Consider the following 72089-nt stretch of genomic DNA (forward strand, 5'->3'; position numbering starts at 1 on the left):
GGGGCCCTGCTGGACTCTCATCAGCAACGGATTTTCCTGACTCCAGAGAAGGTCTCCTCCTTACAGCTGCGGATTCGCAGTTGTCTGAGCAGTGGCAGAGTGTCGGTGCACTCAGCGATGAGAGTTTTGGGGTCCATGGTGTCGGCATTCGACATGGTGGAGTTTGCCCAGTTCCACTCCAGGCCCCTGCAGAGGCTGATTCTTTCGGAATGGAACGGATTGCCACACAGGATCTGCTCTCAGATGCTGGTGTTGTCCTCGGAGGTGCGTCTGTCCCTGGCCTGGTGGCTACAGACGGCTCATCTCCTCGAGGGGCGCCCCTTTTGGATCCCGGAATGGGTTCTGCTCAAGACAGATGCCAATCTCCGGGGTTGCGGGGAGGTGACAGGCTCCTTGTCACTTCAGGGTCGTTGGTCGGCGGAGGAAGCGATTCTTCCCATCAACATCCTGGAACAGCGGGCAGTGTACAGAGCCCTGCAGTCGTCCAGCACCGCTCTTCATGGAAGGGCCGTTCAGGTGCATTCAGACAACGCCACCACGGTGGCATACATCAATCACCAGGGAGGGACTCGCAGTCCAGCTGCGATGTCGGAGGTGTCCCGTGTCCTGGCTTGGGCAGAGCGCTATCTTCCAGCTCTCTCGGCAGTCTTCATCTCGGGGGTCCTCAATTGGGAGGCAGACTTCCTCAGCCATTACGACGTGCATCCTGGGGAATGGTCGCTTCATCCAGAGGTATTCCAACTACTCGTGGACAAGTGGGGGCTGCCAGAGCTGGACCTGATGGCGTCCCGTCACAATCACAAGCTGCCCGTGTACGGGTCAAGGGATGCAGGCGCAAGTCTGATGTTGTCTCAGGGGCCCTGTCTTCACCCGGATCTGGGTCGACTATCTTTGACGGCGTGGCTCTTGAGACAGCCGTCCTGAGGTCTCGGGGCTTTTCTAGCTCCGTTATTACCACCATGCTGAGGGCGCGCAAGCCTGCTTCCGCGAGTATCTACCACAGAGTGTGGCACACTTACTTTCAGTGGTGCGAGGCCAGAAAATATGATCCCCAGGTGTTCTGGGTTTCGCGTATTCTGGCTTTCCTTCAGTCGGGTTTGGACTTAGGATTACGTCTTTCCTCACTGAAGGTGCACGTGTCTGCTCTGTCAGTGTGGTTCCAGCGCAGGATTGCTGCTATGCCGGACGTACACACCTTTTTCCAGGGTGTTTTAAGAATCCAGCCTCCCTTTGTGCCACCTGTGGCCCTGTGGGATTTGGCGGTGGTTCTTCGGGCCTTACAGGGTCCTCCTTTTGAGCCCTTGGAGTCAGTGGAGCTCAAGTGGCTAACTTTTAAGACAGTTTTCCTCTTGGCAATTGCTTCTGCCAGGAGGGTTTCGGATTTGGGGGCGCTTTCCTGTCGCCCCCCTTTTCTGGTTTTTCCTCAGGACAGAGCGGTGCTTCGCACTCGTCCTGATTTCCTGCCTAAGGTGGTTTCCAGGTTCCACATTAATCAGGAAATTGTTGTACCAGCCTTTCAGTCGCCTGATCTTTCGGCTGGGGAGGCTTCTTTGGACGTTGTCTGTGCTCTCCAGGTTTATGTGGACCGGACTAGTTCTGTGAGGAAGTCGGACTCTAGCCCGTTGGCTTCGTTCTGTTATTATTGAGGCTTATATGCAGGAGGGTTTACCTGTTCCAGCCTCTGTTAAGGCTCATTCCACTCGGTCTGTGGGCCCTTCTTGGGCTGCTAGCCGTGGCGCCTCTGTTGTTCAGCTGTGTAAGGCGGCCACCTGGTCTTCCATTCAGACCTTTTTGAGGTTCTATGCGTTTGACACCTTTGCCTCTCAGGATGCATCCTTTGGGCGATGGGTTCTCCTATAAGCAGAGGAGCGTCCCCGCCCTTAGTTGGACTGCTTTGGGACATCCCCAAGGTCACCCTGTGGACCCTGAAGTAGAAAACAAGAGATATGGTAAGAACTTACCTTTGTTATCTCTGTTTCTACGAAGTCCATAGGGTCCACAGGGCACCCACCCTGACGCACCTGGCTTCATATGGGCTCTGTGACTGGTCACCGGTTTTCCGTCTCCCATTTCTGTGAGTATGGTTCTTGTGTGTTCCAGTCTTCCTTCTCTCTGTTTCGTCTCCTCCTCCGGCCTTGGCTGCTTACCAACTGAGGTGCCTGTGGCTCGGGGGCGGGGTATAGAGGATGGACCCAAGTGCATCCTGGGAGCAGCTAAAAGCTTTAACTCCATGGTGCCCGAGGATCCAGGATCCAGCTATACCCCAAGGTCACCCTGTGGACCCTATGGACTTCGTAGAAACAGAGATAACAAAGGTAAGTTCTTACCATATCTCTTGTTATCTTTGTTCCTTTGGACACAAAAAGATTGGCATATATGCTAGACTTGCAGAGAATTGGCTTAAATGTTTTGATCAAAATATGAACAAAATCCCCATGCTTTTATTTGCTAGATACACACAGATTTGCAGTATATTTTTGCCAGCGCTAATCAATGATCGCACTGAGCAAAAAAAATGTGGGTCCTACGCCACAGTTTCTGGGTTCCAACACAATTTATGCTATTGAGCTCACCCTGTGCCATCAGACCATTCCACATGCCCCACTTTGGAAAGTGATACAGGTTGAGTCTGCCATATCCGTTATTCTAAAAACCAAAATATTCCAAAAACCAGAATATTTCTGGGCATCTGTGATGTCACGACATGACTTCACTAGTATCAGTGGCCAATGACTAGCGGCGTGGGCCACATGCCAGACCACTCCCCGCAGCACCCGCCGGACCCCTCCGCCTCACCCGCCGGACCCATTGCGATACCTGTAGCACCCGCCGGACCACTGCAACACCCACAGCACCCGCACAACACCGTCTGGACCCACCCGGAGCACATGCCGGGCCTCCCGTGACACCCGCCGGACCTCCCCCCCTCCCCCCAGGTATTCTGAAATAATCCGAAATGCTCCTGGTCCCGAGCATTTTGAATATGGGAGACTCAACCTGTACTCATATTTTCAGTTTAGTACATAAATACATTTCCTTGATCTCAAATAGCTGACAGGTGTAGTGCTGTAGGCAGAGAGGGGACTAAGGGCAGGCTGTGGTGGGACCAGTTAAAAAGTTTGGACAGTGCTGGAGGACAGGGAGCAGTTGTGGTAGAACTGTGGGTTGCGGCAGTCAGCAGCAGGGGTAGAGCTGGGGATTCAGGCAGGGAGAGGGTAGAGGGGGTAAGGGCAGGCAGTGCTGGGTTTAGGGAGGGAGGTGTCAAGCAACAATTTAAAACAACAAAGAATTATATGGAGCATTGTTCACTTGCAGCGTTATATCTTAATTTAATATATATAATAATCCAATAAATTAGACATACATATAAATATAAAATATATCAGACTACAATAATCACATAATTGTCTAAATTAGATAAATCCACAAATATCAACCAGCAATATAAAATCATGTAGGTGAATAATATGGTGTAGAAATGATTTCAATAAATGTAAAACACAATAATAGCAGCTATGTGATGCTGTGCTGTTGGCTATGTGGGTTAGTAAGCTCAAGCAAGCTGTAACTGATAAATAATCACTCAGCACTTATGGTGCATACACACGATCAGATTTTTCCTTCAGATATGAACGATAACGATTTAAAAATCGTTCAGTCGTTCATATCTGAAGGAAAATCGTTCATATCTGATATGCCTGAACGATGGACGATCAACGATGCGCGTTCCCGTTTGTCAGATAACGATATCTGACATCTGATGGGTTTGCAGTCAGACTTGGACGATTCCATTCATTTTAATGCAGTCAAAAATCGTTCAATCGTTCAAATTGTTCAAAACTTTGGTCAAATCGTTCAAATCGTTCAATCGTTCATCTGACAAATCTGACCGTGTGTACGCTCCATTAAGCGCCTGATTCAGAGATGTTTGCAATGCCGATCAAGCAATTTTTTGCTATTACACATGCTTATAATCTGCCCTGGGCATGTGCAGCGATTGTCTTGCTATTCCTCACGCACAGAGAACCCATTCGCAAAGATAGTGACAGGTAGTCAGCTTTTGGGGGAGATAACAGGTGCTGGTTAGAAAATTACAGGCGTGTCTGACAATTTAAACACCTTTACATGCGAGCCCTCTGCGTGTCTGGAGAGACGCTGTATTAGAGACAGGTCAGACCTTCCACCAGGGCTGATGGTTACACGCTGTGATCTACAGACAATTAGCGCAAATAAATCATACAGACCCAAGGTACAGTTGATATATACACACGTGCTCTGGCCCAGATACCGACATCAGCAAGAAACCTCAGTCAACAGGAAGACTCCCGACTGGGGTCAGAGAGCGCACATATATACCCTTGCAGGGATTTGGAAATACAATAGATAAGTTTGGCATAATTCCATTGGTTTTTCTTAAAGGTGTCTTGGTTACAGGATCGTTTATTGGACAATTTCAAATGGACACAACGGCCTCCAACTGCCCTTTGTATCCTCTTTCCCCCTGCATGCAAATCTAAGCTGCTAACATTACAGAGTACATTTTTAATGTTTTAACTCTCTATAGTCCATAGTTTGCAGACGCAGATTCCGATCTTCTCACCGATGGTACCGGAAATCTGTGGAGACACAGTGGATCAGTACAACACCAGACACAGTCTGCTTACCATGTACTAAACCTTAGATATCAAATAACCTTTATTACACAACATTAATAATCACTGAATAAACTTTGAATATTACACTTTAATACTAGGGAACCTTTCATGTAATTTGTGTATGTGTAAGTGAATATTGCATAAAGTTGCTAATATGCGTGGTGCGTTTATTTGTAGAGTGAAACAGTGCAACTGTGTGTAATGTGCGGTGTTTATGCATGTCAGTCTATGTGTGTGTGTGTGTGTTTTATGCATGTAAGTCTATTTATGATGGATTTAATATATATATATTTATCCCTTACTAACATTTTTAAAACTATAATGCAAGGTGTTACAAACAGCTAGGTTCACTTTCAAGCATGTTGGGGACCCCCAGCTGATTGTTGTTGCCACTGCGTCTGGTAAGCAAAACCTCTGACCATTGTTAACTCAGACAAATTCAATTGTGCATATCAATGTCTGGGTTATATTTCAATTGCCACAGCCGTACTTGTCTATGTACAGGGCTTCCCAATTTATATGTAAAACACTCACAGTATCCTGGTATATTGTTTTTTTAATTACTTTTCTCAGACATGTATACAGAAGCTGTTTCTTGTTACTAACTAAACCCTGCATGAATATTGTGTTTGTCAGTGTGAGAGTGTTGTATATTATTCACCATTTAGTATTGTGCGAATGTGTGGATACGTGCACACACTAGGTACGTGCGCACGCAATGTTACATCGTGGATTGTACCAACATAAATCGGGCAGCGGACGACCAAATCGTCCGATAACAGTTGAATTGCGGTCGCATGCAATCATTCGACTTCGACAGTCCACCCTTTGATAGCCAATCAACATGCTATCATACTCTGATTTTAAAATTAATTTAGGCTTGCATTATGACATATCATTTTAATGTTATATTATGGGATGGCACAAGGTGGTTCTTAATCCATCAATAATGTGTCTCTAGGAGGGGACATAAAACTACCATTATACGCACACTGCGGATCTTGGGAGATCATGGGAAAGATATGGGGATACACCAATCCTATAAAGGAAGTCTTAAGGGGGAATAGGGACTTACATTATTTGGGATGTTTTAAAATAACATTTTAACAATACATTTTATGCATGTCTAAATAGAATACATTATATGATGGTATTTCCTAGTTCAGGGTTGTAATGCAGTTCTACATTTACCTCAGTATTCATATTGTCACTACTGACCACCATCATAATTTCGTTCTTCCGGTTTACCTTATCTTTAAATTTTCCACACAGTAGGAACACACCTGACACATATGCCAATTACTATGATGACAGCCAGTATGAGGATCAGGAGTTTACCTATGCTTGCGATCATTTCCTGGACCCACTCTCCTAGACCTGAGAACCATTTCACTGAGTTCAACCATGAAACCCATTCCTCTACCTTCTCCTCTACTTCAGCCACTGAAGCATTGGTTCTTTCGAAACTCCCATTTTAGTTGCAGAATTTCATCCATCTTGTGGTCTATTACCTCCTTAGGGTTGCTGGTATCATTTGTAATATAAGTGCAGCACTTAAATCCAAATTGGGTGGCCAAAGTTACGCAATACCCTCCAGTGACAGCTGTTAAATAATTTAACATTAGTCTGTGTTGCACTAGTTCTTTCTTGTACGCTTGCAACTCCCTACCTGTATACCTGAATGTGTCATCATACATCTCGGTGATATTATCTATTAATTTAGCAAGATCTTGGATATATCTAAAATTTAGTGTACCCCGAGCGATCCTGGTGGGATCCAATGCTACTAAAACTTGAAAGCCAGTTGTCTCACTAATTAACTGAGTGGCTTTATGCACATCACCAGGTATCATATTTCTTTTGTCTCTGTATTCATACTGTGTGTGAAGATATGGTGATGGTGTGTTTTTATGAATACCAAGCATTTCAACATGTGTGAGGGTCATAACTTCTGGGACTATTCTTCCCAGATAACACAAACCTTCGGAACTCGGAGAGAGCCACTTATGCGCTTTCCTTCCACATATAAAATATACATCATCGGGGAGAACATAAGGAATAGTTTGCATCATGATCATCAAACACATTTCCCTCACAAATGATCCTATCTCAGGTTCTCCCATCTGGCAGATACATGTTTCTGGTTGTATAACCTTAGCACAGTACCCTTCTGGTATTCTACCAACCATTTCTTTGGTGGAACTCAGTGTATATTTATACCGGAAGTGTCTCCCACCTCACCTAATTTTGCGTAACTGTTCATAATTCATAGGCTCACGGTCAGCTCTTAGTGAGGTCATCGTCTGATTATTCCCAGTCACCTCCCAACTTCCTGGTTCATTGGAGTTGGTGATGTTTAAACATAAAAGTGATTTATCTACTTGGTACTGGTGTTTAAAATGGGGTGGTTTGGTATTAAGAAATTTTCCGTCCAGTGTCTTCCCTTTTTGCAATTCTAGAATTTCAGAGATATTTAACGGGAAGGGCACTAATCCTACATTATGCTGTCCTTGTGGCACGTGAGAGCACACGCAACAGTCGGTTTGGTTCAAAATTTTGCATCTCAATTTCAGCATATCAATTGTTTGGAAAGTCATGATTTGTTCAGTTGGTACATTCATTTTTAACCCTGCTGCCCATTTTGCAGCTTTGTCTGCCCTGTTGTTGCCCAGTGACACCGGATCATCTTCACATGTATGGGCTTTACACTTAAGTACTGCCACTGCCTTTGGCAATTGGAGTGCTGTTAATAGTCCTTTTATATGTTTGGAATGTGCTATTGGTGTGCCTGCTGCTGTCATAAATTTTCTCAGACGACATAAGGCACCGAAATCATGTACTACTCTGAAGGCGTACCTAGAGTCAGTATAGATATTAGCAGATTTACCTTTCGCTAATTCACACGCTCTCTTTAGTGCCACCAGTTCCGCCACTTGTGCCGAGTGTGGTGGTCCTAAAGGTTCGGCTTCTATGATGTCTTCGTCATTTACAACAACATAACCTGTACATAATTCTCCAGTGTCAGTCTATGACAACTCCCATCCCTGTAAATGTCACATCTACATTTTCTGAAGGTGTATCCCGTATGTCAGGTCTTGCAGTAAAGGTTTGATTCAGATATTCCATAAAATCATGTGCATCAATATACCTGCAGAACTCACCTGCTGCCAGCGGCTCACCTCTCACCACCCTTTGTTCATCATGTTGCACATATGGTAAATACGTAGCTGGGTTTAACGTACTGCACCTTTTGATGGTGATGTTTGCAGGTGCTATTAAGGCTAGTTCCCATTTTGTGAACCTAACTGAGGAGACATGTCTGGTTTGGGCAGAGTTTAACAAAGCAGATACAGCATGGGGAGTATAGACAATCATATCATGGCCTAGTACTACATCCTCACTCTTACTGACCAATAGAGCAGTTGCTGCTACACTTCTTAAACACGTTGGGAGTGATCTTGCCACAGTGTCCAACTGTGCACTGTAGTATGCTACGGGCCTACTGGCATCACCATGTTTTTGTGTGAGGACGCCTGCTGCACACCCCTCAGCTTCCGTACAATACAAATCAAAAGGTTTTTCATAATCAGGTGTTCCCAATGCAGGTGCTTTTGTTAGACTCTCCTTAATATTAAGGAAACCCTGCTCTGATTCCTCTGTGTGTATGATACGATCGGGCTTTGAGGAAGAGACTAAGGCCCTGATTCAGAGCCGGACACTCTGACAGATCACTCGCTCTGAATCACAGCCGTCCCTGTTTTTTTTGAGCGGCCTCCCAGCCGCTCGCATAGCTGTGGGTACCCACCCACAGCTATAGCGAGCAGGAAGATGGCCGCGATGGTCAAGACCATCGGGCTTACGACGAGACCCTTGTGATAGGGTCTCGTTGCCGCAAGCCCTGGAGTGCTTTCGGCTCAAACAGCCGAAAGCACTCCCACTGACATCACTTGTGATGTCAGTGGGGCCGGCCCCAGACAGCAGGCATTCCCATGGGAACGCCTACATCTGGGCAGCCACGCCCCCGGCTCACCCACCAAAGGGGGCTTGCTGTCACTCACCATCAACAGCACACCCCCTTTGGTACGAGACCTGGAGCGACGGCTTGCCCGTCACTATCCGGGTCTCGCGCATGCGCACGAATTTGCTGTTGGTTCTGTGGCAGTGTCATGTTCTGTATGGCCTGGATTCTGTCGTTTGTGAGATGTTGTAACCCCTGAGTTAGGCAGTGTCCCAAATAACAATAAATCGTCCACATATTGTATTAGAACAGATCCATTGGCAGGTTGAAAAGATTGTAAACAGTCATGTAAGGCCTGGGAAAAGGATTGTTGTGTGGGTTGAGCAGGAGGGAAAGGTGATGGGTATGGGTAAGGATATTGAGGGAGATATGGGGGTTGTGGTTGTGTGTGATGTGGGGTAGGATTAGTGAGGACGTGTAGCTGTTCAGGTACAGGCTGTGATGTTACAGTCATTCCTTCTAGAGCTTGAATACTAACAGCCATTAGTTTCTCGCTCTGGATCTCTCTCTTTTTAGAGATGTTCTTGTCCTGTTGAATTGCGGATTCTAGGAGGGTGTCTACAGTGACTTCCCTCCAGCCAGGCTGTGAGATCTGACCATCCATAAGTACAGTGACAATCATTCCCCTGTGGTGAGTGCTATCTTTAATATCTTCTAACCCAGTGTACTGGGTGATAGCCTGCAGAGCCCGGTTACAATAATCTTCTGCAGATTTCACTCTCTTTCTGTTTTATGGTGAAAATTTTGCTCCAGTTAACTACTACTGGAAAATATACACCCAATTGAGTTACAATGCGGGAAATGTTACCTTGGTTAATTTCGTCTGTTAAGGGAACATCTCCATCCAATACTCAATCAGTGATAAATTTTGTCACGCCGGTATTGCGTGGAAGACAAGCTTAACACCACTCACCAATCTTTGTTGGTTGGCTCGTGAGAACTACCCAAATTTTTCAAAAATCTTTGACATTTGGCTAATTCCTTTTTTGGGATCAGGGAAATCATGCATTATGGAATTTAGCTACGCTCTTGTCCAAGGACAATGCATTGCTACTTCCCTTGTGGGCACTACACCGTTTGCATCCGCATTCCCATTTGGAACAGTTATTGTCCGGATGGGATGCGGACCGGCCGCACTGCTACTTTTGACCTTATTACCTGGCTGGGGGTTTAGTCTGTTACTGCTACGTATAGGGTTAACAACTTCCTCTACGGGTGCAGTGGATGTTAACACTTCCTGTACTATCACTGATGGAGATGGCGGCACCACTTGTGCTTGCCGTGGTGGAGCATCTAACATGTACAGCATGGGAAATGGCAGACATAACAATAGGCTCATCATCCACATCATAAAAATTTTCCTTATGGTTACTTGAGAGGGTACAAATTACTTGTTAAATTTTTATGGGTTTTTTCAACAACTGTACCTGTACCCCCGTCAGCATAGGGCGGCGGTGGTGCCGTGAACCACTGACAATACCTTCCACAATGCTACCTTGCTGCACGTGAGCGCCATCTCGCGGCTTGCACACACTGCAATTTAGAGCTGAGGGTGTATTTTCCGGTAACGTGCTTGCGACGCTAGTTTGCATCGCTTGCACACCTTTAAGTCACACATCTCCCTCATGCTGCCATAATTTTAAACATTCGTTATATTTTACCTTTTTCACTCCAGAACGCACCAGACTGATGTGATCTCGGACATTGTTCAATACATCCTTATCAAAGCTACCAATTCTGGGAAACGGTCTAACACTCTTCATCGTCATCTTAAACCATACATCACAGTACCTAATTGCCTAAGCACTGTACTTCGTATGCATAATACGGCGTGCCGATTCCAAGCGGCGTTTCCATTAGCAGCACATCATTGTCTATCTCTACTGTTTGCGTGGCTCCCATCCTGGGAGAACCCCTACGTTTTTCAATAAAGATTAAAACCGGTGAAAGATGCTCAAGACACTTTCACTTATGTGTGGACGTCTTTGAAAAAGGGCGTATCCACAAACCCTATGGAAGACCTCTAGACGCTTCCACTCACCTATGGAAGAAAAGCTGCTTCCACGCAAAAATCCCTTTTTGACTACCTTTCAACTGGTAGGGGGTAATACTTACCCTGTTTTCCAGTTGATTACGTCCACCCTCTCATCAGTTCACAATCACAATTTAGCCAAAAGTATGCGGTTCAATTACAGTGTTCACATAAGCCTAACCGATTACTGAATACTGTAATCACACTGAGAACCGAACCCTAACAAAAATAACTACCCATACACCTGCCTTGTGTATAGTAAACGGTAAGCTGCTACTGAGTCACTAGGCCACTCCTTACACCTAGCACTGAAGGGTCCTATGATACCCTTAACATTTAGGAACCATGTTACACCCTCAAATACTCACTGTTACACACTTTCCTGCACAGAAAATACGTTAACCCAGCTATTGGCAACACTTGAAAATGCAATTCAGTGGCTTTGTTTAAAACACGTGGCAGCAAGACCGGAAATGCGTATACGCTATTATGCGACTAGTCGCATACACAATAATGTGACTACTACACAACATATATTATGTCTCTTACACTATAATGCGACTTAGCCGCATACACAATAATGCGACTTCCCTTTTTAACACACAAAACAAAATGAAAAACCTATCGATGAAGGAAAACAAACTTTTTCCTCCCACTTCCCTGGATTTTAATCAGCACTCCTTTTACACAATAACCGGCAGTGCGCTCTCAGCAACAAAGTGGTAACAGGTGACGGCTAAAAGCGTCTCCTGTTATGGTGCCTCCACCCTTTTGCTGAGAGACAACTGACCGAGTGTTACCATGTATCAGATAGTGTGATTCACTCAGCAGAGCCCCCAACTGTTATTTCCTGATTAAACCTTGGTACAATCCTGCCTATACCTTCTAGAATTGTCACAATTTAGCGTAATGAGTCGCACAGTAAATAAATGCCTTCAGACTTTGAATGTTTCCAAAGCACAAAAAGTTATTATTCAACATAAAAACAGATGGTGACACGCTGTGATCTAAAGACAATTACCGCAAATAAATCATACAGACCCAAGGTACAGTTGATATATACGCACGTGCTCTGGCCCAGATACCGGCATCAGCAAGAAACCTCCGTCAACAGCATCAGCAAGAAGACTCCCGACTGGGGTCAGAGAGCGCACATATATACCCTTGCAGGGATTTGGAAATACAATAGATAAGTTTGGCATAATTCCATTTGGTTTTCTTAAAGGTGCCTTGGTTACAGGATCATTTATTGGACAATTTCTAATCACTGAATAAACTTTGAATATTACACTTTAATACTAGGGAACCTTTCATGTAATTTGTGTATGTGTAAAGGTGCGTACACACTGGGCGATATTACTGAGCGACAGCACGATTACGACATCGTAATCATGCAATCGCTCAATAATCGTGCACTTTTATTTCAGAAATGACCAGCGATGCGCAATCCCGCTAGTCATTTCCGACATTGTCCATCGTCTGAACAATGACAGATTGGCATGTTCAGGAATGATGGACAGTGCTTGCACTGAACGACTAATCGTTCAGTGCAGACACTACAGGGGATCATGAACGACGGTACAATTACAATGTTGTAATCGTACTGTCTTTCCTGATCGCCTAGTGTGTACGCACCTTATGTGTAAAGGTGCCCACACACATACCGATGTCCTCACGATACGATTTTATGGCCAATTTCCTCATGAACTTTCACGGGAGCTCCCTTGCCGTCGTGATCACGATTTGGAGTTAAAAATGTCCAATCTGACTAAAGATCTATCTTGCAGCCAATGCATTGTATCCCAGATTGGCTAATCTGCCCTGCAGCACGGCAGATCAGAAGATGCGATGTACGACGAGCGGGGACGCGCATCGCCATCGTGAGTATAAACTCATGATTTGTACTTTTTTTTACCCGATTCGTCGAAATCGGCCAGATCCTGTAAAATGTCGCTATATGTGTGGGCACCTTAAGAGAATATTGCATAAAGTTGCTAATATGCGTGGTGCGTTTATTTGTAGAGTGAAACAGCGCAACTGTGCGTAATGTGCGGTGTTTATGCATGTCCGTCTGTGTGTGTGTTTTATGCAAGTCTATTTATGATGGATTTTAGATATATATATTTTATCCCTTACTACCATATTTTTAAAACTATAATGGTGGGGACCCCCAGCTGATTGTTGTTGCCACTGCATCTGGTAAGCAAAACCTCTGACCATTGTTAGCTCAGACAAATTCAGTTGTGCATACCTATGTCTGGGTTATATTTCAATTGCCACAGCCATACTTGTCTATGTACAAGGCTTCCCAATTTATGTAAAACACTCACAGTATCCTGGTGTATTGTTTTTTAATTACTTTTCTCAGACATGTATACAGAAGCTGTTTCTTGTTACTAACTAAACCCTGCATGAATATTGTGTTTGTCAGTGTGAGAGTGTTGTATATTATTCACTATTTAGTGTTGTGCGAATGTGTGGATATGTGCACACACTGGGTGCGTGCGCACGCAATGTTACATCGTGGGTTGTACCAACATAAATTGGGCAGCGGACAACCAAATCGTCCGATAACAGTTGAATTGCGGTCGCATGCAATCATTCGACTTCGACAGCTGTAATTAGAATAGGTCCAGAGGCGGGCTGTGCTGGGGGGCAGAGTGACAGATGACCCCCGGGTCGGACCCATTTTCAGCACTTTGGGCTGGCCACTGGTCTCTGCAAAATGGACTGCGCTCAGGGGCGGATTGCCGGGCCACCCCCGTTTCAGGGCCAGCTGCCACAATCGGAGCTCAGCTCCAATCGGGCAGTGTTCACTGTGGAGCAGTGCTTCGAATTACTGCACTGTGACTGGCCACTGCAATAAAGTTTTCCCTATTGGAGCAGCGTGCGTGACGTCATGACTGAGCTGAGGAGCCACGTCTGGCAAAAGAGAGTACTGAAGAAGCCCAGTATGGAGAGTTCCCATATGTATAACATTTACTACCCTCCCTCCCCCCCAACACATAGTACAGGCTTCTTATAGTGTATCTCACTTGCAACTCTCTGAGCTGGGCTCCAGAGCGTTCTTCACAGTGTGCTGCTGGGTGGCCACGGTGTTTGTGTGTGCCTGCTGAGGGGAATCTACTACTCAGAGATGGTGACTCTCAGCATTATCACCAAAGCACAGGCACGCTCTCTAAGGAAAGGGAATATATATGAGAGTACAGTTTTAATAAAGAAGGGGTGTGAGCTTGGTAGTGGATATATCCCCTTCAGTTTTTGTACCCTGATGACATTACTGTCCAATGTCATTCCCTACTATCCATGTGGACATAGAGGGGGAATATAAACATGTGAAAACATGGAAAAAGAAAACATGTCTTACCTTTATGACCACCCTCCTCTGCCGGCTGCTCAGCGAAGCATCAGCAGTTTCCAGGTAACCGCCTGAAGTAATTTTACCAGACAAGACTCTGTGATGCAGCTATATGTGACGCTCTCCAGCCTGACTCAAGGTACCCACACACATACCTATGTGCTCACGATCCGATTTCTTGTCCAATCTCCTCATGAACTTTCACAGGAGCTCCCTTGCCATCGTGATCACGATTTTGCCAAAAAAAATCACCCAATCTGTTTTACGATCTCACGATCTATCAGATCGTATGCATCATGAGATTGGTCGCGAGTTTAAAAAAAAAAAAAAAACAGGCTCTTGACTATTGGTGGGAAATTTAAATAGCCATAATCCGTGAGGTTAGGAAGATCGCCCAACGAAGGACGAAAGCATGCTGGACAAAGGAGTGGCTGCTACAAAGGGATACCTGCTCTCACATATCCCTGCTGATGGAGATCAAGGAGAACAACCCAGATGACTATCAGAACTACCTGCGCATGGATGATGCCACTTTCCAAGAATTGCTGAGTATGGTGACCCCCCACATCCAGAGACAGGACACACGGCGGCGGAGGGCGATCCCTGCTGAAGAGAGACTGGTGGCTACCCTGAGGTATCTGGCTACAGGAAGATCACTGGAAAACCTGAAGTTTGGGACACTCATCTCACCTCAGTCCTTGGGCGTCATCATTCCGGAGACCTGCAAGGCCATCGTTAAAGTGCTACAGTACCAGTATTGCAAGGTAAGTAAAAAAAAAAAACACCACACATTGGTTTCTTGTTTAAAGAAAAAAAAATTTTGATATTTTTTTTCACAACAAATAGCTAAACATAGCCTGCATTAAGTACAATGTGCAGTGACCTGTAGGCAACTGAAAGTGTGCACTAAACTATGTGCAATATACATTTTTAATAACAATTTTACAAAACAACATTATCACCAAATTTTATGAATCCCAATAGGTAGACGGCTGTATGTGATAGGGTGGGTCAGACGCCAGTTTGAACAGGCCAATACACACATGGCACAAGCATACATTGTGGCCCCGGCTTCCAGTAATGTGTACTTGTGCCATGTGTGTATTGACCTTGTCCAAATGGCGTCATCACCACCCTATCCCATGCAGCAAGCACCTATTGGAATTCATAAAATTTGGTGATATTAAAAGCAAGAAAAAAAGTACATCTCTGTATAACGGGGCGATTCATCCGCTGCATCCAGCGGAGCATTAAACAAGGTCGTGCTGGTGCTTGGTGGGGGAGTAATATCTAACTGGGCGGTGGGTGGGGGTGGACATACCTATTTGGGGCAGGGGAAAATAGCATTGGGTCTGCTATGTACGTAGAATTGTGGATATTATTGCTCATACAGCGACTCAATAGGTTGTAGTTTAATCTGCGAAAATTTCTTTGGGTATCTGTATCCATATTTCTCAAAGTGCTGTTCACATGAGCTGTGAAATCATCTATTGCATCAGGGGGGTTTTGCAGCAGCCGTTCTGCATTTTGGAAAAAATTGTCCTCACGTTCAGTCAGGTTCTCCTTTCTCCCATTTTTTTTTCTTTTTTTGGGGTTGTTGGGAAGAAGATAAGGGTCCAGGTGGAAGTGGAGTTTCCACTTGTGTGGTATTCTCCACCTCACTGTCACCACCGAGCAGACTGAGGTCCAGTGTGGATCCTAAATCAGGGTCTTGGATGGGAGTCTATATAGGAAAAAATATATATTATAGTCATGTTTTAACCCCTTTTTAACTATTTTTACAGTTTCCTAACACCGTGGAGGAGTGGACCAGCATCGCAGAAGATTTTGAACAACGTTGGAATTTTCCTAACTGCGGAGGAGCCATCGATGGGAAACACATCCGCATCAACCCACCTGCCAACACCGGATCATATTACTACAACTACAAAGGCTTCTTCAGCATCGTTCTCATGGCAGTGGTGAATGCCAACTACAAATTTCTGTTTGTGGATGTCGGCAAGAATGGCCGTGCCTCGGATGGTGGGTCCTTCAAAAAGACGGCTTTCTACCAAAGACTCGCCAACAAAACCCTCAACTTGCCCTCACTGGACCAGACAAAGCACGGCCCAAATTACATTTTCGTCGCATACGAGGCTTTTGCATTACATGAACATGTGATAAAGCCATTTGCACAGAGGGGCCTGACCAGAGAGAAGAGGATCTACAACTACCGCTATCCCGTGCACGGCGAATTGTGGAAAATGCGTTTGGAATAATGAGCAACCGCTTCCACATTTTCCATACCACCATCAATCTACGTGTGGAGAAGATAGACTGGGTCGTGATGGCGTGCTATGTGCTGCACAACTTTCTGCGATGATCTACCCAACGAGGACCAGTCCCAGCTAGACCAGAAGATGTAGGACCCCTGGAGGACATTGGACATCTGTGCCTGCACCAAAAATTATAACAACATCCACCGCACGTACCAAAAGAAGTGAGGGAGGAGTACATGGCCTATTTTAACAGACCAGGTGCTGTGCCATGGCAGGAGGACTGTCTGTGAACTACTGACTAAATTGGACATTTGGGATTTAACAAAAACATTTGTGTATATAGTTTTGTTAAATTTAATATTGTTATGGTTAACATTTTTAATGTTTTAATATTTTCTTTTTTACAGGTTTTTAAAGGTTATGGTATTGTAATCGTGTTTTCTTTTACAGGAATGTCATGCGTTCATTTCTTGGTAATGTTTTTCTTTGTTTGACAGCATGGGTCTTCCACCTTTGGGCCCTGTCTCTGTTGTGGAACTACAGAACCCAGGATGCCCTGCCAGTTTTAACATGCTGATATTTCCCAAGGGTGGGTGGCAGGGCATCCTGGGATCTGTAGTTCCACAACAGATGGAGACCGAAAGGAAGAAGACCCCAGCTTTAAATTAAGTGTTTTTAAATGTAATGTATGGTGAGTATTTTGTTAAATACGTGTTTCTTTTTTTTTGTTATATTACTTAAAATGTATTGTTATTTTATCTGTATTGATTTTTAAACATGTTTATTATTAATATTTTAAGTTATTTCAATATGAATAATCTTCCTGGAATGTATTTGTTTATCTTGATTAAATATTTTTGTCTATTAATTTTACCCAAATTTTTTTTTCTAACTATTAGGTGGCCACATGACATTGGTAGCCAGTTAGTGGTTAGGTAGGGGGCACATATTGGTGGGCAGTGGGAGCTTAATGCATGACCCAGCCACCGCCCTCCTCATTACAGCGGGCGGTGGTTGGGTCATGCATTTATTACCTGGGGGCACACATTGGTGGGCAGTGGGGGAGCACATATTGGTGGTCAGTGTAGTTGCATAAACTGTACAAATACTCACCAAACTTCAGACAAAACAACACTTCAGTGTGCAGGCTCCTGAATGTGCGTCTATCTTCCTCCATACACAATGCTGCATAAGATGGCGGAGGGGTGTGCACAGGAAGCTGTCAGTCAAATTCCGAGCTGTGCGATGAATCGTACGATTCGTCGTGATGTAAAAAAAACCCCTCACGATCGGCTTCCATCGTATTCCAGGTTGGCTAATCTGCCCTACAGCACGGCAGATCAGAGGATGCGAGGTACGACAAGCAGGGACGCGCATCGGCATCGTGCTTGAGTATAAACTCATGATTTCTACATTTTTTTTACCCGATTCATCGAAATCGGCCAAATTGGATGAATATTCGCTATGTGTGTGGGCACCTTCAGCATGGCCATGTTCCTTACACAATAGGGGGTCTATTGATCAAGCAGTAAAAAGCATGGAGAAGTGGAAAAGTTGCCCATAGCAACCAATCAGCTTTGAAGTAGCATTTATCAAGTACAGTCTATAAAATAATAGGTAGGAGCTGATTGGTTGCTATGGGCAACTTCTCCACACTTTTCACTGCTTGATAAATAGACCCCTAGAATTGCACTCATAAAGGTAAGACATTTTCTTTTTCTTTGCTACACATGTCCTGATGAAAAGGTTCAAGTTACCTTGAAGCGTCAACTTGCGCATAAAGCTATTGAATTAAATTCATCATTATTTTCACCTAAAGGGGCCTATCCATTAGCAGATGTTTTTCTGAAAGCTGAAAGACATCTATTGAAAATTCCGGTGGCAGTGCTGAAAGAGGTATGCAGTCGGGAAGCCGGCGGACCTAATGCCGACAGCCGGCTTCCCGACTATCATATCCCGCCAAGTGTCTAGCCTTGCATCCCGATCGGGATGCCGGGCGCTGAGGGTTAGGTTTAGGGTTCCCGGGGGGGACTTAGGGTTAGGCACCCCCCAGGAGGTTAGGTTTAGTGTTAGGCACCCCCGGGGGGGGGGGACTTGGGGTTAGGCACCTCCCCGAGGAACTTAGATTTAGGCGGCGGGGAAGGGTTAGGCACTTAGAGGGGGGATTAGGGTTAGGCACCCCTAAGGGAGGGTTAGGGAGTATAAATAGATTAGTAGATACTTACCTTGGATGAACGGGATTTCCTCCCCTGCCGGGATGCCGCTGTCGGGATTACAACCGCCGGTAAATCGTACCGATTCCCTGAAAGATATCTGTCATGAACATGACAGATTTTGGCAAAAGACGAACGATATCGCATGACATCATTCAGTGAGTGTATTTTTTGCTCTGTAGCTGCTGCAGATATCTTTCGTCGTTTAACGCATATAAACTGCCAGATATTTCTAATATCTGGCAGCGATATGTGATAATTGACCAACATGTTGGAGAGATGAAAGATTCAATTTATTGGCCGCAGGAGTGCGCATCTGTCATCGTTCAGGGCCTAACCATAGCAGATAAATTGAACGACGAATGATATATCGTTCAATTTATCTGCTAATGGATAGGCCCCTTTAGGAGTGCAGTGTGTCTTTCCTTAAACCTGGGGCTGCATAGCTCCTAATAAGAAAGATACTTGATATATATATATAAAAAAATAGGGCCGCCACTCATGGGCCAGTGCATGCCCCGCAGGCTAAACTTTGCCAGCCAGCCCCTAAATAGGTCCAGTTTTTATGTGATTTTTCCTGCTATGTACTAACAATTTCTACAGGGACAGCGCTTTCCATAAAGAGCCGTCACTGTGAATTACTTCCAGCCTCCTCCAGTTTCTGGCATTGCCTATGTGCACACTGTCAGTTTCTGAGCGATTTCATCAAAGCAGGAGGCTGTGGGTCAGGGATTGCAAGATACCTCTCCTTCACAAATGCCTCAATAGGCATAAAACAGTTACCACCATCTTATTCATAACCCGTATACATGATATCAAGCATAAACTAGTTTACTCATGGTGTAAGCAAAAAAAAAAAAAAAGGGCTGATAGATGTGCTGCTCCTCCTCCTCCTCCTTTACGATAAAAAAAAATAATCTGCTACATACATGTTCCTGTGCCCATCTAGCGTAACCACCTGTACAAAGCCCAAAACCTAGGAGAACAGTGAGCTAGTAAAATACCAGTAACTTCTACGTAAAGGGAGTGCAGCCCTATTTCCATCTTTTCCACACATATTGCAATCAGTTATATAAATCTCTACTGCTACTATGTTTCCTCTCCCGCATTCAGGGCGCGATACCAATCCCACCCTCCCTTTCCCAGGGGGTCAGTCAGTCAGTGACAAAGAGGATCCGGCCCTGGATCTGCGGCGCGGGAATGAGGTGACCACGTGACATCGCTATTTCATCGCGGCCAATAGCTTGAAGGGCGGAGGCGCCGTGACGTCACCCCAGCAGCTGAGGAGGAAGGAAGCTGCTCGTACTCCTCCATTTGCATCGTTCCAGGCAGCAGCAGAGATAGGACGTGTCCGGTCTACGCCGATCCTTTTAGGAAACCCAATCACCCCGCTCTGCGTTTGATTCAGGTGAGAGTCGGTCCATTATTGTCCCGTGTGCCCCGGGCCCCGGTTGTTCGTGTGGTTGCAGGCGAGGCAGCTTATCTAACATGGCGGCTCGGTTTTTTTATTTGTCCTTGGGCAGCGGTCGGTGACTTCTCAGTCCTCTGCCGATTATTTTTAAATATATTCAGTTTTTTTGCCTCCTTGATAGGTAGTTCCCGGCTACTAAGTCTTTATCCCCAACTTTTTACCCCTTATACACCCCGTCTGGCGTCTGCTTCCTCGCTGTAATGTGAGACCTTACAACAGGGGGTTTTCAGCCTTTTAAGGTTGAGTGGGCCACACTCAACGAAGCCGATGGCCACTAAGCGGTATTTAAACTGTGTTCCCCTCCTCACAGACTTATGACTTGTGAGTGCCCCCTATGCAGTGGCCACAGTACTGGTCCCCATTATGCAATGCCCCACCCCATGTAGTGCCCCTTATATAATGCCCCCATTAGTGGTCCTTATATAATGTCCCCGTTATGCAGACCCCCAGTAGTGATCACCCCTATGCAGTGCTTATGCAGTTCACCCTGTAGTGGTGCCCCCTGTAGTGGTCCTCCCTATTCACTGCCTGCCCCCAGTAGTGGTCCCCCTGTGCAGTGCAATTTATATAGTGCCCACAGTAGTGGTCCCTACCAAGTAGTAGTCCCCAAGATCCCTGCCCCCGATGCAGTTCCCACAATAGTGGTTCCCCCCCAGTAGTGCCCCAAGTAGTACAGGCAAACACACACGTAAAGAAAAAAATGCAAACTCTTGCCTGAATCCCTGCTCCTGCCGCCGTCCGCTCCTCTGTCCTCCCTGACCGTCCCGCTCTGAATTATGGGAGAGACGTCATAATGTCTCTCCTATAGCCACCGCGGGAGCCGGAAGATGGCGCTCATGAGTGAGCTCTAGCCCAGCTCCTGCAGTGGGTGCAGCAGCCATTGAGTCTGATTCTCATTGGCTGGCTGTCAAAACAAACACACTGCTATCGATGGCGCTGTAGTGCAGGTTGCACTTACTGCGGTCTGCACTACAATAACCATCGGTGGGCCACGGGGAATGGCTCCATGAAGACCCCTGCCCTACAACATGACCCCTTCCACCAGGTACAACCAAATTGCTGTGCTTTTGGTGTCACTTGTGTTGAACTAGTTAATTGATGTGTGTTATCACCGGTGACTACAATCCTAAATTTAAGTAGGAATTATGGAGGCCAGTAGTGTGTACAATCCTCGTTAGTGGTGGCCCCTGCTAACGATATCATCTGTCAGACCAGCATGCAGGTCCGATGGAGGATGTCCTGCATCATTAGCGACATAGCGGGTACACACTGGTCGATGTGAACGATACGTCTGCATGATCCGCTGTATTTGGCGACATATTTTCTAGTTTGAACCCAGCTTAGGAGCAGAGCTTTTTGTACTTGGTGGTAGGGGTCATGTTGGAGAGTATGTGTAATGTGCGCATTCTGTACTATCCGCCTAGCTCTCCACCGCTGTTATTGTGCGGCTTCATTGTGATCGGTTCTCCTGCACCCATGTAACCTTTTGCGTACACAGAGTTGCTACTGTGTACTGCTTTTCCCCTGGTAAAATGGTTTCTGGGCCTATATTACACCCTTGCTCAAGTGGCAACGGGTTTGTGTCGTTGGCCGCATTGACTACGCCTTTGTTTCTCTATCATTGTAATGTGCTCCCTGCCATCTCCTCGGTGCTTGCAGGCCGCCTGTATGCTGGCCACTAGGAGACTTCGGCATTCTCCGACCACACATGGGGCGGAATTCAATTGATTCCAGCCCCTATCGCGCCCGACGGTGCTTTTCAATTCTTGCTCCTGTCGGGCGCGATCAGCTGCCAGCGCTACATTTCAGCTCGCAGCCCCTGGGGGATGAGAGCTGAAATGTGCGAAAAGTGACATGTTTGGGTGCCCAAACATCACTTTTCGCGATCGTGCTCAGCACTTTGGTCGGGTTTAGCTGCTTTACGCGGCTAAGCCCGACCACTTTGGGCGCGATTAGCACGAAAATCTAGAACAATTGCATAGCGGCCCGCGATCTCCTGTCACTTTAGACGGGGGATGCGGGCCGTGAAAACAATTTAATTCCGCCCATGGTGTGCATGTAATGACTATTGCCATTGTCTGTCTTCCCTTCTCCCAAAAGTAACGCTGCCATATCAGAGCACTTAATGTGTGTCTAGTCTAATACATTCATTATTTTATTATTTATTTATTTTTCATTCTGTTAACTAATTTGTTATCGATTTATCTCTCTTCTATCTTGTTTCCTCTTCAAATTGTATCAGCCATAAAGCCTAACAAAAGTCCCCTTAAGGATGGATGGTGGTCAAAGTAGAAAAGCTTGGTCCTTAAATGCAGGTAATGGGAGGGGGAGAGGTGTGTGTTTTGATTTTGTTTTTTTTTTCCTTTTCAATTTATAATATCCTGTTTTTTGTAGACTCTCTGCTCACAAAACCAATTCCCTTTCATGCCCACTATCTTTGGGGGGGAATTCAATTCAACGCGATGTTGAGTAGCCGCGGGAAGGAGCTCCCGCAGCTATTCAATTCACTGCGCTGTTTGGACGCGGTAAGGATTTCTTCTTGCACCCCGCCTGGGGATGCGAGGAGAAATCCGACCAAAGTGCCAGGCGCGCAGCTGTTTTTCTGTTTAGTGCGGTGCTAACAGCCGCGCGCCCGGCACTTTGGTCAGAGAATGCTGGTTGACGTGTCTTAACACCCTTGTTAAGGCGTGATAACCGGCATTCTTCGACCACACAGTGCGGTGTATTGAATAGCTGTGGGAGCTCCTTCCAGCGGCTATTCAACATCGCATTGAATTCCCCTCTTTGGGAGGCATTTAAAACCTTTAACTACATTTTTTTTTTTTTTCCCAAAAGTTACCAAATTGTTTTTTTAAATGTAGTAGGGGTGGCTAGCAACCTCCTTTGAAACGTGGGGGGCCAATGTATCAATGTTTTTTTACATAAAATTATGCAGACTCAGTTTCTGCATACATTTATGTAGTGAACCTATGTACTAAAAGCACAATGCAGGAGATTTCACAGAAATCTCCTGAAAAGTGCTAATTACCTCTGGAGATCGCAGTCTCCATTATTATAAATGGGGACTACGGTCTGATCCCTATATACTAACTAACTGGACTTTAGCCCCGCTAGTTTACAGAATCTTCAGATGGTGTAAACTGCTGTAAGCCTATGGGGACTCCAGGGGCAGGAGAGAGCTTTCGATTTCTCCCACGCAGTACCCGGCTGGGTCCGGAAGCTGACACTGTGCGCAGCATCTGGTTCCACTGTGGAAGTCTTTCACTTAGTTTGAAAGACTTCTCCTAAATTCCGGGGATATAACTTGCAGGGACATCGGTTACCGCAACCGCTGTCCCTGCGAGTTCCCTGTTGTACATAGCGGGGATATTTTTATTAATAATGAAAATATCCCTGGCGAGTTAGGCAGATATTATTCACGGCTGGTCTGCGATTATTAGTACCTAGACCCCTTAATGATCAATTTGCATTTTATCCCTATAATCCACATATGCCTTCCCCTTGCTGCCATATGGCATGTCTACATGTCGCCCTCCAGGGGAAATTGCTTTTTAAATTCTAAATGTTCGTTTTCAGGTATGGAACGTGATTATGTGCATGGATCTTATGGGCATGGTATGGACAGCTATTCAATGGAAAACGCCGGTGACGGGTAAATGTTCTACATTTGTAGCCTTAGGAATGCCTTCTTATTAACAGAACCATATTCCACTAGATGTGTAGCTATATTATTTTAAGTGGTAATAGCCATACAAATCATGTGTCAGATGGTTTTTCTATATCTAAAGAGCTTTTCTTTCAGTTACCCCTTCCCTAGACACACTATGCACTTGCGTTTAAAAGCAATATGCCAATAAAAAATAAAATTTCAGAGTATTACAGATTCCTAAATCCGGTTAGGTATCATAATCTCATGAAAATCCTGTTGTATTTCTAATCTACATTATATATGCATGATCAGTAAAAGTAAATTGTCCTACATTGCTTTTAAATGCTGAGCTTCAGGGTTTTCAGCTATAGTTGGCTGGATATATTGACGTTTGTAAGTTATTTAAGTGTCCTACAGTAAATTTGTAGCATACCTAAAATTACTTGAACTTGCTCTTGTAAGGTGAACATTCCTATTAAATTAAAACTTTGATCAATTAGGTCAGTCGTTCTCAAACTCTGTCCTCAGGACCCCACACAGTACACGGTTTGAAGGTCACCAGGTTGGTGCACAGGTGTATTCATTACTCACTGACACATTTTAAAAGATCCACAGGTGGAGCTAATATCTCTTGTGATTCTGTGCCAAGAACTGGAAAACGTGCACTGTTTGGGGTACTGAGGGTCGACTTTGAGAACCTGTGAATTGGGTAATGATTAAAAAAAATTAAGTAATGTGCCTGTTTAGCATAACTATTTGTTAAACTTTATAGGGTACAGGACTTTACTGTGAATGTTTGGTTCATGTCATTCCACTTTGGAGCTTACAGTTTAAAATTACTACCACACAATACTATTAGCATAGCAGTACTGCCATGCTACATTTTTATTTTTGACTGGTTATCAGCGTGTAAATTGAAACTGCTGCTAGGCAGTATAATGTTCAATTTGTGGCAGGATCGCTGTATAGATGCTGCTGCTTCGGCTTAGAACAACAGCAAAAGCTGACTGCATAAATTCCTATTAACAAATTTAGGGCTCGATTCATTAATTAAATGTAATTAAAAATTTTTTTGAATTGCAAACAATTTTTACATATTCCCTTACTGAAAATCGTTGAGTTGGTCAGTCTGACTAAACTACAACCGTGAACGCGCATGAACGATAATCGTTCATCGTTTTAACTCAAAGTGAACGATTTTTTCAACGATTGAAGTAAACAATATAGTTATCGATAATTGTTCAAAAAATCATGTGTATGCACTTTAACACTACAAAGTTGTACGAATTTTCAAGTATCCAAGTTACTGAAGTCTGTATGGTACTTATGATGCAGTGTTACAGATTTTCCATTTTACACACGTCTCTCGTACTATACTCTATCTCTGCAGCAATGTTTACGAAGATAAATCAGTTTTGAGCTCTCCGCTTTTGTTCAGTTTAAGGTTGATGTTACAAGCAGTGTGTTAGTTAGCTGGAGTTTTAAACAATGATATTTTTGCATTTAGGTGTGTTTGAGGTAGTTCAATTAGCATTGAGGGGATGTAGCCCCTGAGTTAAGTACGCAGAGCTATTCAATTACTCCCCGAGACTAGGTATTAATGTGAATTTCTGCTCATACCCTACAGATGGTGTGAGCAGAAATCTGCATCAACTAGTGCCTTAGGTCTAGCCTGAAGCTTACCTTGTGCGTTAACTGCATTACGCCCGGCACTTCAGAAGTAGTTTACCACGACTAAGCTTTGGGCATTAGTCGTGGTAAGTTGCATCTCCAAGGTTAAGTGCTGGGTGCATTGCAATCAATTGAATGGCTCTGGGAGCTACATCCACATGATGGTAATTGAATTCCTCCTTTTGTTTGGTGCACCTGCTTTACAGTGTATTGACTCAAATTCTCTTAGGTACATGTAATTTTATATGGGTTAATACATACACCTACTTATTTTCTTCTAGATGAGGAATTTGGAGCTTTTGATGCCTTGCTAAATGTAACTTAAGGTGCCCACAGATATGGCAATCTGCACACGATCAGCCGATGTGTACGATTTCCCTGCAAACTCTCCCCGGCAGCTCTGCACACGATTTGGTGTCCAATCTTCAAACTCTCTTGCATCCAGTTTCACAGTGCATCGGGTCCTAGAGTGTCGGATCTGCATGGCAGATCTGACTATGCAGTGTGCGACCTGCGGGGGCACACTTCGCATCGTGATCGTGAGTGGGGACTCACGATTTGGCCATATTTTACATGATCTGTCGTTCCAATGCGTCAGAATCGGCCAGTTCTTGTAAAATATCTGTGTGTGGGCACCTTTACAGTAAGAATTAGATTAATGTGATACATTGTATCTTTTGTGCATTGCAGTGTCAAATATTTAGCCATTTCTAAATAAGGACTCCCCAAATCTGGACTTGCTGTAACATTTACCTTAGCAATTTAACTGCCTGAGGGTACTGCACTTGTAGGCAAAGCTTATTAAGATGTCTTATGCCTTTATACAAACTGCAATCTGTCAAAATATCGCTCTCCTTTGGTGTATCAATATTCTGATGCATCTAATCAGTCTTCAGTTAATTTTTAATGAAAAACTTTCCAGATTTTGGGAGGTTATCTTAATTGACCTGTCTAAAGATATTAGTTTAGTTGATGCACTTATTATTTGATATTTTAATGTCAAGTTGATAAATGTCAACTGATGCTTTTGTGTTCTGCTTTGTTTAATTCTGGTAAGCTTACATCTATTTTTCTCCTTACGTCAATTTTTCCAGGTTTGGACCTTATGAGTCTTTTGACTCCAGGTCTTCTGTGGGTGGGCGAGATCTGTACAGATCTGGCTATGGTTATAATGAATCCGATCAAGGCTACGGAGATAGTTATGATGATCCATATGAGAATCCATACCGGAGTAGCGTTGCCTCTGTTGAAAGTAGAAACCAGGGCGGGTCTAGCTGGGATCCGTCTTTCACACGAGCAAAAGTGAGGACTGGGTTTATGGAGGACAGAGGAAGAGACACTTACTCTTCCTACGGCGGTTTTTCTTCACCCTATATGAAGCCTGCTGCAGTAGGCTCTCGGGGAAGAGGAATGCCTGCTTATCCCGACGGTGCATTTGGTGGCAGAAGCAGTGATGCTTTTGGAGGACCAGCAGCAGGCAGAGGCCGTGGCAGAGGAGGAGTAAGTACAGAATCTTCTCAGATTCTTTTTGATAGTCACTTTGAATTATTTCCAGACCAGAACTTTAAAATGGCATAATGTCCATATTTATTTTATTGCAAATATGCTTAGAGGCTGATATGTTCTCCCAGTATCAATGTTGACTTTAAAGAAGTAATGCTTTAAAGGTTAAACTGGGAGTTTTGCCAGTTTGGTAAATTCTTTCCATGTGAAAGAAAAAATTAAAGTTCTATATAATATTATGTTCTATACATTTACAAGGAAAAAAGTCTTCCTTATTAGAGCATAACTAAATAAAAAAAATAATTTGAAAGGTTACATGAAGACCTTTTTGAAGTTCTGAGTAGGTTAAAGGTGCAATGTATTATGATTTGTATTCAGAAATTTGTTGTACAGTAGGCTGGGTTTTAGAAATTTCATGAGGGCTACCTTTTTTTATATTTTCTTTCAGACTATAACTAGTGATTTTAAATGTATTAAACTGAGGCTTTGTCTTCCCAAGTTCCTACAAGAAACAATATCCTAGGCCAGAGGTTCCCAAATGTGGTCCTCAAGGCACCCCAACAGTTCAGGTTTTGGGGAGATCCATGATTGAGCATAGGTGGCTAAATCAAATTGACTAAGGTATTATGTCACCTGTGGTCAAGCATGGATATCTTTAAAAAATGGACTGAATTTGGGAACCTCTGTTATAGGCTATAGCAGAGTTTCCAAAACTCTGCCGTTACAGTCCAGGTATTAAGGATATCCATGCTTGAGTTCAGATGGTTAATTCTAATTGACTGACGTACTAATTAAGTAGCCTATGCTCCAGCATGGATATTCTTAAAACCAGGACTGTAATGGCAGTTTGTGAAACTCAGGGCTATAAAGTGACAAAGCCACATCGGAACAGCACTATAGGGCTTTAAATACTAAAAAAAAAAAATTAACAAAGTGCCATATATATATATATATAAATATCTCAGTTCTTTTGGGGTCTCTGATGGTTGTGAGTCTACTGCTCTATGAAAAAAAAATATTCGGCTATTCACATGTGTAGCCATGGGTACCCCAACAGATCTGGCAAAAGAGCAGGATTTGTGTTCTCTTTGAACTCAACCTACATTTTAAATTGTGGAGGGAGTTATCATTTAGTTATAGTTAGTCCTATAACATGTTCTTGATGGGGGGGGGGATATAAAGAATTAATGTGTGCTCCAGGAGCTGCAATATAGGCTCAGTAATTTACTTGTCACCTGGCACCGGTATGAACATGAAAAAGAGGATTTACCAAGCCAACATAAAGCACTCACTTAAACAAATAAAAGGACATTAGTCGGTTATCTTATACTATACTAATACTTTCAATGTCTGAAATAAAACAAAGTCCTGTGGTGGAATACTACTAGATAAAAAAAACCTTGGCCAGTATTCTTAATGGGATTTTTGATCAATTCTTGATGGTAAAGTCGCAACGCAAAACTCCAATAGTGTGGTAGGCAAAGATAATGGGTCGATGTAAATTTGGAAAATGGTTTGAGGAACATTTATCCAAGGTGTGTGTGTGTTCAAATATTAGTGGGCTTGTACCCTACTCAGTGTGAGCTGTTAACAGAGGCACATCAAGAGTTTTTGTAGGATGCGGATCCTCAGAATGTTCTCCCTCTTGCTATCAATGGGTCACAATAAATTTGGTGTACAGAAGCGTAGTAGTGTTATATGTACAAAAATCCAATGATGTAGTTCAGTGCCAACCAATGATATATCCACCCAAACCACGTGTAATAAAAATGTAGGAGATTTGGAGCATGATGTATGCCTAAAGCTGGCCACACACTAGACCAACTAGTTGATTGGAATGAAAATCTACTAACATATAGGAGTAAATGATCATCAATTTGCTACTAAATGCCACAAAACAGATGAAAATGGTCGGTCAGACAAGTTTGTTAAATGTTTGATCTAAACAGTTTGTTCAAACAACATTTTTTAATTTTATTTGTTAATTTTCCAGCGTTTGGGAGCAAATTGCTGATTGTCATTTGCTTTCATACCTTACCAGATTTTCATTCCAACCAATCAACTAGTTGGCTGGTTGGATGTAAGTTGGTCTAGTGTGTGGCCAGTTTAAGTGTCTAATCACCTTATCTAATCCTTGTCTGATCACAAATCCCATTAAGAATACCAGCCAGGGTATATTATCCAGTAGTATTCTACCACAGGAGTTTTGGGGATTTTCGTTTTATTTCTGACATTGACGGTATTAGTCTAGTATAACACCCACTTATGTACCCTTTTTTTTTTTTTTTTTTTTTTTTTTTTTTTTTTTTTTTTCTTTAAGTGAGCGCTTTTATGTTGGCTTAAACATTTTTTTTTTTTCTTGATGTTTGGTTTCGATTGTATATGTTAGTGAGGTAAACATCCCGCTATGACATACAAAGTACAAGTGCTTTTGTTCCATGGTAGTATTTCCAAGCTAGCCCTACATTAATGATCCCTTGTTTAAATTAGTAAAAATGCATTGCACCTTTAAGCGTTTGTAAAATTTGTAATGTGCTTTTATTTTATTTATTTTTTCCACTTCATTTTGGGGGCATGTTTGGAGGTCTTTATGTACATTTCTTTTTTTATTTATTTTTTACCCCTCTCCCTCTGTGTTTATTTTCTTAGATGGTTTTTCTATTGTATAACTCCTTTTATTGACTAGAATGCTTATTCACATTTTTGGTGCCGCTTGGCTATTTTAACGGGGCAAGTTAGAAAAACTGGGTATCACCTGTATAACATTTCACCCTATTTTCAGCAAAATGGTCGTGGTATGCGCAGACCTGGGGTGGCTGACTTTAAGCACCAGCTTACATCTGGTGGAATTGCAAGAGGAATGAAGAGAAAGATGGCACAACCTTTCAAGTCTCCTGTAGACTTTAACAAAAAACAAAAACTCTCAAAACCTGGAGGAAATCAAAATGTTAAAACTACCCCTGCTGCCGGTAAGTGCCAGTTTTAGCTAAAACTTGTTCATATTGTATTACTTTATTGTAAAATAAACTTGGTAGTGCAGTGTTCTCCAGAGGATCAGTTTCGGTGGGGTGCTCTCCCCGGCTTTTTATTTAATTTTTTTTTACATGCTACCTGGCACTATCCTAGTCCAGACGTCTGATGGACAAAATCAGTCGTTCTGCGGTAACATTACTGTGACGGGCAGTGATTCCTTCCCTGTGTGTAAGATGCAGGGTGCGGTTTGTACGGTGGCAACACTGCAGATGGTAGACCGATAGTGTAGACCTGTCCTGTCTCAGCATGCATGGCTGGACTCCGCTACATGTATCTAGCCAGCACGTGGGCAATATCTGCAAGTGTTTTTAAACATTATCCAAACAGATTACACTGCTCCCACCTGGCTGCTTCTATTGCCAACATTTTCTGGGGAAAACACTGTAGTGCTCTGTACATGGTTCTCTCGTTAAGCCAGCTTTGCTATCGGTACAGGTACGAATGAGCATTTTGCATCATACACATAGTTATAGTGGATTGTGATTGTCAGGACGGGAAGGGTAATGATACACTGCCTACAGCCAACTTTTGCTGTTGGTAATTCTAAAGGAGTCACTGTTGAAATCACACTGCAAATGTGAATGTGTACTAAATGGAACATTTTCTCCAGAGCCTGTTGATCCTGAGGAGGAAGAGAAGCGACAAACAGAAGCAAGAAGACAGAAACAAAGACGCAGAAGACAGAAATATAGTGAAAAATATGGAGATGGGTACAGGTCTGCTTTTACTACTTAGCAATTAGTGTTTAGTTTAATGGGGAATGCCAATTTAAATAGTAATATACAGCTATTGCTGCTAAATAAACCATCGGTAATGCCATTACTTGGTAGTACTGCCAACATCTTTCTATTTCAAATTTAATGGCATTTCCATTGTTTTATTCAAAATTCCTTGTTATCTCTTGTAGAGTTCTCCCCTTTAAGCTAAACACACTATTTCTAAAGATACATTAACACCTGTCATTTTGATTCAGTTTCACAGTAATGAATGTGGTCTTAGCTTTAATATGCTAACCAATGAAGTTAACGTAACTTGTCCGATACTTTGATAAATTAAGTTGAGACTTTTTTGGTATTCCTTCTCCTAAAACATCTCTTCTTTATGGTCATTCAACACAATGAGAACGTTATGGTTTTCTGTATCGCGTTAGCAAGTCTAATTGCTAAAAACTTTAACTTTCAATTCAGCGCACTGTTAATAGCCTTGGGAAGGAGCTCCCAGAGCTATTCAATTTAGGACGCTGTTAAGTCCAACTTAAGTTGGAGAATGCTGGTTAGCGTCTGGTTGTTTAGTCCTGCTAACCGCCATTCTCCCTACTAAAGCGCCCGCTGCGAGGCTGTTGGCGCCACACTAAGCCAGAAAACAGCCTTGCGGTTGGCACTTTAGTCGGATTTCTGCTCGCACCCTCAGAAGGTTGCGAGAAGTCCTTCTGTCAGCCCAACAGCGTGCTGAATTGAATCGCTCCGGTAGCTCTTTCTTGGCGTTAACAGTGCACTGAAATAATCTCCCCCCTATGAGTGAAATTCTAAAATGTTTTATTGTCTTTCCAGTCCTGCAATTAGGAAGTAACAACTGTTCAGGAGTTTCTGACATTCATGTTGTAGTCAGTACAGCAAGGTCGTCCTAGAATACAGGTGTTACTGTCTCTTTAGAGTGAACCTTTCAATACTTAAAGCTACCCCCTCAATTTACCAATCTACACATAAAAGGGGTGTTTAAACTTAATTTTAAATACCATGCAAATGATTTCTACTGGCATTTATTGAGATTCAATCTAAATGTACTTTGAGCTTTGACAGGTTCACATTAAGGCTAGCCTTGTTTGTACCATGGCTGTGAAGTTCTTCCCTGTATGTGACTTACTCTATTACTAACCAAATCCTTTTTTTCAGAATGGCCTTCACATGTTCATTCTGCAAGTTTAGATCATTTGATGAAAAGGGTATTGAAGAGCACTTGGAGAGTCCGGCTCACCAGGAGATGCTGGATTATATTCAAAAACAAACCAAATTTGACAAAACTGTTATGGAGTTCTTGCATGTAAGTGATGCACTGTAATTTTCAGTAAATATACTCCTGTGGCTTATAAGTAAAGTAGTACACATGAATAAACTACAACTTGTAATATACAATTTACATGAATTATACGATAGGCACTTTAACTCACAATTTCTACTGCAGGGTCCATAGGGTAACCACTGGATACCTTGGGGTATAGGCGATGGTGGCAGACATCCGGGCACCACAGAGTTAAAAGTTGTTCATCCTCCCAGGATGCACTGGGGTCCCTCCCCTATACCCCGCCCCCGAGCCTCAGGCACTCAGTTGTCGTCTGTGCCCGGCTCTGAGTCGGAGGTACCTGTACAAAGGGGGGGGGGGTCTGTTAAGGCCCCTGATGTTTCTTCGCAGCTGTGGCTGCACACTGCGTGCACAGCATGGACAGGCAGTACTGACGTCCATGCCGTCACTCCTACACCCCGCTGGTACCAGAACACCGGTACGGTCCCCGCCGAACATCACAGTCCTAAGTCCTCAGGCAGGGGGCTCCCTGGGGACTGGCTGCAGCGTGGAGCCAGGCCCCAGAAACCTGTGCTTCCACTACCCCCTGGGACAGCGGGCCGAGATCAGAAAACGTACGGCATTCTGGGGGTTAAATGCATGCCAGGGGAGCGCGCCTTCCCTGCTCAGCAGCCGGCGCCTCCCCCGCTGCACGCTGCTTCTCCACAGCGGTCTGGCATCTGCAAGCACTCCTCCCCCAGGCCAGCCTCCTTTCTGCTCCTTGGTGGCCATTTTCTAAGAACATGGTAAGCGCTGCTGGACGCTGATAAAGGCGACATCGTAGTCTGGGTCCCCCTGCATACCTCTCCTCCGGTGCAAGGTCAGAGTATGCAGCGCTGTTTCCTACCAGGCTGATGTGTAGTTGATGAAGCACTGATAGTGCAGGGTTTATTCTGCATTGTATGTGACTAAATGCTAGTGTTGCTCTCTGTAACTTTCACTTATACGGTCAGCCATTTTAACTATCCCTATCTTCTCTGCTAAAAGCCCTTGCGGTGCGGTGTTGCAAGGGGTTATTGCCACACTATACAAGTATTTGTCAGTGGGGTGTGTCACATACAGCTCCGGTTCACTCATGTCTGACAGTGAGCATGATTCTCATCTTCAGCCAAAGTGTACTATGTCTTGTACCATTGGTGGAGGGTGATGGCAACTCTGAGGGGTTATGTAAGGCGTGTCTTAGATGGCACGTCCTATTTCTGTCATTGCACCTGTGCAGGAGCCGCCCTGGGCTTGTTTTGCTAAGGCACTTACAACCCTAGTGGGCCAGCTAGCGATGCCCCCTGCGTTTCCCCAAATGGGGTTTTCATAGCAGTCTATGGGGTCGCCCTCTATGCAGGGGTTCCCCAGACAGTTGTACCCCAGAGTCTCCCGATCTCGCCCCCTCAGGTTACACAAAGAGCCTGCGTGGGTTAGTTCATTGTCCACTTCGGTGCAACACCTGACGGACGTTTTACAGGGGATGCCATCATTGCGGCTGTACAAACTGCAGCTGCATCGTCAGACTGATCAGGATGATGTGTCTGATGATGAAGATGCTTGACCTCTCTGACCAAGAGACTTTCCGTAATAAAGAGTCTAAGTCTAAGGTATATATACCGGGCCTTAAGGCCCCCATACATCAGAGATTGATTGCAGCAATCATGCAATTTGCAATCGATTGTGTATAAAAATCTTTCCCTTTTTCAATCGATTGTGGCAATTGTGCAATAGATTGTGTTTAAAAACCCTCTCTTTTTCAATCTCTGATGTATGGGGGCCTTTTATACGTGCTGTCCGCACGGCCTTGGTTATTGAAGATGACGTCCCCCCCCCCCGTATAGAAATCAAAATATGCCTCTTTCAAGGGGGGTGAAACACCGTTTCACCCATCTGGTTAGCTAGTGGATCATTTAGAGGTGGTGTGAACAAAACTCCAGGTAAACCTTACCAGCCTCAAAGGCGTTTGGCAATGGCATATCCCTTTGCGGAAAATGTATTTCTCCAAATGGGAAATCCTGCGACAATGGGATTCTCATGTCACATGTCTGGTGAAGAGTGCTATCATGCCTTTGCCCTCCATGTCCTCCTTAAAGGATCCTATGGATCGCAAGGTGGTAATATATCTCAAATCCATGTATTCCCTTGCATGAGGTGTATCCAGACCGGCTATGGCCGTGTGCTGGGTGGCTAGAGCCATGGAGCGTTGGACTGATACTTTGGAGGAGTCTCTGGACCCGGACTCATCACATGATCAGGTGTAGTTTGTGGGTAATCTCAGGGACTCCGCTACCTACATTAATGAGGCGGCCTTGGATATAGGCCTTCTTGCTTCAAGGATCTCCTCGGCAGCTGTGGCAGCTCGTCGCACCCTGTGGTTGCGGTCTTGGAAAGCAGATGCTGATTCCAAGAAGGGTTTGGAGGTTTTACCCTTTAATGGAGAAGTCCTTTTTGGCCCTGATCTGGACAAAATTGTGGCTACTCTGGCGGCAGCCAAGTCGGCGTGCCTGCCATCGGCTACAGTCCCATCGGGGTCGGGTTCTTCGTCCTTTTCGGCCCTATAGAACCCAGAGTAAGACCAGGGTGCAGTCCTTTCCGAGGCGGACTGCTACCAAGAAACCTACAAAGCCAAAGAAGCAGGTTTGGAGTACCAGGCGTCCTGCTGCCAAGTCCGACAAGCCTTCAGCCTGACGGGACGGCCTCTCTTTGGGCGAACTGCAAAAGTCAGCCTCCTACTTTGGGGTCCCCCAAAGTTGGTGTCTGACCACTTCAGACACGTGGGTAAGAGAAGTGGTTTCTCAGGGGTACACCCTCTTTTCGCAGGAGGCCTCCCAGCCGGTTTTTCACCATGGGTATTGTCCAATCAGGACAAGGCCCGGGAATTCAAGAAGGTATTGAGTTCTATGTTCCAGGATGGGGTCATAGTGCCGGTTCCTTCATCTCAGAGGGGATTGGGGTATTACTCCAATCTTTTTTTTTTTTCTGGTACAGAAACCCAATGGGTCTTACCAGCCAATATTCAACCTCAAATCCCTCAACAAATTTTGAGAGTTCCGCGGTTCAGGTTGGAGACCCTGGGTACCATCATTTTAGCAATGGAGCCTGGGGATTTCATGGTGTCGCTAGATATTCAGGATGCTTACCTGCATATCCCTATTGTCTCAGCGCACCAGCACTTACTCAGGTTCGCAGTGGTCGAAGACCACTTCCAATTTCAGGCTCTGCCCTTTGGTCTGGCCACAGCGCCTTGTGTGTTTACTAAAGTTATGGCAGCTCACCTGCGGATGCAGGGGGGTTCGCTTGTTGCCCTATCTGGACGACCTCCTGTTGTTGGCGGAGTCTCCAGAGATACTTTAGCGCCATCTGTAACTGACAGTCTGTTTTGCATACTCACGGCTGGCTGATAAATTGGAAGAAGTCCTCCCTGGTACCATCACAGAGGATGCTCCATCTAGGAGCTCTGTTGGACTCCCAACATCAGAGGATCTTTGTGACGGAGGAAAAGATCTCTGCAGGCAAAAGCAAACCTTTTCCTGTAATCGTGTAGTCGCCGGGTGTCCATTCACTCGGCGATGAGGTTACTGGGATCCATGGTGTCAATGTTCGACATGGTGGAGTTTGCCCAGTTTGACTCCAGACCTCTGCAGAAGTTGATCCTCTCCAGATGGAATGGGTTGCCCCAACAGATAGACTATGGTGCTTTCCCCAGAGGTACGTCTGTCTCTGGCCTGGTGGCTGCAGACTACTCGCCTGAACAGGGGGTGTCCCTTTTGGATTACGGACTGATTCCTTCTGACGATGGATGGGGAGCAGTGACAGGTCCACACTTCTTCCAGGGAAGGTGGATACCAGCAGAAGCTGCTCTTCCAATAAACATATTGGAACTTCGGGCAGTGTTCTAGGCTCTCCAGCATGCAAGACAGGTCCTGTACGGAAGACCCGTGCAGGTGCAGTCAGATAACGCCACCACGGTGGCTTACAAAAACCGCCAAAGAGGGACCCGCAGTCAGGCGGCTCTGACAGGTGTCCCACATTCTAGCTTTGGCAGAAAGACCTCTCACTGGGAAGCAGACTTTCTCAGCCGTCAAGACGTGCATCCAGGAGAGTGGTCTCTTCACCAGGAGGTGTTTCAGCTACTGGTGAACAAGTGGGGCCTACCAGAGATGGATCTCATGGCCTCCCGACACAACAAACTGCCGGTGTTCGGGTCAAGAACAAGAGACGAAAAGGCTCATCTGGTGGACGCCCTGTCGGTCAATTGGACCTTCCAGTATGCGTACCTCTTCCCTCCGTTCTCCATTCTTCCTCGAGTGATACACAAATTCAAGCAAGAAGACGGCACGCTCCTACTAATGGCTCCAGCATGGCCCAGACTGCACTGGTACTCCGACCTTCGGAGTCTCTCAGTGGACACTTCAATGTTGTTGCCTCAATGTCCGGACCTGTTATCTTAGGGTCCTTGTCGTCGTCGTCGTCGTCATCATCCAGACCTGGGTCGGCTGTCTTTGACGGCGTGGCTATTAAGACTGCCCTCTTGAGGTCCAGGGGTTTTTCCAGCTCAGTGGTCAACACCATTCTACGAGCTAGGAAGCCTTCATCTGCCAGCATCTACCATCGAGTATGGCGTGCTTTCTTTCTGTGGTGTCGCCCTAGAGGTTATGTTCCTCGGGTTTTTCAGTTATCCAGAGTGCTGGCTTTCCTACAGGCAGGTTTAGATCAAGGTCTTCGCCTTGCCTCTCTGAAGGTACAGGTGTCCTGGTTTCATCGTAGGATTGCTACGATTTCTGATGTCCGCACCTTTATGCAAGGTTGTACTGCATATTCAGCTGCCCTTTGTTCCACCTGTGGTGCCTTGGGATCTGGCTGTGGTCCTAAGAGCTCTTCAAGGACTGCCAATTGAACCACTGGCCTCAGTTTACTTGAAATGGCTTACGCTTAAGACAGTGTTTTTTCCTTCTGGCCATTGCATCGGCCAGGAGGGTTTTGGAATTGGGGGGGGCCCTGTCATGTCGCCCTCCATTTCTCATTTTTCATAGAAACAGGGCGATGCTTCGCACTCGTCCTGATTTTCCTCCGAAGGTGGTGTCTTCAATTTGCTTTCATACATAACAAATTAAGTACAGTAAGTGAAACTTCAGATTCCTTCTAGCGGTTTGGTGGGTCTTTCATTCCTACAAAACTCCTGCCCCCATCTCGCTCATTCCGTGGGTTCTCCACAAATTGAAACTGGAAGGTGTCACATGATCCTCGTGGCTCTCAATTGGCCACGGAGAGCTTAGTATGCGGAACTTCAAGGCCGCTCTATAGACACTTATCTGCGTCTTCCGCTGAAGCCGGATCTCCTGTCTCATGGCCCATGCTTCTATCTGGATCTGGCCAGTCTCGCTTTGAGGTGGCTCTTGAGACATCTGTCGGGTTTTTCCAGGTCAGTCATTTGTACCATGCTCTGTGCCCATAAACCCTCTTCACCTAGGTTTATCACCGGGTGTGAAGGATTTATTTATTTTGGTGTTCGGCCAGAGGCCTTGACCCTAGGTCTTTTCCTAACTTTGGATTCTTTTTCCTGCAGGTGGGCCTGGATTTGGTCTTTCACCCCTGAAGGTTCAGGTTTCTGCTCTGTAGTCTTTCAGAGACTGATTGCGTTGTTGCCTGATGTCAGAACTTTCTTTCAGGCAGTCCACCACGTGCAGCCGCTCTTTGTTCGTCCAGTGGCTCCTTGGGAACTTGTCTTTAGTGCTTAGGGCTCTTCTCCCTTCGAGCCTTTAGAGTCCGACTTTCTCTGGCTCATGTGGAATGTAGTTTCTTCTGGTCATCTAGTCAGTCCCAGAGAATCTGACTTGAGCACACTGTCGTGTGTCTCTCTCCATTTCTGGTCTTTCACTTGGGAACGTCCCAGCGGTGTCCCTGTGTCCCCTATGGTGGTAATGAAGAAAGGGAGGTTTGTCTTGCCTTGTTAAATCCTTTTCTTCTAATTCCATAGGGGACACTGTGCCCACCGTGACGCACCTGGCTGGTGGGGGTTTGTTCTGGTTCCTCTGTCCATCTGTTCAGTGTGTTTGGATCGGTGTGTGAGCCAGTCTTCCTTCTCCTTTCTCCTCCTGCCTTAGGCTTGCTAACTTATCTGACCTGCTGGGGGCGGGGTATAGGGGAGAAGGCTGGGCTGCTCTGATGTCCAAAAAGATTAACTGTTTGGTGCCCAGTCGTCCTGCACAGCCCTATAACCCAACGATGTCTGTGTCCCCTATGGAATTAGAAGACATGGGTAAGGCATAATCTCCTTTTTGCAGTATACAGTCTCAAAACATTCTAGAAATATTAATGCATACTCTAATTCAGAGGTTCCCAAACAGTCCTCAAGGCTCCCCAACAGTTGAGGTTTTAGAGTGATCCATGGTTGAGCACAGGAGGGTAAATCAAATTGACTGAGGTACTAATTAAGTCACCTATGGTCAAGCATAGATGTCTTTAACACCTGGATTGTTAGGGTGCCTTGAGGACGTAGTTTGGGAGCCTCTGCTCTAATTCATGGTCTCTAATAGAGCTTTTGTTTGTATGTTTTATTATTTTATTTTTAGGAATGCATAGTAAACAAGTTCAAGAGGACTGCAGCACGTAAAGCACAGTCCACCCAAAATGAGGCTGCAAAAGTTCCAGAGAAAGATATTATGGAAGGTAACACTGGCTAAATTATCCCATCAGAATTGGTCTTAAGTGTTATCATAAAAAGCCAATGCTCAGTCTCATTTTTTAATTATGACAAATGGATAAGTTTCAACAGAAGGTTTAGCCTGTTTTACATTAACATTTTAATACGCAATGGTAACGGGTTCATTAAACTGTTTGCCTAGATGCTGCATTTCTGTCTCCTTATGTTATTACATCTTTTCCTGTTTAGGAGTTACTGCAGATGATCACATGTTGAAAGTTGAAACTGTACATTGCAGTGCTTGCAGCGTTTACGTTCCTGCTTTACATAGTTCTGTGCAGCTGCACATGAAATCTGCCGATCACTCAAAGAGCAAACTGGTAAGAGACTCCTTTTTGTATCCGCAGTCATACTAAATTCTTGCAGTTATTGTGATGCCATACATTTGAGGTTGCTTACAAAGTGCAAAACTCTAAAAGAAATGGGTTTCTACATACAGTGCCTTGCAAAAGTATTCACCCCCTCTGCATTTTTCATGTTTTGCCTCACAACCTGGAATTAAAATGGATTGTTTCAAGGTGTGCATCATTTCATTCACAGAACATGCCTACAACTGAAGTTGTGTGTTTTTGTTTTGTTTTTTTTATATATATATATATATATATATATATATATATATATATATATATATATATATATATATATATATATATATATATATATATATATATATATATATATATATATATATATATATATTCTCAAACATTTTAGGACAACATAACCGAAAACTTCAGCGTGCATAACTACTCACCCCCCTAAAATAAGTACTTTGTCGAGTTACCTTTTGCGGCAATTACAGCTGCAAGTCGCTTTGAATAAGTCTTTTTGAGCTTGCCACATCTTGCTCCTGGGATTTTTGCCCATTTCTCAAGGCAAAACTGCTCCAGCTCCTTCATGTTGGATGGTTTCCGCTTGTGAACTGCAATCTTCAAGTCTGACCACAGATTCTCAATTGGATTGAGATCTGGGCTTTGACTAGGCCGTTCCAACACATTTAAATGTTTCCCCTTAAACCACTCAAGTGCTTCTTTAGCAGTATGCTTCAGGTCATTGTCCTGCTGGAAGGTGAACCTCCGTCCCAGTCTCAAATCACAGGCAGACTGAAACAGGTTTTGCTCAAGAATATCCCTGTATTTAGCACCATCCATCTTTCCCTCGACTCGAATCAGTTTCCCAATCCTTGCTGCTGAAAAACATTCCCACATCATGATGCTGCCACCACCAATGTTTCACTCTGGGGATGGTGTTCTTGTGGTGATGTGTTGGGTTTGCGCCAGACATAGCGTTTTCCTTGGTGGCCGAAAAGTTTAATTTTAGTCTCGTCTGACCAGAGCACCTTCCTCCATACATTTGGGGAGTCGCCCACATGCCTTTTGGCAAACTCGTATCATGTTGTCTTATTTTTAACAGTAAGTAATGGCTTTATTCTAGCCACTCTTGCATAAAGCCCACCTCTATGGAGTGTACGGCTAATTGTGGTTACTTGCACAGATACACCAGTCTCTGCTGTGGAACTCTGCAGCTCCTTCAGGGTTACCTTTTGGTCTCTGTGCTGCCTCTCTGATTAATGCCCTCCTTGCCCGGTCTGTGAGTTTTGGTGGGTGGCCCTCTTGGCAGGTTTGATGTGGTACCATGTTCTTTCCTTTTGATGATGGCTATGATGGTGCACCTGGGGATCATCAAAGATTTGGATATTTTTTTTATAACCGAACCCAGAATTGTACTTCTCAACAACTTTGTCCCTGACTTGTTTGGAGAGCTCCTTGGTCTTAATGGTATGATGCCTCTTGCTTAGTGGTGTTGCAGCTTCTGGGACTTTAAGAAAAGGTGTGTTTATACTGACAGATCATGTGACAGATTTCACACAGGTGGACTTCATTTCACTAATTATGTGACTTCTGAAGGTAATCGGTTGCACCAGAACTTTTGAGGGGCTTCATAGCAAAGGGGGTGATTACATATACACATGCCAATTTTCAGAATTTTATTTATAAAGATTCGTTTTATATATATTTTTCTAATTTCACTTCATCAAATTAGACTTTTGTGCAGATCCATTACATAAAATTCAGATTAAAAAAATACATTACAGGTTGTAATTTAACAAAAAAGGTAAAAAGCCAGGGGGGGGGGGGGGTGACAATTTTTGCAAGGCACTGTAGGTTTGGTCATGCGCTGTTGCTTCATTGCAGTTGTCTAAAGTTTGCCTTGCATTCTCAATGCCAGTGCATATATTGCATTCGCCAGAATGTTTAAAGTAGCCTAGCTTAATAGTTTCCAGTGTATGAAGTATGATACAAGACAGTTAACTTTTTGGGCCAGTAAGCATATGCCTTCAAAGTAGGGATGTGCAGGCTCGGTTCTACTCGGTTCCGTTCGGTTCTTTTTACCGGATCTTATTGGGTTTCAGCTGTCACGAGTTTTGGATAGCCAATAAGATTCGGTAAAAAGAACCGAACGGAACCGAGTAGAACCGAGCCTGCACATCCCTACTTCAAAGCAAGGATTTCGATCACTAGTCTGATTTTGAAAAATGTTGGTGGTTTTTTTTTTTCTTCTTCTTTATCCTGGTATGGATTTATTTGTATACTGAGCTGCACTGTAATATGGTTTTTAAATGTGGTTTTCCTGTAACTTTGTACTCTCAGACCTATAAAGATCAAATAAAAAGAGAGAGCATTTTGACTGCTACAAGCATACTGAACAACCCACTTGTAAAGGCAAGATATGAACTGTATTTGAAGGTAAGCTAAAATACTTAAACCCCCAGAATAGTAAATTGTTTTGTACGTATGATGGGAATCTGTGAAGCTATTGGGGAAGGGGGGAATGTTGGCCCTGATATTCCTTTCATGGTTAACTTGGCAAGTGATTGCTGTGGCACTCAGTTGCCAGTGTGACATAGTATTTACATTTAGCTACAAATGTACTGCATTATTCAGCTTTCTACTTCAGGGTCCACAGGGTTGACCTTTTGGGGTATAGCTGGATCTGGATCCACGGGCACCACGCAGTTAAAGCTTTTGCTGCTCCCAGGATGCACTTAGGTCCATTTTCTATACCCCGCCCCGAGCCACAGGCACCTCAGTCTTAGTTGGTGCCGGGCCGCAGTCGGGTCACCCTTGTGCAGTAGGGCTGCAGGAGCAGCCCCTAAGCTTATTTTTAATGAAGAAAGTTTTGTTTTGTTTTTTTCCACTCTGCAGAGCGGCAGCCTCAGACTGTACATTAGAACGTCCACGCTGCCGCTCCTACACCCCTGCTGGCGCCGCAACGCCAGTACAGATCTGGGGATCACGGCGGGACCCCAGAGTCTGTACTAGCCGAGCTCTGGGGACTCCCATGACTGCTGCCGAAAGCGCCGGGGAACAGGTAAGCCGCGGGTCGCAGCATGCGGTGGCCCGCGGGTATAATGCTGTCGGCAGCCTCCGGTCTCTGGGGACAGACCGGAGACGCTAGCAGCGGCGGCGGGCTCCCCCTCTGTAGAGGCATACCCCGCATGACCGCTAGACCACCAGGATGATATGCCGACAGCGGGAACCGGCAACCCTGGGGTTAATTTCTAGCCAGGGGAGACAGCCTTCCCTGTCTAACGGCTCCTCCCCTCAGCTCAGCGCGCCTTTTCTCATGTGTACTGGCGTCGCTGAGCTGCTCTCCTCCTGCGACCACTACTCTTCTGAGGTCTCCAGCGGCCATCTTCTCCTGGCAGCAGCATAGATCTCCCAGGTGGTGCGTGGACCGGTCCCTCTGTGTAACTCTCCCCTGCTAAAGGACAGTGTGCACAGCGCTATAGCCCTCCCAGACACTGAATCTGGGAGGTTGATTGTAGTATTATGGTGCATACACACGATCAGATTTTTCCGTCAGATATGAACAATAACGATTTAAAAATCGTTCAGTCGTTCATATCTGACATGCCTGAACGATGGACAATCAACGATGCGCGTTCCCGTTTGTCAGATAACGATATCTGACATCTGATGGGTTTGCAGTCAGACTTGGACGATTCCATTCATTTTAATGCAGTCAAAAATCGTTCAATCGTTCAAAACTTTGGTAAAATCGTTCAGTCGTTCATCTGACAAATCTGACCGTGTGTATGCTCCATAAGTTAGAAAGGAAAGAAGAGTTGATGGTAATGGGCGCACAAGTCAAGTAAATTACAAGATAAAATTTTTACTTTTAATGGTTATTACCTTAAAACGAATATCCCTAATGAGGGAAAATATACAGTGAAATATAAAGTAAAAAAATTGATATCAAAACATAACACAAATGTAAATAAAAAATGGCAGATCCACTACTGTGGTGTTGTGCGTTAACTATTAATAATAAAGCATATGTTATGTTAGGAGGGATCCTTAAAACTAAATAGAATAATATTATCAATTGGTTCCTCTCCACTATGGATGCTATAATAAATGTGCGGCAGAACAAGTTCTCATAAACCACGGATTATTATGATATTAATAAACCATAGCCCTGGTCTTATTGGAGTTATAAGGTAAGTATGACATCCACTGTAATAAGTGTGCCACAAAGAGAAGTTGCTTGTATTGCTGTTATCTACACACCACTTCAGATTTATCGTAGTAATGGCCGCTTACTGCTCTTAGCTAGTGCCGATATTTCAGGCTGTTGTATCTCACATATTGGTATCTCTTATTATACAATAATCATAATCCTTCAATTGAAGTGATACCTATATTGTTGTATTAAAGTAGTTTCCCATACGTCAACAATTCGCTGTTGTTGATTGTGTTACACACAAACGGACAAACATGGAGCTTGATAAAGCTGCTGACAGTGAAACGCGCGCGTCGGCGTTACTGGCAGCTCCATGTTTGTCTGTTTGTTGTGTTTGTGGCACACTTATTACAGTGGATGTCATACTTACCTTATAACTCCAATAACACCAGGGCTATGGTTTATTAATATAATAATAATCCGTGGTTTATGAGAACTTGTTCTGCCGCACATTTATTATAGCATCCATAGTGGAGAGGAACCAATTGATGATATTATTCTATTTAGTTTTAAGGATCCCTCTTAACGCAACATATGCTTTATTATTAATAGTTAACGCACAACAACACAGTAGTGGATCTGCCATTTTTTATTTACATGTGTGTGATGTTTTGATATCAATTTTTTAACTTTATATTTCACTGTATATTTTCCCTCATTAGGGATATTTGTTTTAAGGTAATAACCATTAAAAGTTAAATTTTATCTTGTAATTTACTTGACTTGTGCGCCCATTACCATCAACTCTTTTCTTTCCTTTCTAACTAATGATTCAACTTAGTTGATCAGGGCTGCACCCCCATGACTATAATGTAATATTATATCAAGATCGTATAGGGGTTCGGAATTGAGAGTGCAGGTATTTACTCCCCCCTTTTTTTCCCTTTCCCCTTGATAAAGGTTGATTGTAGTGAAAGGTGCAGTGAGTATTGACTTTTCTGCATGGTATATGACTTTTGCTAGTGCTACCTGTCTGTGCTAATTTTTTCTACTTACTGTCAGCTTATACCTATCCCTTTCCTTCTCCTACGGCCCGGCAGGTGTGTGGGGGAAGGGCGTTTTCTGTGGACCTCACTTATATAAATCGCGTATTTGTGAGGTCAGTCGCATACGGTTGGGTGCTACACAGTACCATATTGTGGGCTGTTGTGTTGCATAATTGGGAGTGTACAGGTGTTAAACACCATACTTCTCTGTTGTGAGAGATAGATAGTTATATATCTATCTTTTTTTTTTTTTTTAGCGCTCTGTGGCTCCTGTGTTCTCCTGCAGACGCTGTTCTGCGGGAGTGGAGAGGGAGGATTTATCACAGGATGGTCTGTGCAGGTGGTGCCAGCTTATTGCCTGGTCCCTCTCAACCTCCTGTGTCGCAGGACCCTCCTTGGGCATGTTTTCACAGGTGCTGGTGTCAATCGCGGACCATCTAGCGGTCCCGACTGCCGTCCCTACTAGGGCGTTGCCCCAGCCGACCATTCCCCAGGTATTCCGCAGTTATTGCAGTCTGGCATCCAATTATCAGTTTCCTGAGGCTCATTGCAGGAAATGGGTAAACCCCACCGGCGGTAGATTCCGATGTTACCCGCTTAATCAAAAGCGCTACATTGCCCTTACCGTCTCTCTAACCTCAAAGATCCCACGGACAGGTAGGTGGAGACTTGTTTAAAGTCTATCTACTCTCTCTCTCGGGGCAGTGGCCCTTCCGTCTATGGCCATCTCATGGGTGGCTAAAGCCATTGAGAGCTGGGCCAACGCATTAGAAGATACCTTTCCAGACGATGCTCCGGATGTCCAGAGAGCGTTAATTGGACAGATGAGATGCTGCGTCCTACATTAGGGAAGCGTCTTTAGATGCAAGTCTGCTGACCTCTAGAGTTTCGGCGGCAGCGATGTCTGCTCGTCGGTCCTTGTGGCTGAGGTACTGGAGAACAGACGCAGATTTTAAGAAGGGCCTGGAGGCCTTACCCTTTAATGGGGAGTTATTCGGTCCAGACTTGGACAAAATAGTGGATACTCTGGCTAAATCCAAGTCAGCTTTCCTCCCTTCGACTACAACGCATCCTAAGGGCAGTAGCTCTGCTTTTCGGGTTCAGGGTAAGGCCAAAGGTCAGTCCTTCCCGAGGCAGTCGGCGACCAAGGCCGCCTCTAAACCCAAGAAGCAGGCCTAGAGTGCTAGGTGCCCTTCCAAGCAGGAAGATAACCCTTCTGCCTGATGGGACGGGTCTCCCTCTGGGAAACCCCAGAGTGGGAGGCTGACTTCTTCAATTTGCCCAGTGCTGGAACAATACCATCACCGATGCCTGGGTTCGAGAAGTGGTCTCCCAGGGGTACTCCCTGTCTTTTCAGCACAGACCGTCCCACCAGTTTTTCTGCACAAGTCCTTCTCAGGACAAAACCAAAGCTTTGCAGATTCAGGAAGCTATAGAGTCCTTGCTGAAAGCAGGGGTCATTGTTCCCTTTCCTCAGTCACAACGGAGGACAGGGTACTACTCTACTGTTTCTGGTGCAGAAACCAAATGGTTCTCATCGTCCTATCCTCAATTTGAAGTCTCTGAACAAGTTCCTTGGAGTTCCCAAGTTCAGGATTAAACATTACGTTCCATCATTCTGGCGATGGAACCTGGGGATTACATGGTGTCCCTGGATATCCAGGACGCCTACCTCCATGTTCCTATAGCACCCTCACTCCAGCGGTATCTGAGGCTTGCTATACTGCAACATCACTACCAGTTTCGGGCGCTACCCTTTTGGCCTCTCTACGGCACTAAGGGTATTCAAAGTGATGGCGATCATGGCCGCCCACCTGCGGAACCAGAATGGTACGGCTGCTACCGTATCTAGACTACCTCCTTTTGCTGGCGAGCTCTCCGGAGGTACTGCTTCAACATCTCAACCTGACTCGCTTGTCTGCAAGCGCACGGGTCCCTGATTCCATCACAGCGGATTGTTCATTTGGGAGCCCTGCTAGATGCTCGTCAGCAAAGGATCTTCCTGACTCCAGAAAAGGTCTCCTCCCTGCAGCTGCGGATACACAGTTGGCTGAACAGTTGCCGACTGTCTGTGCACTCGGCAATGAGAGTTCTGGGGTCCATGGTGTCGGCATTCGACGTGGTGGAATTTACCCATTTCCATCCCAGGCCTCTGCAGGGGCTGATTCTATATGAATGGAATGAGTTGCCTCACCGGATCCGGTTTCATAGGGTGGTGGTGTCCCCAGAGGTTCGGCAGTCTCTAGCTTGGTGGTTTCAGACAGCTCATCTAGTCGAGGGGCGCCCCTTTTGGATCCCGGACTGGGTTCTGCTCACAACAGATACCAGTCTCCGGGGTTGGGGGGCAGAGACAGGCTCGTTGTCACTTCAGGGCCTTTGGACTGCGAAAGAAGCGGTTCTCCCCATCAACATCCTGGAACTACAGGCTGTGTACAGGGCCCTGCAGTCATCCGGCACCGCTCTTCAAGGAAGGGCAGTACAAGTTCAATCCGACAACGCCACCACGGTGGCATACATCAACCACCAGGGAGGAACTCTGTCGTGCTGCGATGTCAGAGGTGTCTCGCATCCTTGTTTGGGGGGAGGAGTCCCACATTCCAGCAATCTCGGCAGTCTTCATCCTCAATTGGGAGGCGGACTTCCTCAGCCGTCACGACGTGCATCCTGGGGAATGGTTTCTTCACCCAGAGGTATTTCAACTACTCGTGGACAGATGGGGGCTGCCGGAGCTGGACCTGATGGCCTCCCGTCACAATCACAAGTTGCCCGTGTACGGGTCAAGGACGAGACGCAGGCGCAAGTCTGGTGGACGCACTGTCGGTGAAATGGACGTTTCAGCTGGCGTATCTATTTCCTCCGCTAGCCCTGCTGCCTCGGGTCCTGCGGAAATTCAAGCAGGACGGCGGCACGCTCTTGCTGGTGGCTCCAGCATGGCCCAGATCTCCTTGGTACTCCGATCTGAGGAGCCTCTCCATTGACGCTTCATATCTTGTTCCTCAGCGTCAGGACCTGTTGTCTCAAGGGCCCTGCCTTTACCCTGATCTGGGTCGGCTGTCTTTGACGGCGTGGCTCTTGAGACAGCAGTCTTGAGGTCTCTGGTTCGGTTATTAGTACCATGTTCAGGGCACGCAAGCCTGCTTCCGCACGTATTAACCACAATGTGGCACACTTTCTTTCAGTGGTGAGTCCAGAAACTATGATCCTCAGGTGTTCCGGGTTTCTAGGATTTTGGCTTTTCTTCAGTCTGGATTGGACCTAGGCTTACGCCTTGCCTCCCTGAAGGTTCATGTGTACACGCTGTCTGTGGTTCCAATGTAGGATCGCTACACTGCCAGATGTTCATACTGTTTTGCAAGGTGTTCTTCGAATCCAGCCTCCCTTTGTGGCTCCTTGGGACTTGGCGGTGGCTCTTCGGGTCCTGCAGGGTCCTCCTTTTGAGCCTCTTGAGTCGGTGGAACTTAGGTGGTTAATGTTTAAGACAGGTTTTTCTCCTGGCGATTGCTTCTGCCAGGAGGGTGTCAGAATTGGGGGTGCTTTCCTGTCGTCCCCTTTTCTGATTTTTCACCAGGACAGAGGGGAGCTTCGCTCTCGTCCTGAGTTTCTGCCTAAAGTGGTTTCTAAGTTCCACATTAATCAGGAACTACTTGTGCCTTCTTTTCGGTCACCTGATCTTTCAGCTGGTGAGGCTTCCTTGGATGTAGTCCGTGCTCTCAGAATTTGTGGACCGGACTGATCCCGTTAGGAAGTCTGATTCCTTGTTTGTCCTCTTTGTTCGCAGGCCAACCCCTCCTGTGAAAACCAAACAAACTTTAGCCCGTTGGCTTTGTTCTGTTATTTGTGAGGCTTATACACAGGAGGGTTTTCCTGTTCCAGCCTCTGTTAAGGCTCATTCCACTCTGTCTGTGGGTCCTTCTTGGGCTGCTAGACGTGGCGCCTCTGCTGTTCAGCTATGTAAGGTGGCCACCTGGTCTTCCATTCAGACATTTTTGAGGTTCTATGCATTTGACACCTTTGCCTCTCAGGATGCATCCTTCGGGCGCCGGATTCTCCTTTCTGCATAGGAGCGTCCCCGCCCTTAGTTGAACTGCTTTGGGACATCCCCAAGGTCAATCCTGTGGACCCCCTATGGACCCTGAAGTAGAAAACAAGAGATATGGTAAGAACTTACCTTTTGTTATCTCTGTTTCTACGAAGTCCATAGGGTCCACAGGGCACCCGCCCTGAAGTACCTGGCTTCATATGGGCTGTGTGGCTGGTCACCGTTTTTTCCATCTCCCATTTCTGTGAGTATGGTTTCTTGTGTGTTCCAGTCTTCCTTCTCTGTTTAGTCTCCTTCTCCTCCGGCCTTGGCTGCTTACCAACAGAGGTGCCTGTGGCTTGGGGGCGGGGTATAGAGGAGGATGGACCCAAGTGCACCCTGGGAGCAGCAAAAGCTTTAACTGCGTGGTGCCTGTGGATCCAGATCCAGCTATACCCCAAGGTCAACCCTGTGGACCCTATGGACTTCGTAGAAACAGATAACAAAGGTAAGTTCTTACCCTGTCTCTTGTGTTCCACACTACCTTGCACAATGAATTGAGTCATTGTCCCAGCTCTCAGAAATGCAAACTTGCATGGTGTCGAATTACTATATCAAAATGGAACTCCAACGTAGTGTTGCTGGAACATTATAACTGTGAATGAAATATCACACTCCTGGGTGTGGACTGCATATCGAGGCAGAAGTGATGACCAGGTTTGCCAATTGTCTCCATTAGGAATAAGTCTGTTCTACATCCTTAATGCAGTCATTATCTGATTGTAGTTTGCCTTGGAGCCTTGGGTTCAGTGGAAATGGCTGTATTGGTTTTGTTCAGTTTAACGGATTTTATACATAAACGTTCACAGAACTAAAGCTTTATATAGTACTTTGAAATTAACTAATGTCTTGTTTTGGTATAAGTAGTAATAGTTATTTTACTCCAGGGGGAAAATCCGTTTGAGGTTCAAACTGATGAAGCTGCTGCTGAGGAAGCTGCTGAAGATGTTCCTGTTGATTCTATTGCTGGTGGAACGGAGATTGTTGAACAAGACTCTGAAGACTTTACTGCAGACTCACTGACAGCTACTGATGAAATCTAGTTATACACTATATTGAAGGCTGAAAGATCCCTCCTTTTTTAAATCTGGGCTTGTGGGCAATGAGTTTAAAGTTTTGTATTTGCATAGAAAATACTTTATCCTTGTTTAAATTTTTGCATCATACAGAATTAATTCCTTTCTACCTTTAAGCTGTTAATCTCATGTTTATTGATGGAGGCTTTTATTTTCAGTTACATAGGTCCTAGTATTTTTAACCTGAAAATGCTGTGAAGTCTTGAAATGAATTTGTACAATGTTGGACAGTTAGTGTTTATCCTGTAGCACCAAAGTAATGTGGCAGTATGAACGTTTTTTTTACTTTTTTTTTTTTTTTCCTCTATTTTTGTTTGCTACTTAGATCACTGTGTCTGAGAACAAAATAAATCTCAATCTTAAACCTAAAAACAGTCTGTTCAACTTCTATAAAAAAAATCTTTTTTTTTTTTTGTTTAACTTTTTTTGATCCATAGCTACAGGGGAATGGTGTATGGGGTGGGGGGGATTCATGCATAATCCTAACTACTATATTTTATGAAAGGAAAAGCCAGGTGCAGGGAGTCGGTCCTCATTAGAAGGCCCTCCACATCTAACATTCATGCTTTTGAAACCACCTAAAGATGGGGGATGATGCAGATGTTGAATAAGGTAATCCAGAATTTACCATGATAAAGTGGAACTGAACTTTAGTTATCATAATTGATAGGAGGCAATATATACAAAGCAAGAGGTTACCTTTTTAAGTGACCGAACACAAAATATTTAAACCTTAATGACTCTTACTAATCTCCAATAAATTTTTTGGTTAAATAGCTTTAGCACTGAAGTAACTACTGTAAGGACCTGCTGGTCAAGGTGTAGGGACTCTGGGTATGGTTTATTTCAGAATATTAATTGCTACCTTAGCACCACTTAAGAGAATGAACAATACGATTATAAACCATTCCACACAATGGGATCAAAGTTATTAGCCGCGAAGTGTGCGAGATGCTGTTGCCAGTGTTAAAACGCTGACAACTACACCTCCTCTCTCACCCCTCGGACTTCTATCAAAGGGAAGAAGGCCAAGGTCCTATTGGTAGATCAGGATTGGCCTAGCAGAGCTTGGGTATCCCTGCCTTCCACTTCTGCTGTTCGCCGATCTGTGGCTTCTACTTCTCACAGAAGATCTTACTTCAGGGTCCTTGGATCTATTCAGACTTAAGCTAGTCACACTTCTTTAATATATAAAGTGCCTAGCTCCCACTCAGCACCGTCTATACCCCACTGTCTCTGCACTCCAGTGTCCCCTATGGAATCGGAGAAAGGGATTTATCGGTAAGTACCAAAATCCTGTTTTCACAGGTAAGTCATTACAAATATGCTGCAGTCAAATAATATTACATATGTATTAACTGATCGTACGATTCAAAGTTTTTTTTTGTTGGTTTTTTTGGGTTTTTTTTTGCTACTTTACAGGTTCATTCGTGTTTAAGTTCTAACAGTAGTAGCATAGTGTCTAATATGGGTTGACACCAATCCATTAATGTATATTTCTGTGTTGTAAAACAGACTGAAATGTACAGAATGCACAAATTACTATATCATATACGTGCAATAAAGGTCTGGTGCCACCCACTTATTTACTGTACATGTTACCCCCCGCCCCTCCCTTTCTTCACTCTTCTTCATAATTATCCTTTTGCTATGTGTGATATACCTCACTGTTTACTCATATGAGATCCACACTTTTATTGTGGGACATGAAATGGTAGAATACATTTTTCTTGAATATAATTTTTCAAAGGAATATAGTTAGGTGTCAAACTATAATATTTATTCCAACAACCTACAGAATGCTACTGTATTTTGTCCCTATACAATTTGCATTTATACACTGTTTGTCCTTTATGGTTGTTTCACAAATTTTATTTTCTACTGCAGGGTCCATGGAGCTCCACAAGAGAACGGTGGGGTATAGGCGATGGCTGTAGTCATCAGACACCACATAGTTAAATTTTCCTCTCCCAGGATGCACCGGGCCCCTCTCCTATACCCCCCAGGCCAAGGCACCTTCAGTTTCGTAGGTACCTGGCTGGAGTCAGGTCACTGCAAGAGGGGCTGTGCAAACAGCCCCAGAAGATTTCATCTTAAGAGCAGTCCGCACGGACAGTCCAGCGGATGTCCGTGCCGCCGCTCCGGTACCGATCTGGGGATCTCGGCGGGCTTTCGCGGTCTCCGCGAGCAGGGACCCCGGAGGGTCCCTGGACTGTGGCTGGATCCTATGGTGACATCAGGTAAGCAGCAGGCATCTGCGGTAGGCGCCCGTTGATACAGTCCGGTTTTTGTCCTCAGGGAAGGGGGGCTCCCTGGGGACGGCTGCTTGTGGAGCCAGGCCCTGAGCCTGCGCTACCACTAGACCACCAGGGACAGCGGGCTGGCAATTTCAAATATGCTCCAGCATCCTGGGGGTTAATTGCAAGCCAGGGGAGGACTCCTTACCTGTACAGCACAGCCGGCTCCTCTGCTGCACTAGGTACCTTTCCACTGCGGGCTAAGGCAGCACTCCGGGCCCGCATCCTCTGAGCTCTGGTGGCCATTTTAAGGCACAGTACGCTGGTCTCTTCATGCGGTGTGGAGCCTAGGTCCCCCTACATACCTTTCCTCCAAGCAGGTCAGCGTATGTAGCATTTTTTCTACCAGACTTTAGGTCTGTGTAGTTGATTGTGGTGCGTAGTAGTGCAGGTATTCTTGAATTGTATGTGTCTTATGCTAGCGCTGTCTAACGGGGCCTATCCATTTAATGGCCAGCGTTCACTTTCATGTCGATGAGCTGCGGGCACTGCACTGAAAGACGTTCACCTATCTATTAACAAGCCGAACCTGACGACCGTCTTCGGGTTGACCGGCGTGTTCGACAGATAAGGTCGGCAAGGACCCAGCATACATGTGCATCGTTGGTCCTTGCTGGCTATCCACCAGCAGACTTTCTGCACGTCCTGGTTTTGGTCGCATCGTGCAGAAAGTCAGCAAATTGATAGGCCCCTTTACTGTAATTTATTTTACTCTGTCAGCCATTTTACTATCCCATTACTTTTCCTTCTCACTGCCCTCACGGTGCCAGTACTGTCAGGGTGGAGTTCACTTCAGTTTTTTTTTTTATTCTTTTTATTGAATCGGAGACATAAAGACAAACAATTCAACAGTAAATCAAAAATAGGTTTGTGGATACATAATAACAAACAGCATCAATTTGGTTTAACAAGATATCGGAGTATATATGATACAAAATATAAATAATATAAGTAGTATATGTGAAGAATGCACCCTATGGAATCCCACTATTGAGCCACTGGGGGATCATTATCCAGCAGATGTAGGAGGTACCACGAGGAAGAAGAAAAACATTTGATAAGAAGTTGTGTAACTACTGGAAGTGTACAAATATAGCTCTCCCATATTTAAAAAAAATTCAGCCACCTTGGATTCTTTTTCGACATTGAGCAAGGAAATAAGTTGATAAGAGGCCACCACCTGGGGGTCTGTCAGGTTTGGGCAGAAAAATAGTATGAGAAGAGTTAAATGATGGGTAGAGAGGGGATTGTCTATGTATTAGACTATATAATTCGAACAAGATTGGAGACACCTCTTGGCGCAGCATTTGATAGTAGTGTCCATTGAAGCCATCAGGGCCCGGAGCTTTATGAGAATGTAGACCTTTTAAATAGCATTTGAAAGTTCTTCGATCGATATATCCTCCTCCAAACACTCTACCTGCTCTTGGGACAATTTGGGAGTAAGACTCTTAAGAGACGACGAGCTTGTTTATATAAAAAAAAAAGTTTTATTATTGGGACCATCCACATATGCCTGAAACGCTAATAGTTTTCTGCAAAGAAGTATAGCGAGACCTCTCTCGTCATATTTTTTTTTTTTTTTTAGCAAGATAGCTAATAATATTGCCCCGCATTACAGCTTTGGACATCTCCCAATACAAAATCGGAGTATCCCAGTGGCCAACATTATCATCTAAATAGTCGTTCCAACTGCGGGCTAAATAATTTTTAAAATCTTCTGAGTTTGACAAATAAGGGAGTTTCCAAATGCGTGAGGATAACATAGGAGATGGAGTAATGAAGAGACATGCTTATTGGGGCATAATCTGATATTACGATGTCTTCTATGGTCGCATTTTGTATGTAAGAAAACAAGGATTCTCCTATTAATATACAGTAAATCCGCAATAAGGAACAGTGGACAGCAAAGAGATTGGTATAAGAATGATGGGTGGGATTAAGTATGCGCCAAGGATCGACTAGGTCACATGACGTCTTAAATCTATTGAGGTGTTGCCAAGCAGAGCTTCGCAATGAGGCAGGTGGGGAGACTTATCGTTATGTGGATTAGCTACCATATTAAAGTCACTGCCCACCACTAGGCCTGGGGTGTCTCGTTGAGCTAAAAATTGGGACAATTCTAGTAAAAATTCTGCAGGGTTATTTGGAGCATAGATATTCAATAGAGTATATTTGACCCCATGAATAAGTAAATCTAAAAGAATAAACCTACCCCATGGGTCTAAAAATTGATCTAATATCTGATATTGCAATGAATGGCTCAATAATATTGCAACTCCCCTAGCTTTAGTTCGAAAAGGAGCAGAGCTTCATTCCTGGATTCAACCATCCCTTAAAGCGGACTCTCTTTTGATAGGTGATTTAAGACCTCCCACGTTCCATGAAACTTTATCAAGACCCGAGCTCTGAGGTAAAGATAATGGATCTTGCATCAAAGAACAGGGAGTCATCCTATACCCTATCGATTCCTACCTATCTATACATTCTAAAATTGTCGCTGTTTAGGGTTGAGTCGCACAAGAAATAATTGCTTTCAGACTTTGATTGTGGTTCCAAAGCACAAAAAGTTATTATTCACCATAAAAACAGATACACGCTGTGATCTAAATACAATTAGCGCAAACAAATTATACAGACACAAGGTACAGTCGTTACATGCGCATGCGCTCTGGATCCAGATCCCGGCATCAAAGATGAAACCTCCGTCAACAGCAAAGCAAGAAGACTAGCATCTAGTTTCAGAGCGCCTGCATATATACTCTTATACCCCTTTTACACCAGAGCAAAAACCTGGGTTTTTGCTGGGTCTACCCGGGTCGCAGCTCAATGTAAAAGGGTCCCTGAAAAATAACCTGGGTCAAGTGACCCTGCAATCCAACCCAGGTAGCTACTAGGGTTGGACCCAGGTAATGGTGCAGTGTAAACTGTGCAACCCGGGTTATCTGACCTGGATCATGCCTAAAATGAGTGGATTGGTGGTTGTGGAGCATTCACCTCCCACTTTTTATGACCTCACAGGTTTAGCAGGGCAGACCTGAGTTCAGTGTGAACAGGGCTGATCTGGGAGTAACCCAGATCAAAGGTGCAGTGTAAATGGGTCTGACCAGGGTTGGAACCATGTCCAAAAACCCAGATCGGAAAAGAGGTATAACAGAGATAGGCAATACAATATAACAGTTTTCCATGATTCCATTGGTGGTTCTTCCTGGTTTTTCTGTTACAGTACAGTTCATAGGTCAGTTCGTATGGTCACAATCCAGCCTCCAATAGCTCTGTGTGTCCATTTTCCCGCTGCATAATAAATCTAGACTGGCTGCATTACATGATACATTTTAATGCCTAACCCTCTATGATCCATAATTTGCAGACATGTTGCGATCTCCCCCCGATGAAACCGGAAATCTGCAAAGACAGTGGTTTAGAATGACACCAAACACGGTCTGCTTATCATGTACTAAACCTTAGATATCAAATAACATCTATTTCACAACATTACTGATATGGAATAAAACCTTAAATATTAACCTTAATGCTAGGGAACCTTTTTATGTAAGTGTGCAGTGTGTAAGTATTGGGGTATTGGGAAAAGACGCTAGTTAGCGTTGTGCGACTACGTGTTTTGTGGAGTACACCGTGGTACGTGTTTTGCAGGGTTGATCATATTATATGTTTCAGTAACTGTATTTATATAGTGAGGACTTTTAACATCTTTCTATTGCGTGGGAATCGCACAACGCTAAATAATAGCATCGCCGTATGTACTTATGTGTGAGATTCGCTAAAATGGTGCTGGGTGGCCAGTCGTAACATGGCATTTTATTGCCATTCGCAAAATGGCATCGTGCAGATTTAATTTTAAACATTCTGTCTCAGCCAATTATCCAGCTTCGACAGTCCACCCTTTGATAGCAAACAACATGCTATCACACTCAGGGACTGATTCAGACCCGCACGCAAGCGGGTCGATGGTGAGCCACGGAGCGAGCGCAAAAAGCACTCGCTCCGGCACTCGCATCCAAAAGGGGCAGCTGTCGATGTTCATTGACAGCTGCCCCGTTTGGAAGGCGGGGCGGTGGGGTGACTGAGCGAACGGAGGTGTTCCTGCAGGAATGCCTCCATTTGTGGGCGGCCCTACTGACATCACTAGTGATGTCAGTAGGTGGACTTCCTGCTCTAATAGTGCAGGAAGTCCATTGGGGCTTGCGACATCGAGACCCTACCGCAAGAGTCTCGTCGCAAGCCCTTGACCATCGCGACCATCATCATGGCCGCTCGCATAAGGTGTGGCTGGTAACCCACAGCTATGCGAGCGGCCAAGAGGCCGTAACAAAAAAATAAACACGCCCTGATTCAGAGCAAGCGCTCGCTTTTTGCGAGCGGCTCTGAATCATGCCCTCAGGGCCTTATTCAGACCCTGTCACAAGCGCTGAGCGCTCGCAACCGGGTCGGTGTTTGCCCACTGGGCATGCGCACGTCGGAGCCGGCTCCGACATGCGCGAGACGTGGCTAGCGACGGGTGCTCCTTTGCTACGGGTCTCGCACCAACGTGGGCGAGCTGTTGATGGTGATTGACAGCTCGCCCCGTTTGGGAAGCGGGCTAGGGGGGTGGCTGGCCAAACGGAGGCGTTCCTGACGGAACGCTTGCCATTTGGGTGCGGCCCTACTGACATCAGCAATGATGTCAGTGGGAGCTTCCTGCGCGATCAGAGCAGGAAGCTCCCTGGAGCTTGCGCTTGCCGAGACCCAACCTTAGAGTCTCGTTGCAAGCCACGATGGTCCTGACCATCGCGACAATCAACCTGGTCGCTCGCTAGAGCTGTGGGTGGTAACCCACAGCTTAGCTAGCGACCGGGAGGCCGCACTTCAAACCACAAGAAGCCACCCTCATTCAGAGCGACAGCTTGTATCTAGCGATCGACTCTGAATGAGGGCCTCTGATTTTAAAATTCATTTAGGCTTACACTATGATTTAAAGTTACATTATGGGATGGCACAAGGTGGTTCTTAAACCATCAATAATGTGTCTCTGGGAGGGACATAAAACTACCCTTATACGCACACCGCGGATCTTGGGAGATCATGGGAAAGATGTGGGGATGCACCAATCCTATAAAGGAAGTCTTGAAGGGGACTAGTGACTTACATTATTTAAGATGTTTTAAAATAACATTTTAATAACACATTTCATGCATGGCTAAATTTATACATCATCTGATGGTACCTTCTTGTTCAGGGTTGTAATGCAGTCCTACATTTACCTCAGTATTCATATTGTTACCTCTAACCACCATCAAAATTTCATTCTTTCGGTTTACCTTATCTTTACATTTTCCATGTTTCAACACAGTAAGAACACACCTGACACATAAGCCAATTACTATGATGACAACCAATATGAGGATCAGGAGTTTACCTATACTTGCAACCATTTCTTGGACCAACTCTCCTAGACCGGAGAACCATTTCACTGGGTTCAACCATGAAACCCCTTCCTCTACCTTCTCCTCTACTTCAGCCACTGAAGCATTATGGTTCTTCTGGAATTCCCATTTCAGCTGCAGAATTTTGTCCATCTTCCGGTCTATCACCTCCTTGGGGTCACTAGTGTTATTTGTAATATATGTGCAACACTTTACACCAAATTGGGTGGTCAAAGTTACCCAATACCCTCCAGTGACGGCTGTTAAATAATTTTACACTAGTCTATGTTGCACCAGTTCTTTCTTGTAAGCTTGCAACTCCCTACCTCTATATCTAAACGTGTCATCATACATCTCGGTGATATTATCTATTAATTTAGCAAGGTCTTGCGTATATCTAAAATTTAGTGTACCCCGAGCGATCCTGGTGGGATCCAATGCTACCAAAACTTGAAAGCCAGTTGTTTCACTAATTAACTGTGTGGCTTTATATACGTCACCAGGTATATTTCTTTTGTCTCTGTGTACATACTGTGTGTGAAGATATGGTGATGGTGTGTTTTTATGAATGCCAAGCATTTCACCATCATAGAGTCATAACCTCTGGGACTACTCTTCCCAGATAACACAAACCTTCAGAACTCGGAGAGAGCCACTTATACGCTTTCCTATAAAACATACATCATTGGGGAGAACCTAAGGAATTGTAAACAACATTATTGTCACACACATTTCCCTAGCAAGTGACCCTATTTCAGGTTCTCCCATTTCACTCATGCAAGTTTCTGGTTGTAATATCTTGGCACAATATCCTTCTGGCACCCTACTAACCATTTAGTTGGTGGAACTTAGTGTATATTTATACCGGAAGTGTCTCCCACCTGACCTAATTTTGCGTAACAGTTCATAATTCATAGGCTCATGATCAGCTCTTAGTGAGAAGGTCATCGTCTGGTTATTCCCAGTCACCTCCCAACTTATACATACTTGAGATTCCTGCAGGGTGGTAATTGGATGAAATAAATTTGTATTACCTGAAAAGGTCCGTCGGTCGGAGGAATGTGGGATGGTTCGGTAGGGATCGTTTTCCCAATGATTTTCCTCAAGCAGGTCAGACAGGACATTGCTCTATTTTCCGCTTGAGAAGAAAAACCCGGTGCACACCAGTATGCTCTCACCAATTTGCACATACCTTGCTTTCCCAAGTGAGTCAGACCATGCGCTGCGTCAGCCAGGCTTGGGTAGTACGCCTTGGGAGCCACTGGCTTACCTTGTCCATCTCTCCAGAGTCCAGAGAACTCTTGCCCACATCCCTTGGACCTCCAGACTGCCTTTTCCTGGATGGAACACACATTTTGCATCTCAATTAATTTCAGCATGTCAATCGTTTGAAACATCATTTGGTTAATTGGCACATTTACTTTTAACCCTGCTGCCCATTTGGCAGCTTCGTCTGCCCTGTTGTTGCCCAGTAACACCGGATCATCCTCACATGTGTGGGTTTACACTTAATTACTGCCACTGTCTTAGGCAATTGGATTGCTGTCAGTAGTCCTTTTTATATGTCTGGAATGTGCAATTGGTGTGCCTGCTGCTGTCATAAAATTTCTCAGACGCCATACAGCCCCAAAATCATGTACCACCCCGAAGGCGTACCTAGAGTCATTTGAGATATTAGCAGATTTACATTCTGCTAACTCACACGCTCTCCTCAATGCTATCAGCTCCGCCACTTGGGCCAAATGAGGTGGACCTAAAGGTTCGGCCTCTATGGTGTCTTCGTCATCTACCACAGCATAACTTGTACATAACTCTCCAGTGTCAGTTTGTCCATGACAACTCCCATCCGTGTAAAATGTCACATCTACATTTTATGAAGGTGTATCCCGTATGTCAGGTCTTGCAGTATAGGTTTGATTCAGATATTCCATACCATCATGTGCATCAATATACCTGCAGAACTCACCTTGCGCCAATGACTCACCTCTCTCCACCCTTTGTGCATCATGTTGCACATATGGTAAATTCGTTGCTGGATTTAACGTACTACACCGTTTGATGGTGCTGTTTGCAGGTGCTATTAGGGCTAGTTCCCATTTTGTGAATCTAGCTGAGGAGACGTCTGATTTGGGCAGAGTTTAGCAAAGCAGATACAGCATGGGGAGTATAGACAATCATATCATGGCCTAATACCACATCCGCACTCTTACTGACCAATAGAGCAGTTGCTGCTACACTTCTTAAACACGTTGGGAGTGATCTTGCCACAATGTCCAATTGTGCACTGTAGTATGCTAAGGGCCTACTGGCATCACCATGTTTTTGTGTGAGGACACCTGCTGCACAACCATCAGCTTCCTTACAATACAAATTGAAAGGTTTTTCATAATCAGGTATTCCCAATGCAGGTGCTCTTGTCAGACTATCCTTAAGATTAAGGAAAGCCTGCTCTGATTCCTCTGTGTATGACCTGATCGGGCTTTGAGGAAGAGACTAAGACCCTCATTCAGAGGCGGTGGCAAGAAGCGATCACTCTCTCTGAATGAGGGTGGCCGCTTCCTTTTTTTAGTGCGTCCTCCTGGTTGCTAGCTAAGCTGTGGGTTACCACCCACAGCTTAGCGACCGACCAGGTTGATGGTCGCGATGGTGAACACCATCGGGGCTTGCGACGAGCCCCTAAGGTTGGGTCTCGGCAACCGCAAGCCCCAGGGAGCTTCTTGCTCTGATCAAGCAGGAAACTCCCCACTGACATCACTGATCACAAAACGGTAAGCATTTCTTAAGGAACGCATCTGTTTTGGAAACCACCCCCCCTGCCCGCCTACAAAATGGGGCGAGTTGTCGATCAACATCGACAGCCACTCCTTTTGCAGAGAGCTTCGGAGCGAGAGTTTCTCTCTCGCTCCGGGGCTTGCGCACGTACAGTGCGGCCACTGCGCATGCGCAGGGTTAACCATCGACCTGGTTGCGAGCGCATCGGCGCTTGCGACCGAGTCTGAATGAGACCCTAAGTCCTGTAATGGCAAGGCCAAAATAGAAAAACCTAGGATCCACATTCTGCAGAATCCACACATACCCAAGAAGGTACGAATTTGCTGTTGGTTCTGCGGCAGTGTCATGGTCTGTATGGCTTGGATTCTGTCATTTGTCAGATTTCGTAACCCTTAGGTTAGGCAATGTCCCAAGTATTTAACCCTGGACTGGCATGGCTGTTGTTTGTCCTTAGCAACCTTGTGTCCTGTTTGCGAGAGATGAAGCAATAAAAGTTTAGTATCATTTAAACATGATATAAATGAATCAGAACATAACAATAAATCGTCCACATATTGTATTAGAATAGATCCATTGGCAGGTTGAAAAGAGTGCAAACAATCGAGTAAAGCCAGGGAGAAGATACTGGGGCTGTCTATGAAGTCCTGGGGCAATTGTGTCCATGTGTATTGTACACCCCTGTATGTAAAAGCGAATAGGTACTGACAGTCAGGATAAAGAGGTACAGAGAAGAAAGCAGAACAGAGGTCAATGACAGTGAAATGGGTTGCATTTGGTGGGACCTGCATAAGAATGACAGCTGGATTTGGCACTATGGGAAATTGGCTCTCTACTACCTTATTAACCCCTCTAAGGTCTTGTACCAGCCTATAACCCCTCCCACCACTCTTTCACAGGAAAGATGGGATTGTTGGCTACATTTGCTGTACGGACTAAAATTCCCTGTTGTAATAATCCCTCAATTATGGGATAAACCCCTATCTCTACCTCCTGTTTTAATGGGTACTGGGGAATTTTTGGAGCTTGCCTACCACTTTTTAGATTTACCATTACGGGAGCTACATTTGCCATTAATCCAGTGTCCTGTCCATCCTTGGTCCAAAGTGAATCTGGTATTTGGGATAACATTTGGTCTACCTGAGATGGATTTTTACCTGAACCGGTAGAGTGATACATTAACCTTTGGGGAGTGTCCAACATATCCCTCACCTCGTGCGCAACTCTCTCTGGGATATCCAGAAATATACCATCAGGAGTACAATATATGATACATCCCATCTTACATAACAAATCCCTTCCCAGTAGGTTAGTAGGAGCCACTGCTGCCTGGAGAAAAGGATGCCTGGTATGCAATAGTCCGATAGTAACCTCTGCAGATTTGTTTAAAGGATAATGTTGCACTTTACCCGTTACACCCATTGCTGGTACTGTCTCGCTGGTCACCTGTAAATTAGCTGGAGATTTTATCACTGATCTGGTCACCCCTGTGTCTACAAGAAAAGGATATTTAGTACCAGCTACATCAACCATCATCACCAGTTCTTCCCTAGTACTTCCCGTTAACCTGACTATCTGTAGACTACAGGTATGACCTGACCCCTAGAGTTGACTCTCACTCTCCAATACAGCATTTAAGGCCATAATTGTAGCTGGTGACTGTTGGAAATTTCCTGCACTCTGTGTATATCCCTTATGTGGATATCCAGGAACTCCCTGGTTAGGGGGTCCTACCTTCTTCACCTTACAGTTCCTACTTACATGTCCCACTTGGTTGCAGTTAAAGCACCTTCGTGAGTGGGGTGGGTGAAAGGGTTGCTGTATGGGTTGAGTGGTAGGGAAAGATTGTGGGTGTGGATAGGAATTTTGAGGGTAATATGGTGGCTGTGTGTGATAAGTGGGGTAGGGCTGTGTTTGTGGCGCTGCAGGATTGGTGAGGGCGTATAGCTGTGTCGGTGCATGTGTGTCTGGTGGCCGTGGTGTTAGTATTCATGCTCTAGAAGGAATGAATGTAACAGCCATTAGCTTCTCGCTCTGAGTCTCTCTCTTGAGGATGTTGTTATCATGCTCAATAGCGGACTCCCTAAGTGTGTCTACAGTAACTCCTCTCCAGCCAGGTAGTGAGGTCTGGACTCGGGTTTTTAGATTGTCTTTAAGACCATCCATAAGCACCGTGATGACCATTTCCCTATGGTGAGTGCTATCTTTAATATCTTCTATTCCAGTGTACTGGGTGATAGCCTGCAGAGCCCGGTTACAATAATCCTCTGCAGATTCATTCTCTTTTTGTTTTATGGTGAAAATTTTTCTCCAGTTAACTACTACTGGAAAATATACACCCAATTGAGTTATTATGCGGGTAATGTTACCTTGGTTACCCTCATCTGTTAAGGGACCATCTCCATCCAATACGCAATCCATGATAAACTTTTTCACATCGGTATTGTGTGGAAGGCAAGCCCTTAACACCACTCGCCAATCCTTATTGGTTGGCTCTTGAGCATTACCCAAATTTGTCAAAAATCTTTGGCATTTTGCTAATTCCTTGTTAGGGTCAGGGAAGTCATTCATTATGGAATTTAGCTCTGCTTTTGTCCAAGGGCAATGCATTGCTACCTCCCTTGTGGGCACTACACCATTTGCATCCAGATTCCCATTGGGAACAGTTATTGTCCGGATGGGATGCAGACCACCCACACTGTTACCTTTGACCTTGTTACCTGTCTGGGGATTTAGTCTATTACTGCTGCGTATAGGGTTAACAAATTCCTCTACGGGTGCAATGGATGTTAACACTTCCTGTACTACCACTGATGAAGATGGGGCCACCATTCGTGCTTGTTGTGATGGAGCATCTAACATGTGTACAGCATGAGAAATTGCAGACATAACAACAGGTTCATCTTCCGCATCATAAACATTTTCCTTGTGATTACTCAAGAGAGGGTACAACTCACCTCTTACATTTTTATGAGTTTTTACATTGACTGTACCTCCACCCCCATCCACATAGGGCGGTGGTGGTGCGCGTGAATCACTGGCAATACCTTCTGCAACGCTACCTTGCTGCAAGTGCGTGCTATTTCGTAGCATGCACGCACCGCAGTTTAGCGCTGCATGCGCACTCCCCTTCATCGTGCATGTGACGCTGGTTTGCGTCGCATGCACACCCTTAAGCCACGCATCCCCTTCATGCTGCCATAACTTTAAATAATCGTTATACTTTATTTTTTTCATTCGAGAGTGCACAATACAGATGCTATCTCGGACATTGTTCAATACCTCTTTATCAAAACTGCCAATTCTGGGAAATGGTTTCACACTCTCCCTCGTCATTTTAAACCATACATCACAGTAACTAGTTGCATAAGCACCGTACCTAGTATGCATAATATGCCATGCTGACCCAAGCAGCGCTTCCAACAGCAGCGCATTATCTAACATCTCTACCGTTTGTTTGGCTCCCATCTTTGGGAAAATAACGCCAAACTTTTCAATAGAGATTTAGACTGGTGAAAGAACGTCAAGCTACTTTCACTTACCTGTGGACGATGTTAACAGGATGCGCCCACACACCTATGGAATAATAACCAGGCTGCTTCCACGCACCTAATCCCTATTTGACTACCTTTCACTGCTAGCATTTAGGCATTCCAATAACACCTACCCTTTTCAGTGATTTCGTCCACCCACTGCTCAGTTCACAATCACAATTTGCCACAACTGTGCGGTTCAATTACAATGCTCAATAACCCTAACTGATCACTGAATGCTGCAATCACACTGAGAGCCGATACCTACAACAAAGACAACAACTACACCTGCTTATGTGTAGACTGTGGTATCTACTACCGAGCCACTAGGCCGACACCAGGTGCCTAGCACTTAAGGGTCCTACGATACCCTTAACTAGGGAACATGTTACACCTACCAACACACGTTCACTGTTACACACTCTTTTCCTGCGCAGAAAAATAAACGTTCTCCCAGATTTTGGCAACACCGACTAAGATATTTATAACAATGTTATCTCTCTATCAATATCACAATGCAATCTCAACGGCTTTGATTAAAACACGTGGCAGCAATACAGGAAATACATATACGCTATTTTGCGACTAGTCACATACACAATAGTGTGACTGCTACACAAAACATATTATTACCCTTACGCTATTGTGCGACTTCCCCTTTTAACATGAACTTCTATCAATGAAGGAAAACAAACTTTTTCCTCCATTGTCCCTGGATTCTAATCAGCGCTCCTCGAACTCACACAATAACGTGTAGTGGGCTCTCAGCAACAAAGTGGTAGCAGGTATTTGAAGGCACAATGCGTTCTTTCCTGCTTATGGCGCCTCCACCCTTTTGCTGAGAGATCGCTGACCGAGTGTTACCGTGTGACCAGTAGCGTGATTTCGCACTGCGAGCCCCCAACTATCGATTCCTACCTATCTATACACTCTAAAATTGTCGCTGTTTAGCGTTGTGAATCGCACAAGAAATAATTGCTTTCAGACTTTGATTGTGGTTCCAAAGCACAAAAAGTTATTATTCGCCATAAAAACAGATAGTTACATGCTGTGATCTAAATAAAATTAGCGCAAACAAATAATATAGACACAAGGTACAGTCGTTACATATGCTGTAATTTAAATACAATTAGCGCAAACAAATTATACAGGCACAAGTTATTACATAGTTTACATTACATACGCACTCGCTCTGGATCCAGATCCTGGCATCAAAGATGAAACCTCTGTCAACAGCAAAGCAAGAAGACTAGTTTCAGAGAGCCTGCATATATACTCTTACAGAGATAGGCAATACAATAGAACAGTTTTCCATGATTCCATTGGTTCTTCTTCCTGGTTGTTCTGTTACAGTACAGTTCATAGGTCAGTTTGTATGGTCACAATCCAGCCTCCAACAGCTCTTTGTGTCCATTTTCCCGCTGCATAATAAATCTAGACGGGCTGCATTACAGGATACATTTTAATGCCTAACTCTCTATGATCCATAATTTGCAGACACATGTTGCGATCTTCTCACCGATGAAACAGGAAATATGCAAAACACAGTGGTTTAGAATGACACCAAACACGGTCTGTTTATCATGTACTAAACCTTAGATATCAAATAACATGTATTTCACAACATTACTGATAATGAATAAAACCTTAAATATTAACCTTAATGCTAGGGAACCTTTTTATGTAAGTGTGCAGTGTGTAAGTATTGGGGTATTAGGAAAATACGCTAGTTAGCATTGTGCGACTACATGTTTTGTGGAGTACACCGTGGTTCGTGTTTTGCAGGGTTCATCATATACTTTTCAGTAACTGTCTGTATTTATATAATGAGGACTTTAAACATCTTTCTATTGCATGGGAATCGCACGACGCTAACTAATAGCATCGCCGTATGTGTGAGATTCGCTAAAATGGCGCTGGGTGGCCAGTCGCAAAATGGCGTCTTGTTGCCATTCGCAAAATGACGTAATGCAGATTTCATTTTAAACAGATTCTGTCTCAGCCAATTATCCGGCTTCGACAACCCTCAGAGGGAAAACAAGCATTAAAGATAAATAATGTAGAGTAAGGCATCACCCGACCCAGCTCTCGGGGAGATCCAACCATGGTAAAGGGCCCACAAAGCGCATCACCCCAACAACAGTAAAATTCCATAGAGAAAACTTATACAAAGATACCATACAATGAATCCACAAAAAATAATACATAACCAGTAAAAAAATAAACATGTCTCTGAAAATACCAATTTTCTATTTTTCCAACCAAAAAAAATTGAAATGTCTCTCTCGAATAGGGAGAGTAAAACAATAGTTAACAGTACTATTAACAAAAAAAACATAGACTATTCCAAGTAATAAAGCACTGGCTGAGACCAGTGTGTAGAACATGAGATGGGAGCACCCCAGACTCCCAAGTATTCAAAAATGTAATTCAAATACAATTGTAAATACAATACATAGAACCATACCGAGTAGTAATAATTAAGATTAAGCTTCAGGGTGATGAGCAGGCGACCGCAATGTGGGAGGATTACGTAAAAAATGAGCCTTGGCCCTATCTGGGTCAGTGAAAAACTTTGTTTGGCCATCTATGTCAACTTGAAGTCTTGCCGGGAAGAGAAGAGCGAATCTAAGGTTGCTCTCTACTAAGTGGCGACAGTCTGGAGAGAAGGCCTTCCTTTTCTGTGCCACCGAGGCAGAGAAATCCTGGAAGATTAATATACGGTGATCTTCAACTATTATTTGAGGGCATTTTCTAGCAGCTGCTAAAATGTTCTCTTTGACCCTAAAGTCTAAATATCTGGCAATAACAGGACGTGGGCGGTCGTTGATTCCATCCCTCTCCGGGCCTAAGCGGTGTGCCCTTTCAATTTGAGGTGGGGAGGCATCCGTAGAAAGGTTTAAAACACGAGGTCATTTAGTACTAAGATATTCCATTAGTTGCAGACCTTTTACTGATTCGGGGATCCCAATAAAATGCAAGTTGTTTCTTCGATTCCTATTTTCTAGGTCATCTAGTTTGTCAGACATCAAGTTCTGGGCTTGAGATTGGGTTTCAATGGTGGCTTGTAGAGAGTGTATAGTGTCTTCCGTGTCACTCAAACATTGTTCAAAGCCCGAAATGCGGGAGTTATTAGAGTCAACTTTAGTCATGGCCACATCTAAAGAGGCTTGCATAGCATCAAACTTCTTGTTTATTTGAGGAAGAAAGGCCTTGGTCATTGCCTCCACCATCTCTGCAATCGACGCAGGAGCCACAACAACCCCCTGTTCTGAATGAGTAGAATCGGAAGTGTTAGTGAACCTGAAGCCCCTTGTGAGGACGAGGCTTTGTTATTAGCTGTTTTATTTCTGCCCATTTTTGATGGAGTTTCCTGCGACAGATCATCGGGTTGCATTAGTTTATCAAAATATTTATCCATTCCACACTGACCGACCAAAAAGAGAAAATATATATATTGCGGTCACCTGCTATAACATTTTTATTTTGAAAGCTAAGAATTTATGGCATGACAAATATAAAATGAGACCTGGAGTATGAGCTCCCACCTAATTTTGTTAAATCACTTCATAAATCTCGCTGTCAAAACACTAATACAATGTTTGATAGAGCTCCTAATGGCCTAAAGAACAAGAGCTTAAATATATACAGTTATATTCAGGATATTACAGATATCTAATATATAGAAAGATAATATATTATTACTGCTCCCACAGGCTGCATAGCCGGAGGCTGCCATAGTCTGTGTTAAGATTCAAAGTGTTCTGATTATAAGTGTAAATACAATTTGATAACTAAGTCGGAGTTACGCTGCAGATCTTATTTGTCATATGCGCACCATGCAAAGACTGATGTGACTTCTTCTCTGCATTCCACAGGTAAATTACAACTACTGCTCCCATCAGATGCTGTTTTAGTGATTGCCTCAGCACAGTTTTGAAAATTTATACTGGGTAAATTACAACTACTGCTCCCATCAGATGCTGTTTTAGTGATTGCCTCAGCACAGTTTTGAAAATTTATACTGGGTAAATTACAACTACTGCTCCCATCAGATGCTGTTTTAGTGATTGCCTCAGCACAGTTTTGAAAATTTATACTGGGTAAATTACAACTACTGCTCCCATCAGATGCTGTTTTAGTGATTGCCTCAGCACAGTTTTGAAAATTTATACTGGGTAAATTACAACTACTGCTCCCATCAGATGCTGTTTTAGTGATTGCCTCAGCACAGTTTTGAAAATTTATACTGGGTAAATTACAACTACTGCTCCCATCAGATGCTGTTTTAGTGATTGCCTCAGCACAGTTTTGAAAATTTATACTGGGTAAATTACAACTACTGCTATACTAAGAGCAATTTATCTAAAGGAAGTTAGGAATGTATTGTGAATCTGTGTTGGCCTCCCCCTTCTCACAAATTGTTTATCTTAGACTTTATTGCATCCCAATTTAGTGTGTGTTAGAGCTTTTGGGGTGGGGTCCCAATCAGTGAGCACAGAGACACATGTTTGTAACTTTAGATATTACTGCTCCCACAGGCTGCATAGCCGGAGGCTGCCATAGTCTGTGTTAAGATTGAAAGTGTTCTGATTATAAGTGTAAATACAATTTGATAACTAAGTCGGAGTTACGCTGGAGATCTTATTTGTCATATGCGCACCATGCAAAGACTGATGTGACTTCTTCTCTGCATTCCACAGGTAAATTACAACTACTGCTCCCATCAGATGCTGTTTTAGTGATTGCCTCAGCACAGTTTTGAAAATTTATACTGGGTAAATTACAACTACTGCTCCCATCAGATGCTGTTTTAGTGATTGCCTCAGCACAGTTTTGAAAATTTATACTGGGTAAATTACAACTACTGCTCCCATCAGATGCTGTTTTAGTGATTGCCTCAGCACAGTTTTGAAAATTTATACTGGGTAAATTACAACTACTGCTCCCATCAGATGCTGTTTTAGTGATTGCCTCAGCACAGTTTTGAAAATTTATACTGGGTAAATTACAACTACTGCTATACTAAGAGCAATTTATCTAAAGGAAGTTAGGAATGTATTGTGAATCTGTGTTGGCCTCCCCCTTCTCACAAATTGTTTATCTTAGACTTTATTGCATCCCAATTTAGTGTGTGTTAGAGCTTTTGGGGTGGGGTCCCAATCAGTGAGCACAGAGACACATGTTTGTAACTTTAGATATTACTGCTCCCACAGGCTGCATAGCCGGAGGCTGCCATAGTCTGTGTTAAGATTCAAAGTGTTCTGATTATAAGTGTAAATACAATTTGATAACTAAGTCGGAGTTACGCTGGAGATCTTATTTGTCATATGCGCACCATGCAAAGACTGATGTGACTTCTTCTCTGCATTCCACAGGTAAATTACAACTACTGCTCCCATCAGATGCTGTTTTAGTGATTGCCTCAGCACAGTTTTGAAAATTTATACTGGGTAAATTACAACTACTGCTCCCATCAGATGCTGTTTTAGTGATTGCCTCAGCACAGTTTTGAAAATTTATACTGGGTAAATTACAACTACTGCTCCCATCAGATGCTGTTTTAGTGATTGCCTCAGCACAGTTTTGAAAATTTATACTGGGTAAATTACAACTACTGCTCCCATCAGATGCTGTTTTAGTGATTGCCTCAGCACAGTTTTGAAAATTTATACTGGGTAAATTACAACTACTGCTATACTAAGAGCAATTTATCTAAAGGAAGTTAGGAATGTATTGTGAATCTGTGTTGGCCTCCCCCTTCTCACAAATTGTTTATCTTAGACTTTATTGCATCCCAATTTAGTGTGTGTTAGAGCTTTTGGGGTGGGGTCCCAATCAGTGAGCACAGAGACACATGTTTGTAACTTTAGATATTACTGCTCCCACAGGCTGCATAGCCGGAGGCTGCCATAGTCTGTGTTAAGATTCAAAGTGTTCTGATTATAAGTGTAAATACAATTTGATAACTAAGTCGGAGTTACGCTGGAGATCTTATTTGTCATATGCGCACCATGCAAAGACTGATGTGACTTCTTCTCTGCATTCCACAGGTAAATTACAACTACTGCTCCCATCAGATGCTGTTTTAGTGATTGCCTCAGCACAGTTTTGAAAATTTATACTGGGTAAATTACAACTACTGCTCCCATCAGATGCTGTTTTAGTGATTGCCTCAGCACAGTTTTGAAAATTTATACTGGGTAAATTACAACTACTGCTCCCATCAGATGCTGTTTTAGTGATTGCCTCAGCACAGTTTTGAAAATTTATACTGGGTAAATTACAACTACTGCTCCCATCAGATGCTGTTTTAGTGATTGCCTCAGCACAGTTTTGAAAATTTATACTGGGTAAATTACAACTACTGCTATACTAAGAGCAATTTATCTAAAGGAAGTTAGGAATGTATTGTGAATCTGTGTTGGCCTCCCCCTTCTCACAAATTGTTTATCTTAGACTTTATTGCATCCCAATTTAGTGTGTGTTAGAGCTTTTGGGGTGGGGTCCCAATCAGTGAGCACAGAGACACATGTTTGTAACTTTAGATATTACTGCTCCCACAGGCTGCATAGCCGGAGGCTGCCATAGTCTGTGTTAAGATTCAAAGTGTTCTGATTATAAGTGTAAATACAATTTGATAACTAAGTCGGAGTTACGCTGGAGATCTTATTTGTCATATGCGCACCATGCAAAGACTGATGTGACTTCTTCTCTGCATTCCACAGGTAAATTACAACTACTGCTCCCATCAGATGCTGTTTTAGTGATTGCCTCAGCACAGTTTTGAAAATTTATACTGGGTAAATTACAACTACTGCTCCCATCAGATGCTGTTTTAGTGATTGCCTCAGCACAGTTTTGAAAATTTATACTGGGTAAATTACAACTACTGCTCCCATCAGATGCTGTTTTAGTGATTGCCTCAGCACAGTTTTGAAAATTTATACTGGGTAAATTACAACTACTGCTCCCATCAGATGCTGTTTTAGTGATTGCCTCAGCACAGTTTTGAAAATTTATACTGGGTAAATTACAACTACTGCTCCCATCAGATGCTGTTTTAGTGATTGCCTCAGCACAGTTTTGAAAATTTATACTGGGTAAATTACAACTACTGCTCCCATCAGATGCTGTTTTAGTGATTGCCTCAGCACAGTTTTGAAAATTTATACTGGGTAAATTACAACTACTGCTCCCATCAGATGCTGTTTTAGTGATTGCCTCAGCACAGTTTTGAAAATTTATACTGGGTAAATTACAACTACTGCTCCCATCAGATGCTGTTTTAGTGATTGCCTCAGCACAGTTTTGAAAATTTATACTGGGTAAATTACAACTACTGCTATACTAAGAGCAATTTATCTAAAGGAAGTTAGGAATGTATTGTGAATCTGTGTTGGCCTCCCCCTTCTCACAAATTGTTTATCTTAGACTTTATTGCATCCCAATTTAGTGTGTGTTAGAGCTTTTGGGGTGGGGTCCCAATCAGTGAGCACAGAGACACATGTTTGTAACTTTAGATATTACTGCTCCCACAGGCTGCATAGCCGGAGGCTGCCATAGTCTGTGTTAAGATTCAAAGTGTTCTGATTATAAGTGTAAATACAATTTGATAACTAAGTCGGAGTTACGCTGGAGATCTTATTTGTCATATGCGCACCATGCAAAGACTGATGTGACTTCTTCTCTGCATTCCACAGGTAAATTACAACTACTGCTCCCATCAGATGCTGTTTTAGTGATTGCCTCAGCACAGTTTTGAAAATTTATACTGGGTAAATTACAACTACTGCTCCCATCAGATGCTGTTTTAGTGATTGCCTCAGCACAGTTTTGAAAATTTATACTGGGTAAATTACAACTACTGCTCCCATCAGATGCTGTTTTAGTGATTGCCTCAGCACAGTTTTGAAAATTTATACTGGGTAAATTACAACTACTGCTCCCATCAGATGCTGTTTTAGTGATTGCCTCAGCACAGTTTTGAAAATTTATACTGGGTAAATTACAACTACTGCTCCCATCAGATGCTGTTTTAGTGATTGCCTCAGCACAGTTTTGAAAATTTATACTGGGTAAATTACAACTACTGCTCCCATCAGATGCTGTTTTAGTGATTGCCTCAGCACAGTTTTGAAAATTTATACTGGGTAAATTACAACTACTGCTCCCATCAGATGCTGTTTTAGTGATTGCCTCAGCACAGTTTTGAAAATTTATACTGGGTAAATTACAACTACTGCTCCCATCAGATGCTGTTTTAGTGATTGCCTCAGCACAGTTTTGAAAATTTATACTGGGTAAATTACAACTACTGCTATACTAAGAGCAATTTATCTAAAGGAAGTTAGGAATGTATTGTGAATCTGTGTTGGCCTCCCCCTTCTCACAAATTGTTTATCTTAGACTTTATTGCATCCCAATTTAGTGTGTGTTAGAGCTTTTGGGGTGGGGTCCCAATCAGTGAGCACAGAGACACATGTTTGTAACTTTAGATATTACTGCTCCCACAGGCTGCATAGCCGGAGGCTGCCATAGTCTGTGTTAAGATTCAAAGTGTTCTGATTATAAGTGTAAATACAATTTGATAACTAAGTCGGAGTTACGCTGGAGATCTTATTTGTCATATGCGCACCATGCAAAGACTGATGTGACTTCTTCTCTGCATTCCACAGGTAAATTACAACTACTGCTCCCATCAGATGCTGTTTTAGTGATTGCCTCAGCACAGTTTTGAAAATTTATACTGGGTAAATTACAACTACTGCTCCCATCAGATGCTGTTTTAGTGAT

At 44.2% G+C, this 72089-nt stretch overlaps 1 protein-coding gene across 2 annotated transcripts; it reads left to right on the forward strand.

Moving 5' to 3' along the window:
* Window positions 1-19792: 19792 nt before the first annotated feature.
* Window positions 19793-49643, forward strand: LOC148540842 (DBIRD complex subunit ZNF326-like). 2 transcript variants are annotated; one of them, XM_088482281.1, is made up of 11 exons: window positions 19793-19942; window positions 22248-22320; window positions 23582-23657; window positions 26420-26825; window positions 29611-29797; window positions 30472-30577; window positions 31754-31901; window positions 38474-38570; window positions 38794-38924; window positions 41256-41351; window positions 49083-49643. In XM_088482281.1, the coding sequence occupies exons 2-11, from the start codon at window positions 22278-22280 to the stop codon at window positions 49236-49238; spliced, it is 1446 nt and encodes a 481-aa protein (XP_088338407.1). In that variant the 5' UTR covers window positions 19793-19942; window positions 22248-22277; the 3' UTR covers window positions 49239-49643. The 2 variants fall into 2 exon arrangements, with proteins under 2 accessions (XP_088338407.1, XP_088338418.1); XM_088482292.1 differs by having other exon boundaries at window positions 30472-30571.
* The last annotated feature ends 22446 nt before the right edge of the window (window positions 49644-72089 follow it).

The sequence above is a fragment of the Taudactylus pleione genome, unplaced genomic scaffold (genome assembly GCF_031769625.1).
Source record: "Taudactylus pleione unplaced genomic scaffold, aTauple2 ptg000017l, whole genome shotgun sequence".
Taxonomy (NCBI): domain Eukaryota; kingdom Metazoa; phylum Chordata; class Amphibia; order Anura; family Myobatrachidae; genus Taudactylus; species Taudactylus pleione.

What these genes read in the sequence shown, in the direction of transcription:
- LOC148540842 (XM_088482281.1), top strand. Translation starts at nt 22,278, where the DNA reads ATGGATGGTGGTCAAAGTAGAAAAGCTTGGTCCTTAAATGCAG. An exon ending in GAGGCCGTGGCAGAGGAGGA is followed by an intron (nt 26,826 to 29,610) that starts GTAAGTACAGAA and finishes CCCTATTTTCAG; the next exon opens with CAAAATGGTCGTGGTATGCG. An exon ending in AAATATGGAGATGGGTACAG is followed by an intron (nt 30,578 to 31,753) that starts GTCTGCTTTTAC and finishes CCTTTTTTTCAG; the next exon opens with AATGGCCTTCACATGTTCAT.